At 40.1% G+C, this 69,864-nt stretch overlaps 7 protein-coding genes across 13 annotated transcripts in view; 4 read left to right on the forward strand and 3 right to left on the reverse strand.

Moving 5' to 3' along the window:
* Positions 1–202: 202 nt before the first annotated feature.
* Positions 203–13,140, reverse strand: taf1a (TATA box binding protein (TBP)-associated factor, RNA polymerase I, A). Of its 3 annotated transcripts, none has more exons than XM_034240128.1 (11): positions 13,002–13,140; positions 6,035–6,238; positions 5,566–5,729; positions 2,919–3,032; positions 2,635–2,833; positions 2,309–2,430; positions 1,976–2,134; positions 1,717–1,783; positions 1,397–1,520; positions 1,124–1,278; positions 203–978 (listed from the first exon to the last, which is right to left on the reverse strand). In XM_034240128.1, the coding sequence occupies exons 1-11, from the start codon at positions 13,006–13,008 to the stop codon at positions 932–934; spliced, it is 1,362 nt and encodes a 453-aa protein (XP_034096019.1). In that variant the 5' UTR covers positions 13,009–13,140; the 3' UTR covers positions 203–931. The 3 variants fall into 3 exon arrangements, with proteins under 3 accessions (XP_034096019.1, XP_034096020.1, XP_034096021.1); XM_034240129.1 differs by lacking the exon at positions 13,002–13,140 and adding an exon at positions 6,910–7,138; XM_034240130.1 differs by lacking the exon at positions 13,002–13,140 and adding an exon at positions 6,749–7,137.
* On the forward strand, positions 8,161–26,125 carry mia3 (MIA SH3 domain ER export factor 3). Its single transcript, XM_034240127.1, is given in 30 exon segments — positions 8,161–8,389; positions 9,730–9,863; positions 9,964–10,050; positions 10,150–12,205; positions 12,969–13,298; positions 13,695–13,831; positions 16,112–16,243; positions 16,528–16,549; positions 16,647–16,735; positions 16,842–16,919; positions 18,214–18,252; positions 18,255–18,323; positions 18,406–18,477; positions 18,563–18,667; positions 18,790–18,912; positions 19,003–19,051; positions 19,233–19,297; positions 19,404–19,494; positions 20,396–20,534; positions 20,689–20,851; positions 20,939–20,974; positions 21,115–21,182; positions 21,742–21,827; positions 22,063–22,176; positions 23,168–23,230; positions 23,319–23,365; positions 23,480–23,548; positions 24,320–24,716; positions 25,391–25,533; positions 25,535–26,125. Coding segments are annotated over 30 exon segments (5,205 nt in total). The 5' UTR covers positions 8,161–8,268; the 3' UTR covers positions 25,616–26,125.
* Positions 26,126–29,712: 3,587 nt separating this feature from the next.
* On the reverse strand, positions 29,713–33,656 carry aida (axin interactor, dorsalization associated). Of its 2 annotated transcripts, XM_034240121.1 has the most exons (11): positions 33,292–33,655; positions 32,655–32,721; positions 32,520–32,573; positions 32,173–32,227; positions 32,022–32,085; positions 31,835–31,938; positions 31,664–31,672; positions 31,162–31,284; positions 30,941–31,063; positions 30,047–30,164; positions 29,713–29,976 (listed from the first exon to the last, which is right to left on the reverse strand). In XM_034240121.1, exons 1-11 carry the CDS (start codon positions 33,396–33,398, stop codon positions 29,877–29,879), a joined length of 924 nt encoding a protein of 307 aa, XP_034096012.1. In that variant the 5' UTR covers positions 33,399–33,655; the 3' UTR covers positions 29,713–29,876. The 2 variants fall into 2 exon arrangements, with proteins under 2 accessions (XP_034096012.1, XP_034096013.1); XM_034240122.1 differs by lacking the exon at positions 31,664–31,672 and having other exon boundaries at positions 33,292–33,656.
* Positions 33,657–34,167: 511 nt separating this feature from the next.
* On the forward strand, positions 34,168–40,549 carry rnf8 (ring finger protein 8, E3 ubiquitin protein ligase). 3 transcript variants are annotated; one of them, XM_034240114.1, is made up of 9 exons: positions 34,168–34,415; positions 34,605–34,733; positions 35,444–35,808; positions 36,899–37,106; positions 37,455–37,517; positions 37,704–37,793; positions 37,884–37,991; positions 38,097–38,308; positions 40,164–40,549. In XM_034240114.1, exons 1-9 carry the CDS (start codon positions 34,293–34,295, stop codon positions 40,201–40,203), a joined length of 1,338 nt encoding a protein of 445 aa, XP_034096005.1. In that variant the 5' UTR covers positions 34,168–34,292; the 3' UTR covers positions 40,204–40,549. The 3 variants fall into 3 exon arrangements, with proteins under 3 accessions (XP_034096005.1, XP_034096003.1, XP_034096006.1); XM_034240112.1 differs by having other exon boundaries at positions 38,097–38,301; XM_034240115.1 differs by having other exon boundaries at positions 34,191–34,461; positions 38,097–38,301.
* A 3,655-nt stretch (positions 40,550–44,204) lies between these two features.
* On the forward strand, positions 44,205–49,736 carry tcte1 (t-complex-associated-testis-expressed 1). 2 transcript variants are annotated; one of them, XM_034240144.1, is made up of 5 exons: positions 44,205–44,247; positions 44,560–44,721; positions 45,262–45,827; positions 46,568–47,017; positions 48,255–49,736. In XM_034240144.1, exons 2-5 carry the CDS (start codon positions 44,580–44,582, stop codon positions 48,444–48,446), a joined length of 1,350 nt encoding a protein of 449 aa, XP_034096035.1. In that variant the 5' UTR covers positions 44,205–44,247; positions 44,560–44,579; the 3' UTR covers positions 48,447–49,736. The 2 variants fall into 2 exon arrangements, with proteins under 2 accessions (XP_034096035.1, XP_034096036.1); XM_034240145.1 differs by lacking the exon at positions 44,205–44,247 and adding an exon at positions 44,262–44,285.
* A 1,870-nt stretch (positions 49,737–51,606) lies between these two features.
* tmem151ba (transmembrane protein 151Ba) lies at positions 51,607–58,671 on the reverse strand. Its single transcript, XM_034240149.1, has 2 exons — positions 58,190–58,671; positions 51,607–54,970 (listed from the first exon to the last, which is right to left on the reverse strand). Exons 1-2 carry the CDS (start codon positions 58,271–58,273, stop codon positions 53,528–53,530), a joined length of 1,527 nt encoding a protein of 508 aa, XP_034096040.1. The 5' UTR covers positions 58,274–58,671; the 3' UTR covers positions 51,607–53,527.
* A 3,298-nt stretch (positions 58,672–61,969) lies between these two features.
* Positions 61,970–69,864, forward strand: part of nfkbie (nuclear factor of kappa light polypeptide gene enhancer in B-cells inhibitor, epsilon) — an 8,292-nt gene continuing 397 nt past the window's right edge. The window contains exons 1-6 of the mRNA XM_034240150.1: positions 61,970–62,663; positions 65,194–65,296; positions 67,420–67,630; positions 68,249–68,337; positions 69,036–69,284; positions 69,380–69,864. The exon at positions 69,380–69,864 is cut by the window's right edge and continues 397 nt beyond it. Coding sequence (XP_034096041.1) covers positions 62,356–62,663; positions 65,194–65,296; positions 67,420–67,630; positions 68,249–68,337; positions 69,036–69,284; positions 69,380–69,448 — 1,029 coding nt within the window. The 5' untranslated portion in view covers positions 61,970–62,355 and the 3' untranslated portion in view covers positions 69,449–69,864. The remainder of the gene's footprint in view (positions 62,664–65,193; positions 65,297–67,419; positions 67,631–68,248; positions 68,338–69,035; positions 69,285–69,379) is intronic.

Here is a 69,864-nt window from a genome sequence, read left to right on the forward strand (position 1 = left end):
GTTTTGAATTTTCAAACGACATGTTATGTATTCCCAGATCCCTTCTGCAGCTGCTCCTGTGGTCGGGCAAGTGCTCTGGGCTTTGGTTTATGTAATGACTGCAAAGCAACACACACACACACACACACACACACAGCTCACTGAGTTGCTGCATGGCCAACATTGTGGCAAGCCGAAACAGAATCATTACAAACACTTTCACTTATTAAATTGGCGTGCTGCTGGATGCAGGACTTTATTTTGTGGTTCAGTTTAAAGGAGAGTAAACACTGGCCGATCCTGAAACATACAAGCCTCTCCTCGGTACAGAAATAGATGGTACCAGCATGTACAAACCTCAATGTAAAATGAATCTTGACAACACTGCATGTACTATATGTGTGCAAAGAACCAGCACATATGCAAACTGACCACAATTCAATAATGATCTTTTAGTGAAGGCACCTCTCACATTTGAGTAAAAAGGACTAGAGAAGGTAGTAAACACATGTCAATGTTATGTATCCTTTCTTAAATTCTGCACATTGTGTTGCTCCGTTTAGATTTTACTGACAGCATGGCGTGACAGAAAGAAAATCCTTTTAGGTTGTCTATTAAGTACACACATTTGTGACCTTAAAGCCCCTCTGTAAAGCGGCCATAGGTCAGCTGAGGGCAGAATGAGACTCCATTCATATGTGCACAGAAACCACGAAACTAACATGAACCAAAAATAGGTGGTCATGCCCTCCAGATACTGGATGCACAAAAACAGAGAAAGAGCTCCACATAGTGGGCATAGAAGGAACAAGGTTTAAAAGAGGAAAATATACGCATGTGTCAGTTAACCTTGAGTAAATTATTATTATTAACGACTATTCGTTTCTCCGACAGCATCTCGTGAAATTGTAAAGACACTGGTTGATTTTCTTTTTGAATTGTTCTCTGAAGGTCACTTTCCGTTGATTGCCTGCCAGTCTGTGTACTTGAGCGTCAGGCCTGTAAGAAAAAAATACACAAATTCAATATTTATTAAGAATTCCACATGTTTCAGACCAGCTGAGTGTTCACAATGGTGCCACAGAGGACGTATGCTGCTATTAGCACCAGTACAGATCTAACTACGTGATTAACACCTTCTTACTCGGGCAAAGGGTCTTTGTCAGCGGTGCCTTCACTTGCATGAGCTCTGGGTTCTCCTCAGAGTCTTTACTGGCGTGGAAGTTTGTGAAGTGCAGCGCGGGCCACCAGCCCTGTCTGTCAGCCATTTTTGTGAAGACAACGTCCTTCCAGTCTTTTCTGTTTGAATACACAAATATATACAGAAACATTTTCTTTAACAAGAATATGTGGCAGATTAAAAAAAATGGCAGTCTTTTACAAACAGCCTACAATTTTCCAAACATTTTCAACGTACTCTAGCTGTAGTTTCTGAATAATGGCCTCTAAACGCTTCCACACGACCAGGTTGCTCCTCCAGCAGGCAAAGTCCAGCATCTCCAGAACAACTCCTAAAGCTTTCTGGAGGTCACTGCTTTTCTCTGTGGGGGGGGGAGGGGAGTATCATTATCCAGAGAAATCACAAACACAATTTTATTGAACCTACTCAAATGTTTTGTCATCTTAAACACAATAAGCATCCTAAAGTTTCAAATAAGACATCACTTAATTGAAAACAAGTTATATGAATCATTGATTATATGGTAAGACTTTTAAGTTGATCCAATCTGCTTTTACCTGACTGAAGCAGGGAAGAGCTGTACTCTAACATCAACTCATGGCTTGGGACCAACACATGGAGGACCTATGATGTGAGGAAGATAAGTCTTTAGGATGCAATAGACACAGTATATGTTTGTGGGCTTACTGAGAATCTTACAAGTTCCAGTTTTACAATGTTCATATATATAAGGTGCAGGCTGTTTTACATGGATACTCACAGTTTAATGTCTTTCATTATAACATCAGTATAAATAATTATAATATACAGTTATACCTTCAATACTTTCATCAGTTTCTTCTCTGCAGTATCGCATCGCTTTAAGTACTGATACAGGTAGACATGCGCGTTGGGATTAGGTGGAAAACTGTTGTCATACGCGTAATCATTCAGGACTTTCAAAGCCTCCTCGTGATCCTCGTAGAACTCCAACATCTGCCAAAATAAAACAGTTTGGAAATGTTTCTTGCATTTGGCCTGAAATGTAAGAAAATATGGCTTAAAATGTTTAATGCATTATCATAAGATTGTTTCTGATTAATTGTGTTTCATCTTGTGATATTAAATATATATTGATTTGATAAAAAAGGCAGTTGGGAATGTTCTTACCTCAACGTAACACAGTATGAAGGGATCCCAGATGCCAGGATTTTTCAAAATCTCCTTTAGATTCACAGAGGCCGTTCTGAAGTAGTTGCGTATGTCTTGGTTCTCAGCGGAATCTGAATGTTCTGAAACAGTAGGATCAGTTTACAGCAACAGTAAAGAGATTTTTCAGAAACAAATAGGTTCTTATATAACCTATTTGTTCTCAGTAGTTACCGAGGCTGGCCTGTAGGTGGCAGTGTGACATCACACAAGCACTTGCTGCATGTCTGCGTAACTGAGACGGGTAAATAAGAGATGCTCTGGGTGTTAACTGTGTATCAGTTTACCAGTGGAGGAGTGAGTACACTTTTTGTCACACCAGATGATGTAATCCAGTAAACTCCTGTAGGCCTGGATCAGTTTGGTCCTCTGAAACTGAGCGGCTGACTCCTTCCCGTGCCTCCAGCTCTCAGAGACAGACAGCTGGCGCTTTGCCTCCTCGATGTGGCCGTGTAGCAGCAGGTGGAACGAATGCTCCAGGCAGATCTAGAGACACACAGGAAGAAGGTCGATACATGTTTTCAAAAAATAAGTGTGTGCATTTTGCAGTCAGGTCTAAGAGCTCACTTACCATCAGGTAATGTCTAACTCCTGAGTGCTTCATTCTTTCATAGATGTTGTTGTAGTCTTCCAACTTTGATTTGGGGTGATGGTGAAGGATCTCAGTGCTGATTCTCCAAGTAAGCTAGGGTGGGAAAAGAATGTTAATATCAACGACTTGATTACAGTGATTTATAATTGTTAACATAACTGATACTTATGCTTGTATTGTTAAGGCGAGACACCCCAGGTGAATAGGGTAATTTTTTTAACTTAAATTTAATCAGCTAGAAATTTCTCCAGTTAATTACTTACAATAAGGCAATTGTCTTTTGTATTACAAGTTTTCTGAAATAGCATGTTTAAATATGCAAATTATCTATTATCTCATTAAATATGCACATATTTTAACACATTTCAGGAATCGAAATCTGAACTTTGGATATAGCCAGATTCAAAATTCTTGTTTCATTTTGTAGTCATATTAGTATCTAAGGCTTTTACAGAAGGGATATTGGATATCTCTTTTTATCACTCCATAAATCAGAAAATACTGTCAACAGCCCTAAAATATCCATTTTCGCCATGTTTTTAGGTATACAATGTTGTATAATTCAGGCTATGAATTATATATGAACAAACCCTTCTGTAAAAGCCTTCATAATATTGATAGGAATATAACTGGAAGGTTTGGTGAATGTACGTGCTACTGAAGTTGAAATTTCGAACTCAGAGTAGGAGAAAAAACTCATTTTGAGAAAACGACCTTTAAAGATTGCAGTGAGGCGCTAGCTAAACCCTCCTGTTCTTTGGATGACAGCTTGCGCCTCGACGCACTCCGTGAAGGTATTTCATGTACGGGGTCATTTTTTTTAATAACCTTGCTTCGTGCAAGTGACAATTGTTGTCGTCTTCTCTGTGAACGTTTTTTTCGCCGTTCTTTTGGCATTTTGAGATTTCAATTTCTAGCTGAAAGCTAACCAGGAAGTGTTTTAGCACACCACGTGACGCATCTGAACGAATCACGTTGTCAGAAATTTACACCAGCCAATGAGATTTCGTTTCTTGGTTTAAGACCCCTTTGTGCTTTCACGATTGGTTGCTGATACAAAGGAAATAACCATATTTGGATCGGATGAGATTGTGCAGGAGAGACGGAGCTTTCCAGCGATACCTCTGTTGACATGGTGCAAACAGCGGTCGCGGTACTTTATGTTACGTTAGAATGCTAACTTTTGGTGAATTTAGGAGAAATATACAGACGCAAATAGACAAACTATAGTAAAATACACACTTAAATGTGTATTTTGTACGTTTTCCTTCCAAAAGCCTGAAAGAAAACATATTATGGAATCAAAATAGCTCAAAATTGACCAGTACTTGAAAAACGATGTTTTTGCCTGCCATTGATGAAGCACATAGGACAATTGAGAAGTTATTGTTTTTGAACAAAACAAATCTGCCCTCTACATTTAACTGTTTCCAGAAACAGCTCCCTGCCCTGTTAACTGCAACCTTCCACTTTTTTTGACTGTTATTATTACTAAGACTTTACTGGCACAAACTACCAGTGTTTCCCCTATATACATTCAGCAGCGGCGCAGCATGCCAAAAAAAAGAATTTATTTTATTTTTTAATACATTAAAATAATAATCCGTGGCCACACAGACTCTATGAGCGAGCGAGACAGAGAGCTAGAGAGAGCACACCTTTAACTATTTAATATAGTTGTTATAGGACAATAAAAAAACAGTTTAAAAGGGGAGTGATAGTCAAATGCATAAAGAAAAAGAAAGAATACTAACTAGGTAACATAAGATAAGAATAAACAAGTTTAAATGATTTGTTATTGGTTGTGATCATATTCTAAAGACTTTTGGATTATTGAAAAGCTCCCTTTCATCTGAGTGTTGAGAGCTGTATCCATAAATTCATGTTGTGCTCAAAGTGCACCAGATTGATGCATTTCACTTCAACATTAAACTTTCTTTTTTTTTTTTTAAATCGTCCCCGGACCCCCCTAGAGGATGTGAGGTCCACCCCCAAATAAAGCAGGTTAAAATAATTAAATTGCATACATTTTATTTTGATTGTTTTTTTATGTGTGTTTTTAGTTGTGTTCAATAAAGGTGATTTAGCAAAAATTCACCTGTAGAGCCTCAAGAGCCTTTCTTGTGCTGGCAGACACATAGAAACATATTGGCGGGGCGCACTTCGCACGTGCACACACTAAAAAATTCCATGCGCTCCGTGCTCTCATTTAGCTGGACCCGCGTGCCTTAGCACCGCTGCTATGACTCCATCCTAGGGGAAACACTGAACTACAGTATATCACTAATGCAGAACATGTGTAACATATCCGTCTGGTTTATGGTCTTTGAACAACAGGGGGGTTTGTGTGCACCTGAAGCCTGAAGGAATGAAAAATTGTCTGGAAAGAATCAATGCTTCATAATGGTAATCTCCCCTTCACTAGTTTAAAGAAACAGGGCTTTAGTGGAAACTTTGGAGAACATGAGGCATGCTGTCCTGTAGAAATACTATCTGCATGACTTTTCCTTTGGCATTTTGATCTGCCTTTTATCCCTATATTGCTCCTGTGCTGTTGTAAATGTCTCTACTTTGGGACGAGTAAAGGTTTTCTGATTCTGAAACATCCAGACAAAACCAAACCTACCTCTTTACATGACTGAGGTGGGCCATTGGTTGTATCTTCTAACATCTGTGGGTAACACGCCATATATTCTGCGGCCTCTTGCCACCTGTGATGCAACAGGGCGTCTCTGATGTGCTCCAGACACACTCTGGTACTCTGGTGAAACCCAGTTTCCCTAGGTGGCTCTTAAGATAAAAAAAAACAAGTTATTATTAAATGACATTAATGCACTTGTCTTAAAGATAATTAACTCCGGTTCTACAGCTTGACAGATATACAGGATATTTTTAGGCTGACACAATCTATTAAATTAAGATATTATTTCTAGATTAAATTAAACATATATTTGGCTTTTCTGTAATTGTTTAATTATATTATTAATTTGCCAAAATATAGATGTGTGAACAATAAAAAAAATATTGCCAGATACAATAATAACAATTTATCAGTTTATCACTAATAGGTTCAATTTTGGTAGATATATTCTCACCTGCATGCATGTCGAGATTAACCAGAGGGAGCTTTGATTTTGTTGATGCTTTTGAAGAATTGTCGTCAAAGGAATCATTGTCATCCTCCAAGTCTTTGACAGCCAGTAGCTCTCTATCCAATTCATCCATAATGAGCCCAGCAGTCAGACTCAGGTACAGCTGCCGTCTATCACTTTCTCTGATGCTCACTGTATGGTGTCCAGCTGCAGGGAGAAGAACAGTTGTGTAAAGCACACAACTCCCTTACAAGACATTAACATTGACAAATGTCCTAAGGCATGTCTGAACCATATTTTTTACTATTGATAAATCTTTCAAATATATTTTCTCGATCCATCAAATAATCTTTTTATCCTTTAAAATATCAGAAAAAGGTGAAAAATATCAATCGTGTCTTCAAAAGCTTTATAGGTTTGATTAACCTAAATCCCCAATATATTACATTTACTTTAGAGCAAGACAAGGAAAAGCAACAAGTATCAAACTTGAAAAGACAGAACATGCATTGACATGTTTTGCTTGATTACATTAACAATTATATTATAATAAACAATAGCTCGAGAATAGCTTTGCAGTCAACCACTTCTTTATTAAGCAGACAGACGTGATTACGGATGGACAAACACGTTGATATCATTGGTAGAAATGTTTTATGACCTTTAAGTCTTCAATTAATTTAAATTAACAATGTGTCACTGTAGTTTGAGGCTCACCTAGATGGTTATCTTTCTCGGCATAGTTTTGAAAGGGAAATATTCACCGACAAAGCTACACATATTAGTATTACTGTTAAATAAATATATCAATGTGAAATCTCTTAAGTGAGAAGAAGCCACCCTATTCTCTTTAAAAACAAAGCTGAATCAGCTCCTACCTGATGAGCAGTAACGATGTTTCTGAAGGTAAACAAAGCTAAAATAAAGGCTAAAGTAACCTGCATCGGCGAGCTAACGATATAATCCAATGGACAGCTTCTATTCCAAGTTTGAGTCTTTGAAAAATTAATGTTATACTGTGTTTTTGCCTCTTGGTTAATGTGTCTTCCACATGTTGTTAACAATGCTTTCAGGACGTTTCAGAACTGTAGCTACGGAAGTGAAAAAGCAAAGCTGCACGATTATTGGCTGCTGTGACCGGAAGAGGCGGAGCAAAGAGATTCTTCTTCTACGCTTCTTTTTATTACTTAGCCAATTTAAGGTCAAGTGAGGTTTATTTACTCCCAGTTTACAGGAGTACAGCAGGTACACAGAGATAGTTGTCAAATTTAAGTAGACGCTCTCTTTTATGCTAAATATGTGGAATATGGTAACAAAATGAAAACAAAAATACTAAATATTTAAGTAATTAAGTAATAATTAAGTAATACATTTATAAAAAGGTTTCTGTTTTTCTAAAGGGTTCCCATATTGTTTTATTAATGCCATATTTTCAGTATTTCTTCAGTGTGTCAACAAATGACATAGTTCACATGGAAAAAAACAATACAATTAGTTTGATTATAGCTAAACTTCAGAGGATATGGGTTGAAATTGGGCTTCAGTGAACATTTGTACTTGTTTCATTGCTATTTGTGAAAGCCTTGTTGTTTTTATGATGTTTTTATAAAATAATAACCTATTGTGTATCTTTTGTTTTGTGATGTTCTTATTATTTGCCTCTGTATTGTCAATATGCTCAATTATTCCATACTTATTTTATCTTACTTATCTATGTTTCATTGTGTTAAATAAGAATGGTTGGCTACATTTTGACATAATTGACATAGCATTATGTTTTTCTGTTTGCTGCAAGTCATTTACTTCTACTACAAACTTGATAAACATTAATAGGCGTATTTCTTTCTTCTATCCCATTTTCGGTGCATAGGGTTTAACTACATGTGCTTAAAAATGGCTCTGGGGAGATTAAATGTCATTACAATGGAGCTCATAATCCTCTGAGTGAATATTTCTGATTTTTAATCTCTTTTTGTTTTGATTTTTGTTGTCCTTGTTAACGTATTTGATGATTCCAGAACTAACTGCATAAACCAAATGATGAAACTGATTTATTTACCAGTTTTTCTCTTCATCTTTGTATTGGGTTGAGGTTACTTCACACAGTCACATGAAGCAGCCAGATCCCAACCTTATATCCTGTGTAAACCTATCCGTGCTACACCCAGCCGGATCTCTGCTGACGTGTCGGCTCCTCCAGCAGCAGCGGAGTCAGCCAGGCAACACAAACTGCCAACATGGCAGCAAAACACTTTTACCGACAGGGATTTTTATTACTTTTATTTAATTTTATTGCAACTGCGGCCTTGGAGAAGAGGTTCTCCGACCTGAAAAGATGCGCCGATGAGGAGTGCAGCAGTAAGTTTGCTGGCTTGTTGTTACTACATCAAGGATGCAATCTTCCCACATCCCTGCAGCTAGCCATAAACTGCGCCTTATCTCTCGACCTGTTGCCAGTCGATATTCGCGACCTGTGTAACCTTCTGTTGTAGTTCAGATGCAGTGTGTGCTGCTCATTGAAATCAGGGCAAGCTAATGTTAACATAAATTATTAGCTTTGGAGGGGGTTATTCCCGTAATGTTGGCCGGTTGCCTGGCAGCTCCGGCCTGCCCTGCTGGTGTTTAGAGGCTAACGTTAGCAGCTAATTAGCCACCGGCCGGCTTTGGGCAAAAGCTAATGTTTTCTATTGTTATCTTTATCTTCTCTCCTCTTATATATTGTTACTTGAACACAGACTAATGTTACTCCAGACTGCGTAGCAGTTGAAGTAGCTCACTCTTTACAGTATATGTAACGTTAGTCAAGGTGATATCTGTTCAATGTCTTTTTAACAGTGTAGTGAAAATTGTTACTTAATCACCATTCAATCAAATGTAAAGGCACCCAAGTAAGCTACAGTAAAAGGTTAGTTTCCAATTGCTGTTATGCTTGCTAGCATGATAGAAATATAAACAACATGTAGCTACAATAGTTAAAAACATATTACATTGCTCTACAAGCTATACATTTAAAGAAAACACGAGCGGGCAAAGGCAAATAGGAGATGATACAACTACAGTGCGAGAACAACCATGTTCAAATTGATTTAGAAATAACATTGTTGGTTCTCAATAAGCCTCTTCAATCATAACACTTAAATTAACATTATGGTAGGATCTCTTATTATTTAATGTTAACTGAGGTGGTCTATCAATCACATTTTGCATTGCTAACTAAATGTAGGCCAACCAACAGTAAAGCCTGATATTTACCTGTAATTATCACCAGAGGGTTGAAGAGGGATGATGTAGGGAATAAGAACTGTTATATTGGCTACTAATGAGGAGAAGTTAATTGTGAGTCATACAACAGTAAAGATAAGAGACATGCAACAAGAACGTTAGTTACTTTTCTACTCCGATGTTTTAAAACAATACCAAACCGGACTACAGACGGAATACAAATCTTTTATCATTTGGTTGTAGTACTTCCAGAGGCATTTTGAGCAAAGTATTGACATGCAGTCATTTAAGAGCAAATTAATGTGTTCCAGCTAAGGAGAATATGTGCTGTTTTGTTAATCTTCTATTACATTAAAACCACACATATCATTTTGGTCTATTAGGTTGACAAAACAAGCCATATAAATGGGTCAACTAACTTTGACTTGTAATATTATAATTTGTTGTTTTAGATTGACATCACATTTCTTTTGCAGTGCTCCTGATTCGGGGAAAAGCTCTGAAAGATTTCACGGGCCCAGATTGTCGGTTCCTGACGTTCAAGAAATCAGAAACAGTCTATGTTTACTACAAACTGTCGGGTAAAAGGCCCGGTATATGGGCTGGAAGTGTACGTATACTCTGGTTTATATTTTTTTCAAATTCGATAACATATAGGTTTTGCTTTGTATTCATGATCCTCAACATGTTTTTCTTATATCTTTCAATAGGTTGGAAGTAACTTTGGTTATTTCCCAGACAACCTTATTACAGTTAACCACGTTTACACTGGGAAAGAATTTGAAGTTCCAGCAGAGGTATCAACTTTTTGCCTAAAATAGAATTTTAAACTTTCAACATACACCTACAAACCCATGTATATTTGGTCATTTAAATTGTTTTTCTTTTCTTTTCAGGAAACGGATTTTGTCTGTTTTGACACCGGATTTGATAAGTTTGACAGTTACGATGTAGATTTACTTTTGGAGTCTTTACCGGAGGATAATGACGGTGAAAATAAGGGAACATCTGACCAAATCGTACTAGCAGAGGACGTGCAGAAAGAAACACAGCCATCAGAAGAGGAGGAAACTGAGAGTGAAAAACAAACTGAGAATCATGATGACTCTGAGGATCTTGATGTAGTCCCAGATGATGAAAGTGCCTCCTTACCTGAACCTGACGTGGCAACTGAATCACCTTCTACAGAAGAAGAAGAAGAAGAAGAAGAGTCTGAAACTGAAGCTACTCCCGATGCTCCTGAAAGCCCAGCAGAACACACAGAAGTGAAGAAAGAACATGCATTCAAGTCAGTTCTTCAAAAGGTTGTGTTTAGAAGGAGTGAAACCAAAGATAAAGCCACCAAACATGAAGAGAAATCTTTGCCCAAACAAGATATTGTTACAGAAAACGAACCAGTCACGATTTCTGAAGGAATGCAAATCCCTAAGTTAAAAACTACCTTCGGATCAACTTTCGATGCTGTTACCTCTGATGACGAAATCACCCGGAGTGTAACCCCGTATGAAGAGGAAGAGGAAGAGGGTGAATTTGTTGAGAATCCTCCCGAAGTTGACATTGATGTGAAAGACGAAATTCCATTGCTGTCTTTCTCTGAAGAAAACGTAAACACACCAGCATCGGATTCCCTCAAAAAGCAGGCAATTCCTCCAACTACACAGGAAGTTAAACCGGACGCTGCAGAGGAGAAGAACATGTGGACATCTATCGGGGAGGCCGTTTTTTCAGCCGTCACCGGTGGAGAGAGGACAGCAGCAGATTTGACCTCGGAAGAAGACGATGAGGATGAGGATGAGGTAGAAGACACTCCTCCAACACCCCTTGATGCAGCCGAAAAATCTGTAGAAGAAGAACCGGTATCTGTAGAATCACAACAAGAGCCAGAGAACATCGAGGCAGACTTGGTGGATCATGATGATGATGATGACGATGAGGGAGAAGTGATCGGACCTGAGGACGCTCCGGAGGAAACTTTAAAACCAACTGATGAGCCGATTCACCATCAAGTAGAAACAATATCCGTAGATCCGGAATCAGAAGATGAAACCGTTGCCATTCCTGATGATACCCAAAACTCTGATAATGAAACATCAGAGGAACCCATTGAGCACAAAGGGGAGGAAGAGGTCGATGATGAGGACTTTATACATGAGGCTGATGATGATGTAGAAAATAATATGGATGAAAAGGCAACTGTGATGGATCATAAATTACCTGAAATCGAAACACATCAAGACACGTTCACAGAGGAGATGCAATCAAATAATTCAGATATAAAAGATGATGAAAAGACAGTAGATGACACTCGACCTCATGACATACAGTTAATGACTGATTCAAACAGTAATGACAGTGAACCGGAGATTCAAGAGGAAGATCTTACAGAGGAGTTGAATGATGAAAAAGAGATAGAGAAAGCAGAGCAGAAACAAGAACTGCTTGAAGATGAAAATGCTCTTTCCTTCTCAAAATCAGATACCTCTGACGAAGCCTCACCTGAAGCTGCTCTGCCCACAGTGTCAACTCCAGAGCCGGAATACAGCGACAGCGTCATGAGACTGACTCTGCTCAGATACCATTTCTCCAAAGAGAAAATGGAGCGGTTCCAAAAGCTGCTCGGCCTCAGTCATCTCTTCAGAGTGGAGGCCATGTTCTCTGACTTGGACACGGAGATGCAGGTCAGTCGTCTCTCACACACAGGCACCGCACAAGATATTGAAAGTATCCTCGAGGGCATCCTGGAAGCCTCAGAGAATTCCATCCTGGACGAGATTGAGAAGATGCTGGATGGCCAACAAGCAAAACGCAACTATGTCGAACATACGGACAAAAGTAGTACCGACGAGGAAACTGAAATCCTGGATGACTTCCAGGAGCTCGCATTCGCCCTACGACAGAAGTATTCAACAGTCAGTGACAGCACGCCTCTGGCTTCATCAGATAATGATAAAGGTACGTTTATTTTTATATTCTAAACTTCTGATTTGGGCTTTTCATACACGGGTAAAGGGAGTTGCATCAGCTTATGTCAGAATTTGACACTGTGGCATGATGGCACACATGCAGCGCAGAGCATTCCTTTTGTGCACCGTTCAGACCAGTATCTTGTTTCGAGATATAACACCTTCGTCCTATTTAAAGGGATTGCATTTAACACCTAACATCAAAAGTGAACAATTGTGATTTATTTTTTTTTTTCAAACGGCACACAACACTAAATTCCAACTAATGAACAAAAAAACATAAAATACATGCTCCGTCTTACAGTCTCACACTTTTTTACTCTCTACTTCTGTCCTACAAAGTGCACTCTGCCGTGTTGTAAAAGTGGACTCTTTGTGGACGATAGTATATAATTATGCAATTTTGATCCACAACGACCTTTGTCCTTTGTCTGTAAATGTCAAGACATGTGTCTATGTGCGGTCCCTAAATCTGCTCACCTTACAGTTCAATGATTTCTCTTACAATTATAGTCATATTAACCTCCTACTAAACAAATACCCTGCTCCTTAAGAAAGCAATAGACCACACCTGTTTTTATTTGACCAAATATGTTTGATTAGTTGTTGGCAAGCTAACACCTCACAAAAGAAAACAAACAAAGTCTACGATCCTTTTAACCTAATACTTTTAAGACAGACCTGGATATTACCCCCTTCACTAATCCCTAATTGCTCTTCTTTTCTTGGTTTTTTTCAATGTTTTGTCGTAGATGAGCACATATTAAAGGTAAAAGATGACCAACCTGTCATTGTTGAAGAAGACAGCGTTGTCAGCGTCCCTGAGGCCAAGAGTGAGGACAACCTCACAGTCACAGATCAGGAGGAAAAGCCAGCTGTGAGTGAAGACGAGCCAGCGGTTCTGGAAGAGGTGCACCGTGGACCGGAGCTCAGTGTGGAGGAGGATGGCGGACACTTTAACAAAAACAAAGACAATCAGCTGAGCTTCAGTGCATCAGACGAGCTGCCTAAAGTTCCTCAAGCCACTCTGGAAAACCCCTTAGACCTGGGCCTCGGTGTCGAGGTGGAGCACTCGCCCTCAGGTTGGTTATCTGAATGACATCATCTTTTCTCATTTATATTAAGTTTATTGATCTGTCTGCAAAATGTTACTTACTGTATGCTACACAATACACCTTCTTGCTTTCCACGATGGAGGTTTTTCTACTTGGATATAAAGATAACTTGTACTTCTTTTGGCCATGCCCTCTCCCACATTTCTTTCAAAGATCACCAATTGTTTTTGCCCTGATCAGAAAAAGTAAACCTGTTCATAAATAAGTATTCTTGAGTTTTTCTTTACCTGTATTTTGCAGAATTGTTTCATAATTACATGATACTTTTAACCATTTTAATTGCTTGAGATGACTAACTGTAATGTAGTATTATTCACTCTGTCTGCCTAAAACACAGAACTGACAACGTTTTTGTTTCATCAGGATCTTTGGACCCCATGGAACCAGTGCCTGAAATTCCCAAAGAAGATGAAGGAGTGGGATTATTCTCCACTGGGATCGTTTACATGGGCTGCATCCTTTCTATAACGAAGAATAAAATTGCAGAGTGGGCTATTGAGGTAAGACTATATACTGTTGTTAGCAATTGCACACATATAATAAAATAGAAATATATGCAATGTTAGATAATGGAATGAGATAAATAGATAAATAGAAGTATACATACATGAAAACAGTGTATTAAACATTAGTATTTATAGCAGTCCATATCCATTATGTATGAATACAAACAACTAAAATGTTAGGATTTGGTCTAATAATATATATTTTTAACAAAAGTATAAAATAATATATATATATATATATATATATATATATTACTGGCCTATGATACGCCCCAACTGGTATCAGTACCCCAAAATCGTACTTAAGTACAGTACTTGAGTAAATGTCGTCAATACATCACACCATCCATTACTGACCTATTGCTCCTAAATCATTTTAACTGGCATCCTCCAGCACTTCCACATCATGCGTGCAGATCAAGTAAAGGGTCAAATTTCCGATTCTCCCTGAACGTCGCAGGGCCCTCCCCCCGTCTTCTTGTTGACTGTCGCCGTGTAGGCTGAAGTTCAATACAGCTGGTGTTCAGCTGGCTACTATTACAACTGACCGGCCTTATGTTGGCACAAAAAGGCAGACACAAGTTGTACTCTGTGCCTGCATTAATTTCGGTTCTTAATCTCTTGTTTTTGTTTTAAATGTAATGCGTGTTTTAAAGCTCCAGCTCAGCTAACGTCTCCTGCTTGTTTTTGATTAGTGAATGGAATACGACGACTCATCTGTTATAACCTTTAGCCAACCGTTGTTGCCAAGTAACCTTCTCAAATATCCATCTAACATTGTGGGTGTTTGTTTCACGTTTATTGAATTCATCCTCACGCAAGTAGGGTTTACCGTTAACGGCTAACGTCAGCTTAACTGCACGGTTTACTTAGCTTACGTGCTAGCAAGCTAACTGTCAAACTAGCACAACGTTCCTGGTGCTAGTTTCGTTTTGTTTTGTTTTTAAAAAAAAACTAGCATGGAGAGTGATCCATTAACCCGACCTGTAATCGCACCGGAGCATGTTTACATGATGTTTCTTAAGGAGCTTCAACATGTAAGTGAAAGACTGACGCATTCTGTGTATGTTTATTATGCTACCATGGCCTGCTGACGTGTTAATGAGCATATGGCTGATTCTCATCGACTTGCACGCTAACTACTCCTAAGTGTACTCACCAAACATTTTACTCACCATAGGATTCTCCTCTTATAAGTTGACGGAAGATCTTTAACTCCCAAATTAGTTGTTATTGTTTTCTCTGGAGATTACATTTTGAATTAATCTTAATATAATCGTTTAATGTCATTATACATGTACAATGAGATAAATGTGGTTGCAGTCCTGTGCATTGCTATTAGAAAGTCGACTTCTCAAATGAAGCTGGTTGAAAAGAGCATGTTTTTCTTTCCAGGCAGTGTAGTTTAATTTAATGTTAATCCCTTTGTTTCATTGAAGCCATAATGTGTGCGTGTGTTCCTCTCTGAGCTGCCACATGCTCAGTTCAAAGGTTTCTTTGCTGTTAATCCAATATTCAGGGTCATGACTGGACAGTAATGAAAACCCAAATCATGGTCCATTTTGGCTACTGATACAATTCACAAATATGTCAGTCTGATGGCATTAAACAACCATTGTATGTTGACTTATTCTATACAACACCAGGCTTGTAAATAGTTTGTGTCTGAATAAAGCACTGCATTGCTGCCTTTTCTAGTGCAAAACACAATAATCCCTCCATTTTTGTGTCAAAAAACATGTTTTCTACGGGATTAAACACGCGTGTGGTTGTGTAAGCGGCAGGATTCTTGTAAAAGAGCAGATTAGTTTTGTATGCCTGTTGCTGCTCTTGGGTTGTGTGCTTTTAAAACATTTCTGTTTGTTGCATTAGGCTTGGTTTTATTAGTATTGTATGGTAATGCTCTGATATCTTGATTAGCTTTCCTCTGTGTTGCGTGATAAGATCAATCAATTGTTAATTAATTTTGTTAATCAGATTTCAGTTAATGAATCTCAATATCTCAGTCTAGGGGTACGTGTACATATTGTAAGTTACTTTAAGCCTTACCTGAGATTTGAAGTGTCTTGCTGTGCTTTGACAAATATTGACTTCTGTCTCTATTTTTAGCTTGTCATAACACTGTTCACATGCAAACACAGCAAGAGGGGTACACCGATACATCCCCCTCATGTCTTAAGCCATAGATCTGCTATCTATCCAGTTGTATTTCATTATTCCTGACCATGTCCCACTCCTTTACTCACAATCTTAGATGTGTTTGTGTGTCCTCAGGTGATTTCATTACTGCCAGAAGAGTGGAAGCCAGGGGAAACCTTTTTCGGTTGTCCTTGGCAAGCTGTCATCATCACTGCTTTGGTTGGAGTAGTGACCTTCATCCTTTTCTTCTGGAGGACCGTGTTGGCAGTAAGTGTTGGAACATTACCGCTGCTCGAATTCAAGATGTTGTATTTGTATAAGCTTGATTAGGATTTGATTCATAATGCATTGAAATGTTAGTATTGGACCCTTTTTTATCGCAATTACCCATCATTTTGAGGTTAACATAATATATGTTTCTTTTCTGGATCATTTATACACTTTTCCTGATGTGATACATTTCTGAATCTACATAACCATTTAATTTTTTTCAAACTGTGTTGGTTAGACATCCAACTGATCTTTACTTTTTGCTTTGCTAAACATTTTAGGTGAAGAAGAGAGAATACCTTGGTAAGTTTTAACTTTTTCTAACATCACATCACATAAAAAGGCAGAAGTGTCAAATCTAGCAGTTTGTTTACTTTTTGTTTCACTTTTGTTGACACAGTGGATGAAAAGAAGCTGACAGAGCAAATGTTAGCGTTCAAAAAGGAGAAGAATGAGGCCATCGCCCATATGGCTGATCTTCAGAAACAGGTGAGCTACAAGAAAATGTGATCAAATATGAATGAGCTACTTTTAAAAAATATATACGTCTTCTCATTTATTTCGGAACTTTCTAAATTGTTTTTTTCTTTTGAAGACTGAACACCTGAAAGAAAGTCAAAAACAGTCGAAGGAAACCGTTAGTTCTACAATGAAAAAGATGCAAAACCTACAGGTAAGCGCTAAAGATACTTTTGGTGTTTGTATATTTGCATTCTGTGTTTAGCTTAAGTAAAATAGAGAGCCACAGTGACGCGTCCTAAAATCCGGAAGTAAACTCCTTCCGGTTCCTTCGACAAAAAAGCAATGCAATTTCTCCATAGGATTTTGGAAAATAGCTGGTAATAAGGTCTGGAGTTGAGACACATTTAAGAGACGGATCACGTTTTGTTCAGCCGGATAATATCCACATGTATATCCTACTATTATAATTTTCGAATCATAAATCTAGTCGCCAGAAGCAAAATGCTAACGTTATGCTATAAATGAACTACAGCAGTAGTTCAACGTCACGCCAACGTAAGATCCATATTCAAAACTACAGATTCAAAATGTTACAAGTTGAAGCGTTTGTTTGAACAGTTTGTAAGAGCGCAGGTTCTGCTTTCAAGCGGAAGACGGGGAAAAACAGCGGGAGTGTTCACGTGTTCGGTGTAATGACGTAAAACGACCTCGACAACTTCTGTTCAATCAGGAGAGACGGTTTTGATGTAAGAATACATATTTATTGCCAGGAATACACATGGATGTAATGGAGTTTTGGCGATTAGGCCCCGTTGTGCAGGAGTATCATTCGGGAGGGGAGAACCGATCCGACGAAACCCCCCTAGACACTGGCGGTGGTGAATGGATAGTCAGGTTCGGTCTGAAGGGGAGTGGCTTAGCTCGACCCCGGATTCAGAGGGACAGGAGGTGAAAAGGGGTGGAGGAGGGTTGCGTCGAGTCACCTGAAATGACAGCTGTCAGAGGGGAGAGCAGATTTAAAAGGTTTAGTGGAGCGCTATGATAGGCTTGTGAGAATAGAGCAAAGTGATTGGTTAAGCTGGGGAGTGACGCCCCCATCACTTATTGAGAGGAGAGAGAGTATAACATAGACATAGTAAATGAATGAGTAAAGAAGGTCTTCCTGGTTGAACTTGCACTGAGCTTCATTAGTCCTATTCAGCCACATGTTAACAACCATCGTTTTTCAGACACGTAAACTCTTCAAAAATCACCAGTGGGGTCACTGCTGATGTATTTAATGTCGTAGAACAAAACGTGATCCGTCTCTTTAATGTGTGTCAACCACAGACCTTATTTCCAGCTATTTTCCAAAACCCTATGGAGAAATCCCATTGCTTTTGACGAAGGAACCGGAAGTGGTAAAATGCTAACTTACTTCCAGGTTTTAGGATGCGTCACTGTGGCACTCTATAGCTTCTGTTTTTAGAACTGTCAGTAACGTTTTCTCTCGTTATCTTTTTCAGAGTAAAGTTTTGGAGTCAGAAACACGGAACGAACTGATTTTGAAGAAAAGAAGAAATATGCAAAACTACTGGAAAACGAGAGGTCAAACTCTCTGCAAAACAGCACCAGGGTAACATTTTAATCTTTTGTCCTTCCTGTTATTTATTTTGCTGCGATCTCAGATTCATAATACTTAAAGTTTTCTTTAACAGATTGAGAAATTGGAGAAGTCAAACGAGAAGCTACAGCTCAGCAGGAAAAAGGCTCAGGAAGCTCTCGCTAAGGTACAAGTCGTCCCCTAATCTTCTGCAAAATCATACAAGGCTTGTTGTTTCATATTCTCACTATGACTGCGTGTATTTGCCACAGACTACCGTTCTCCTGGACGAGGCCAAGATCCGTGAAGATGCCCGGAACGTTCAGCGCAAATGTCTCGAGAAAGATTACTCGGCACAAAAAGAAGAAAATAAAACCGTAAGACAATCGGTTGTTTAAATAGTTATTGGTAACTTTTGTTTTGTTGGTCAACGGTCATCTGATTTCCACTGTTAAAGAAACAAGATTTAGATGCAAACTTTTTTCATTCATTCTTCCAGCTGAAGATAACCATTAAGAGCTGGGAGGAGAAACACAAGGAGCTGAACGAGAAGATTAAAGTCTACCAGAAGTCTCAGAAAGAGCTGGAGGACTCAGTGGTCCTTAAGGATCACAACGTGGAGGTCAGAATTGTTTCCTACTGTCACTATTGTTCTTGGATATCTGATGTAATTCCTAAAAATGCATCAACTTACCCCATGTCTGCCTCACAGGTGCTGTCCGATCTTCTGGCGGACCTGGACGCTTGTGATTCACAAAAAGGTGATACAAAAGTTTTAGCCAATGGTGAAGTAGCACCTGGTTAGTTCAACTCTGTCACTAGTTATATGTAGGAGTAAGGCACTTGCATATAGATTCAGTAGTTTTTAAACCACTACATGTTTTGTCAGTCACAATATGATGTTGTGTTCAGCTTCGTACTTAACGATTAATGTTCTTTCAGGGTCTTCCTCAGACAAGAAGACCGCCATAACCAACAGGATCAAACAGATGATGGATGTTTCCCGGGTAAGATGACCAACCATAGTTATGAATCAAAGATGACTAATAATAATATTTAAGATCGTAATCTGCTCTTAAAATGTTGGAATAATGTTGAATAATTCCTCTCCAGGTCCAGACCACTCTCACTGTAGTCGAAGAAGAGCGAGATCGTTTCATGACCAAACTACTGACTGAAGAAAAGACGAGAAAGTCTCTGGAAGGTAAGTCGGTCGTGTTTCTTATTGACTTAGAATAAGGCTTTCTTGTCTTTTTTTCTCCTTTCTCCTTTTTCTGATTAAACATCTGAAAACATGGACAAATCATACAGATTGTAGCCAGATGTCTCCTTTGGTAGCATCTTACCTCATTTCCAACACTGGTTTGGGTAATGGAACAACTCTACCTTCTACGTGTCTCTCTCTTAACATACGTTTGTCAGGATGTCCGCGGGGTCTTAAAAAGTATTAAAAGTTGATAAATCAATTTAACGAAAATGAAGGCTATTAAAAAGTATTAAATGGCATTTTCCAAGGTATCACATTTTGTATCTTGTTTTCAATAAGTATATAAATTGTCCAAGAGGTTGTATTCTACAGTCTGCCTGAACGTAATCATTGCGTAGGTGTGTAGTGTGATTCTGTGTAGTTTATTGATGGCATCCCGTTGGATTTGACGTCATCTGAACAGGACATCGCACGCTCACTGCTTGATAGCGCGAAGGTCCGTTTACGCCGGTTGTTAAACAACATCGTTATGGGGAAATGAAAGTCTGCGTCCAAATGGTTGGAAGATAAGGAGGAAGGACAATCAATACTGTATATAGTCAGTGTGAGGTAAAGTGTGTCGCCAATGTAACCGGTTAAAACTGAAAGTGGCGATGAGGTCTTAAAATGTATGGAAAGGGTCTTAAAGAAAGTCTTAAAAGGTATTACATTTGACTTCAGGATTCCTGCATATACCCTGCACCTGAAAACATGGACAAATACATACAGATTGTAGCCAGATGTCTCCTTTGTTAGTTTCTTACATTATTTGGTGGCATTTCCAACACTGGTTTGGGTAATGGAACAACTCTAACTTCTACGTGTCTCTCTCTTAACATATGTTTGTGTTTTCCAACAGAACAACACCAGGAGCTGGAGCATTCAATTGCAACCCTCAAAAGCGATAAGAGCCATGTAGAAAACCAGTTCAAGATCCTCCAGCAGAAAAACGAAATCATGGTTGAGATGTATCAGCAGAAGGAAAACGCTTTGCAGCAGTAAGTGAAACGACCCATCTTCACTTTGTGATTAGCTACCGTTACAGTGTACAATTCTCCTATTCACTGTTTCAGCATAACTGTTTCCTGAATAATAGCAAGAGTCTTTGAAATGGAGAGCATTTGGAGAATCTTTGTTTCCGTGGATTCACAGGAGACTAACGAAGGAAGAGTTGGAGCGACGCAGCAAAGAGAGTCAGCTGACCGAGGTGGGGGGGAAAGCTGTGGAGGCGGAGGAGCAGGTGAAAATCTTACGGCACCGCATCAATGAGATGGAGGAGCAGATGAAGAAGACGGAGGAGGTCTATAAGGAGCAGGTAGGTGTTCCTTTTGAAATGAGCAAGGACAGAAACAGCTTCCTGATCGCTGACTAAAAGTTATTTTCTTCTATCTTTATTTTCTAGGTTAAAGAACAGGAAAACAAAACTCACTCAAACTGGGTAGGTTGCACAAAGTGGCACAACTTATACCCGAATGCTAATATGCTATAAATGTATATTTTTAGCCTGTTTAAGATTGATTATTATTAATGGAAGCATTCAGATTCTAGTTGCACTCTAATCCTTGAATATCTTTGCAGGTAAATGCTCGTAATGCAGAGCGAGCTCTCAATCAAGAGAAGCTCGAATCATCAAAGCTCCGGGAAAAGTGAGTTTTGGCACTCCAAAGTATTTTTTTGTATTTTAAGGTTATACTAAATACAATTTAGAACACAGTCATCTCTCCCGTGTTATTATCCAAAGTTAATGTAAACTTGAATAATGTACTTCATTTGAATGTAATAATTATGTTAATTGTTGTTTGTGGAAGCGCATCATGTATTTAAAAATTAATCTGAACTTTTCGATCCGTTACGATTATAAACTGAAGCAATATAAAAATGAACCCCGAGTTTTAAACATCACTTTAAATGGAAGATCCCGATAGCCCCCACCCTACGATCGGTATCGGCCGATACTGATTCCGGTGATCGGCGATCGGCCCTAAAAACCCTGATCGGAGCGTCCCTAATTATGACATATCAGTAGAAAGTCAAAACATATTTAAAACAATTGATCGATTGGCAAACATCCATTGGTTCCTCTCCTCAAATAAGATAATTTACTTTTTTTTCTCTTACCTTCTCATTTCATTATTAATGAAGTATTGTTAATATACGATTGACCTTATTTGCATCTAACCGTCTCCTCTCTGTGTTCTCTAACAGACTGGGAGTTCTCACCTCTCAGCTGAACGAGCGACGCGCTCCTCTCTTCAGACCAAACTCCGGACAGCATGCCGGCCCTCGCCAAGGTAACCGGGACACACGGCTTCTCCTGCTGTTTCCTCTCCATCAGGTCCCTTCTCATCCTTCAGAGCTCTGAGAACAGGAGGCTGCTTTCTAATAATATCCTGCATGTTAATGAGGAAGAGGTGTTGTTTGAATGTACCTCACACAGCCTGAAATGAGGACCCCGTCTCCTCGTAAATGTAATATATTGTCAGCTGTTTCTTTTCTATTAGTAAACAGATGGTTTGATCATAACAGGTGATTCTTACGGGCCCTCTCCTGTGAGTGGGGGTGCACCCTCCCCTCCTATAATGATAGAGGGTCCCAGGCGCCCTCCTTCTGCCCCAGTGGGGCGAAGAGTTGACCCGTATGGTGAGTCCCAGTGGATTACTTCACCCTCTTTATCCTCGCCTCGGTTGGACTTCATCCCTCCACCACCACCTTTGTCTCCTTGAGTCTTCCTCCTTTTGCACACCTCACTTCATCTCCTCGTCAGAACTTGCACCTTCTTGATTTCTCCCTTTTTTATTTCCTTCATGTCAGTGTGTTACTTCCTGGTTCCTCTTTCTTCAACCCACTACTTCCTGCTTCCTGTTTCTTTAAGTTGAATCATTTCTTTTGGTGTTGCTGTTAAAATGGTCTTCACCTTTTGATCTTTAAAGCCCTTTAAAACACAATTTCTCATCGTAAGAAAACTACAAATAAACAAAGTGATGTGTTCTTCTACATTTTAACTCGGATTGTTAATGGTGCTCGAGTAGATCATTACAGATAATTCATTTTCATGTAATCGTTTATTTGAACAGGGACAGTGCACATTGATTAACACTTTAAACAAATAATGCTTCAAATGTAAATATGCCAGATTTTAGCTTTGAGCTCATTTCCATCCGTAGTCCCTCTCATACAACATTTAAGAACATAACATTTATATACATAGCAAAAATAAATACATGATATGCAGAAAGAGCATGAGCAGTATAGACAAGCATTTACCACATGGCAGTACAATGTAGCAGCAACGACACATTAAGTGCAGAGGAGATACCCCTGTGTTAAAGTGCATTTAGCGGTGATTACACGTCTGTTTGTTTCTCAACCATTCTTTGAGTTGACCTTTAAAACTATTGAGAGTGGGACAATCCAGTATCTCAGTTCAATTAGAAACCACATTTTTAGGGGCTTTAAATTCATCAAGAATGCTTTGTTCCTCTGTCTATTGTCCTCATGAGGTAGAGATGACCAATCTTTGCTCCGGTTATATTGAGTTCCCTGCTCGTTTGTCCCCGTGTCCTCCCTGGACATGAGCTACAGGGACAGTCTTGAGGGATTTAGTTCATCGTGCGTTTTCCCCTCCCCTCAGGTCCACGACCTCCCTCAGATCCACACGGCCGCTACGCTGAGAACAAACACATCCCGGGGATGGGTAAGTCGTCTACAGTCTCTCTGTTTCCAATATTTCACCATCATCTCTGAACCTTCTTACTCACCCTGTGCTGTTTCTCCTCTTTCAGACATGATGGGCCCCCGCAGCTCATCACCCACCAACATGGATGTGTCGGTAAGTTTTTTTTATTCCTAATAAAATCTGATCATTTTTACGTGTTACCTTCCCTCACTGCCTCTGAAGGGCTGAAGCTCCTACCCACATGTGTGTGTCCTTGCTCTGAAACAGACACAGGCAGTAGATCCTCAGATTAAAGCAGAGGCGGAGGCTGCGGCCTCCACAGAGAGCCCAGAGCCAGTGAGTATAGAGGCTCCGCCCCCGAAACTGCATCTGGGGAGATTTGAGGCGTTGTGCTTCACTGGGGCTTAACTGTTTGGGCTGAGTGTGGTTTCCTCTGTCCTCACAGCACGGAGAGGAACTAAGAATGTTCTCATTGAGTCTAATATTTGGGTTGTTGAAAGTTGTGTGTCAGAGGTCGGGTTTTTGTGAAGGCGGTTTGATTTGTAATCCAAATAATCATGGTGTGAGGTTACTACTGCTGTGCCGAATATCTTTTTTCATTAACGTATGAAGCTTCTATTGAGGTTTTCGGATGAAGAATGTCTGTCCTCCTAAAAATACTAAAAAATATGTTTTTATTAAATCATCATTCTTCATTGAATATAGCTTGTTAGTTTGGTCAGAATATTTAATTAGCTAATAACATGTTTTAGAAATGATTGAACCTAAGCAGCAACCACTGGAATCTATTTCTACAAATATCGTTATGCTAATGAGATATTAGTTTAGCCGAATCTTGTTTTTAACAGAATGAATAGGCATGCAGAGAAAGAGAAAGAGCGCAGCATGAATGTTGACTCTGAATCCGAGTATCAGTGTTTTAATTGAAGCTTCAAATGATTCGGTGCAGCTCTAGAGGTTAGGGTCATGTGATTTGATCCGTGGTGTGTGGTTTGTGGATCTCTTTACTGCATGACTAAAATCCTAATCCACATACACTCACTTGCGAGCACCACCGACGTCTCACTGCCTGCATTTGAACTCACTCACTATCTTCGTCTTCTTCAGGGACCTGGATCCTTCCTTGCGTCTCCAATCAGAGACTCTCCAGGGCCCCTGGTCCCAGGCGGCCCCCCCGGCCCCCATGACCCGCTCCTCCCTCCAGGACCCCACGGCCGCCTGCCTCCTCCCGGCCCGTACAGAGGCCCCCGGCCCGGCCCCTACCACCTCCCTCCAGGTCCTCACGGGCCCCTTCCTCCCAATGTCCCGCCTCACCTTCACGGGCCTCCACTCCCAGCCAATGGGCACCCAGGTATACCAATGGGAGGAGAGTATGGACCTCGACCCGCCAACGGACATGCGTTCCCCCCGCGGCCAGGCCCCGGACACATGATGGATCCTCGGGGCCCCCTACCGCCACACTTCCGTCCCCTTCCACCTCATCACTACGGGCCGATGCCCCCTGGTACGTATTATCTGTTTATGGTTTAACTGGAGTGCTGGGAGTTTAGAGTTTCTGTTTGTATGTAGATAACTTGACCCCATTACCGATGAATCTACTGATTATTTTCCAGATAAATCAAATGGTAAAATGTCATTTTTTTTAATCAAGTAGTAAAAAACGTAATTGCAGTTCAAAGAAATGCCTTTTACATTTAGATTTCTCAGTTAAAACCCCTCACCATATTCAGTTTAATGTTGTATAATACGGAGAAAAGGGTGATCTCTACATTTAAGAGGCTGAAAACAGCATTCATTTTTGCATGAAAAACTTCAATCATCAAAATAGTCATTGTTCCTGTACACTGAGTGATTTCTCAGTTGACTAGTTGTTGCAGCTCTGCCCATTATGTACTGAACTTTTTAGTTTTTTCAGAACATTGATAGTACGCCACAAGAGTGCAGCACACACTGACAGGATGTGCTGGTTTTAAACTGTAATAAAGTCATTAATAACTCAATTTCCAAAATAATATGTTGTAGGCTACATTGAAAAGACAACTTGGAAATCAGGTAGTGTCTTTGCCTCGTACACTTTCAGTTGGTCTACCTCTACAGACTTGTACAAATGAACAGATCACACACTCATGATGTTGTGTCCTTCCTGATGACATCATCTTTTCTCATGTTTCTGTGCAGGTGTCCGTGGACCAATGGGACCTCGTCCGCCCTTCCCTCCAGATATGCGCTACCCAGGACCTCGGGACCACCCCGGCCCCCCCATGAACCTGCCCCCCGGTCCCCCCCACCCTGCACACGGTGATGCGTACGGCCCCCCCCCACCCCGACGCCCTCCATAACTCGCACAGCGGCCCCCGACAGGCGGCCCCTCAGGACTCCAGACCGCCCACGGTCAAGCCTTAAACACGCCAGAAGCCACGGCAGAGGACTTTACCCAGAATGCATCACTTTAACAACAAGATCCAGTCTGAACTAAGGTCATGGTATTTTTCATATTTCAGTTATAAAAAAAAAAAAGCTGCAATTGTTTATTAAAAAAGAAAGAATATGGTCCCTAAATGAAAGCATCAATAATTATGTGTCTGAAGTCAATGATTTAAAAAGGGTTGCCACTTTTCTAAACTGCTTTTTGTGCAATAATTAATTATATGCCAGATTATTTTCATTTGTTCTTTAAAAAAATATATATAACGATAATTTTTAAGGGTCAATTTTTTTTAAATGTCATTTCCTGTGGAAATTATTTTAAGAACGGAGAAAAAGGAAGGTGTTAAGCTTCTAGAATTTCAGGAACAACCATAATTTCCCCAAGCTGTTGCTTCAGAGCCGACTGTAAAGGAAATGTGATGGCCAGATGTATAACTTATTTTACTATGTTGGTAGACATTTTAATAATAAAGAATGCAAAAGCTGTCAAGTGTTATTTTACTAACGGATAATAGTTCCCTCACAGATGATGTATTTTACACAAGCTTTATATATATTCTCAACATGTGTCTTCATGCTCTATTTGGAATCAAATAAGGCATGCATCTGTGTGGAAGCAGCTGAGACAGAAGCATTATCTTTAGTTCATGTTCATTTCAATCAGGTTACATGTTGACATCCAAACGCTGCATTTCTGACACATTTGAATTGTTTACTAAAGTTTTTTGGAGAGCATGAAAACAGAATTCATAGCTCTTTGTTAAAATGATAAAGTAAGGGTCGTTTATTAGATGGGAAAATTATCAAGATTTAATTTAATTGCTTTTTGAGAGTAAAGTCGAACTTTAAAGGTAGGGTAGGTAAGAATGGAGAAACCAGCTCGAGTGCGCTAGAATTAGAAAATACACAACCGGAAAAAATCTGCCCCTTCCTTACAGAGCCCCTCCTCCAACACACACATGACCAATGAGGGCACGAGATAAGTTTGTGTGTGAAGAAAACGCCTTCATCACAGTTGGCATAGGGGCATGGTAAAAGGCACACTGAGGGAAACACATTAATAACTTTGCTGGTCATTGATAAAATAAAACCCAAGTCATTATTTGTTCAAGACAGCTTTATTTGAAGTCATACATAACAATGCTGTGCCAAAGTAACCTGCTTACCCTCTCGTTCAAGGTTGTGAAGTCCAAACAGAGCAACAGAAGCTCAATCAGTGGAAACACCTGTGCTCAATTGGAGCATACCATGTAGTGCATGGGCACGGGCAGGGGCGCCGTAAGGGGGTGAAAAGTTAGGACGATTCTAAGGGCCCGTGACTGACAGGGGCCCCAAACATTTTTAGAACATTAAGAAAAAGTGTTTAAGTAACCTATCATCAATAATTAACATTAATATAACGTCATATTGATAATGTACTCACTAAACTTACGATTCATTTAACTTATTTTCTTCCAAAAGTTTATTATCCAAAGCATCGAACACCCCCCTCTATTTACATGTAATGGTTTGGTCCTGCCTCCAAACGCTGTGCCGTGCGGCACCGGCCGTTTCTAGCAGAGTGAGAGCATGTGAGGAGCTGGGATGCTAGTACTTACGTATGTACGATGTCTCAACGACTAACAAAGTCAGGCTTTCAAGAAAGAAAAGAAAGGAGAGAAAGACAAGAGAGAGGGACTAAAGGGCGACAGTGTGTCTCCCAGTTTTTCAAAAGAAAAGGTGGGTGTGGTCTATGAGTGGTGGAAATGTGTCTGTTAGCTAAGCTTAGTCCATTGTAAATAATAATTGTAATGTTTTGCTGACATTAAAGGTGGGGTATGTAAGTTTGAGAAACCGGCTCGAGATACACTTTGTTATATTCCATGGAATGCTCTTAACACCCCGACACGTGATTCTTAACTTCTTTAACTGCTAAAAAAAAGATGCTTCCTCTGGACAATAACCTGTAGACATCACACAATGCTTTATCCATCCTTTATGCCTTTATTAAACAGTATGAAACCACATCTAAATAAACTTAAACCAAAACATACTGAAGCATGATCACTGGAATGAAATGTAAATTGCTACCAAGTTGAATTCTGGTCTGAACCAAATATTTGCAGAGTTTGAAAAAATCATTAGTGTGATGTAGACAAACCAAACACTGTTTTAAAGTGAGTACTCCTAAATGTTCAGAGCGTTTCAGTGCATCATACTGTTTACCTAACCTTTAATTGAACCATTCAACATTATAACTGAATTCAACACCGTCTATGACTTAAACCATTTTAGTGCGCCATTAGGACCATTTAAGACTTTGTTGGTCACTATTACAATACTTATAATCATTGAGTAGACCCACATGTTTAATTGAGAATAATGAAACACTGTAAAGTGTATTCTAGTTATGGCAAACACAAACCAATGGGTGTTATGACAGGATTTAGGATTTGATGATGGCTTAGTGACGCAAACATTGATGTCTGTTGTTTATTCAGGGTGTGGCTTTGAATACTCTGCCATGACTTCACCAACAGGTTCACATAGATCTGCAACTTCAGCTGCTTTTAATGTGTGGCTGCGTTTAAATTCCAGAAAACAAAAGCCCAAACATTTTATATTGACTCAAATTAATCATCTCTCCAAATGATAAAAAACGGAGAATGTTTGAGTTATTGGAGAAGGGGTTTCCAGCAACAGAAATGATATGACTAGCTTATTGGCACCATTGTAGGTTTCAAATAAAATCTCTACAGAGCAAGTATTGGTGGGTTATATTCAAAAATGGAATTACCAAGAAAATACTATATGTGAATTGAATGGGTTTTGTCGTGGACAGCTGATCCATCCTTGCAAAGTGAAACAATGTGGTAGCCACTAGATAAAAAAAACGTTGTTTTTCACAGGTTCTTTGAATGGTTACGATGACAGAGAATATTCAAGCTTTTCGCTCGTAAATGTGTATTCTTTTCATAAATGTACCACTTCTACCTATGAAATTCTGAGTCTTCCCCTGAATATTACCCCTCTCACCTGAATATTACCCCTCTCACCTGAATATTACCCCTCTCACCTGAATATTACCCCTCTCACCTGAATATTACCCCTCACCTGAATATTACCCCTCTCACCTGAATATTACCCCTCACCTGAATATTACCCCTCATCTGAATATTACCCCTCTCATCTGAATATTACCCCTCTCACCTGAATATTACCCCTCTCACCTGAATATTACCCCTCATCTGAATATTACCCCTCTCACCTGAATATTACCCCTCTCATCTGAATATTACCCCTCACCTGAATATTACCCCTCTCACCTGAATATTACCCCTCATCTGAATATTACCCCTCTCACCTGAATATTACCCCTCTCATCTGAATATTACCCCTCACCTGAATATTACCCCTCTCATCTGAATATTACCCCTCTCATCTGAATATTACCCCTCTCATCTGAATATTACCCCTCACCTGAATATTACCCCTCTCACCTGAATATTACCCCTCTCATCTGAATATTACCCCTCTCATCTGAATATTACCCCTCACCTGAATATTACCCCTCTCACCTGAATATTACCCCTCTCATCTGAATATTACCCCTCATCTGAATATTACCCCTCACCTGAATATGACCCCCCTCACCTGAATATTACCCCTCTCATCTGAATATGACCCCTCTCATCTGAATATTACCCCTCTCATCTGAATATTACCCCTCTCATCTGAATATTACCCCTCTCATCTGAATATTACCCCTCACCTGAATATTACCCCTCTCATCTGAATATTACCCCTCTCATCTGAATATTACCCCTCTCATCTGAATATTACCCCTCACCTGAATATTACCCCTCTCATCTGAATATTACCCCTCTCACCTGAATATTACCCCTCTCATCTGAATATTACCCCTCTCATCTGAATATTAACCCTCTCATCTGAATATTACCCCTCTCATCTGAATATTAACCCCTCTCATCTGAATATTACCCCTCTCACCTGGCTCCATTTGAAAGAAAATCTACAATAGCTCTTATATCTCATCGTACTTGACGACAAAATCAAAGAATACACAAGTCGGAGCTGATGTGTTCGTCTCCCTTTACTTTCTCCATATACTCTTGAAAAAACACATGAATACAAGCTTGGTTTAGTATTGCTGGGTGAGATGAGGTGAACTTCCACATTGATGTGTGTGTGAGAGAATGATTCAAAAAAGTTGGTTTAAAGTTCAGGACGCCAAGACTTAGCTGTCCTTGTGTAACGTCTGGTGGAGATGGAGATAGAGTTGTTTCTTTGTGAGGAGCTGCAGTTTCTTCCTCTTGAAGTCTGTGGGCTTCTTGTACCTGAAAGATAACAGTATGAATTTCATGACACAAAGGCATCCTTTATAATCATTATTGTTCGTTGACTCACAGTTCGATGACGATGGGGCCGGGTTTGATCTCGTCCATTTCCATGAAGGCAAAACACTTAGTGCTGGTGAAACCCTTTTTAGGTTTGTAGTGCTTGAATTCAAAGAAGATAGCTGCTCCTGGAAGAACGAAGAACAACAAATTGTGAGTGTTAACAAACTTTATAATTACCTTTCTGCATACTGAAAGTATCGATTCGACTGGCAATGAAAAACCATTTTTCATACTGTCAACAAACCAAAAGCAAATATGTGCTCATCTCTCACGGTGACAAAGTGTTTTTTAGGCTAACACTGCCCTGTTTCCTATACCATAACCTATGGGATTTCTTCATAGGATTATGGATTAGTGCAACAAATAAACTAATAAACAAATACCCGTTTTGTCAGCAAGATAATCTTCCCATAAAAAAAATACCCTTTATGAAATTGCCAAAGGCTATAAACAAACTACATCACAGTCCTAGTACTTCTGATCTGTGTCCCTCACAACCTCTCCAGTCTCATTTAGCCACTTTTCTTAGCAGCCCCCTTTGTCAAGACACGTACCTAGAACAAAACGTGCCAATCTCATAGGCTTGTGTTAACCACTGACCTTATTTCAGGCATCTAACGAAAAACCCATTAAAAAAAAAAACCATAACTTCTATTACTATAATGAATTACGATTTTCAGACACAAATGAACAGATATTTGGCGTAAACTGTTCATCCATGCATGTTGGAGTGCAGCAGTGTGACTCGTTGATGTTTCTTATAGTTTCTGGACAACAGTGGGGATACATCAGGCTTTGGCATCACAGACAGTAATTGTTAGGGATCAGTTCATTGTTGGTTTTGATCTTTATTGGGAGTTGTTGACTATAGGAATGTGACTTTGGTTCATCTGTCAGGTACCTTTTGGTATTTTCTCCACGTGTCTCTGGATATCCACGTCCACACTGAAGTGGATGTAGGTATCTTCCTTCCTGGAGGCCACAGGTGTGTCCTGCACTGGGTATACATCTAAGCCGTTCAAATCTGCAGGAGAGAAACACAGAACATGCGCTTGATGTTTTTGGCACATTCCGAAATGTTATCCTCAGATTATTTTCAGGGTGAAGTGAGTAGACGGTGACCTTTGAGACTGACGGTCATGTACGGGTCGATGCACTGCCCGGCGTCCTTCAACCCAATTTTTTCAATCTTTAGTGTTAGTAGTGTCATCCCATGCTCTGATGGTAACCGTGGCAACAAGGTACCTGCAGAGGACAAAGGTTACGGACATTAACAGTTGCCATAACAACAGGTGGTGACATCACTGTGGACCACAGAGTAGCCAATAGCAGAAAATGTTTTCAGAAGCGTGCTTTATAAGATTATATTGAAGGATTTTTTGTTAGAAACCATCTAAATATTAAAAGTTAAAACAGACTGTATAGAGTGAAATGAATGTTAATGTTTAAAGGGGCCTTGTTATGCTAATTTTCAAGTTCATATTTGAGTCAAAAGTCAACTCTGGTACTCTGCTTTATTCACATTTCTTGTCAATTCAGCAACAAGCTGTGATTTTACGCTGATAAAATCCCCTCTCTCATGCAGGACTGAACACATTCAGATGTTGTCGATAAAAAGGCGTACCTTGCGAAGCTGCAAATGAAGCGGGCAGGAATGAGCGATGAAGCCATGCACAGCCCCGACAGAGAGAATCAAAGAGACAAACGGTCAAACAAACAGCCCTCAGGAACAGGACAATACAACAAGTCAAACTTCCCTCAAAAAGCGGGTGTGTTTTATTAAGTGGTACAGTACCGGGGGCTCGGGGGGGGAAAGCCTCGGTGCTCCCTGCTCCTGCGGCAGCATCCTCCTCCTCCTCCAGCTCCAGGTGCTCCTCCTCACCTGGAGCAAGGATTCTCCTGACAGTAGAGGAATGGATTAGAAAATACTCAGCAGAATATTCTGTAAAATGCATATGAGATGTTTCGTGGCGGACATTTACCTTAAGGGCACTGGCTGCACGTCAAAGGGAAATGCTTTGTTGTACGTCAGAATATTTTGAATGACTGTTGACACAATGAGAAAGCTCAGTATTACTGGAAACGACAGGAGGAGTAACAGGTAGGTTTTTGAATCCCAGTCGCTCCACTTACTGGTTTCCAGTTTCTTCAGCTCTTCTAACTTGAAGTCCTCCTTGGACTGTGTGCACTACAGAAGAGCAGACACATGTAATACATCTCTGCAAAAGTTAATTGAGAAGAAAATAGGACATTTCTTTGATGACTCAGAAAGAACCACAACACCTCCTTGAACGTTGAAGTTAACAGTATATGACCGAAAATGTCGTATTTACTTATTGATCCTCATAATTATGTTTTTGTTGTTTTCATCTCTCTGTAAAGCACAGTCATAAATTGGCTAGACCTTCTGTAAAGCTGTAGATATGAACCTGTTTTGTGCCATTCATATTTCATACAGACTCAAAAACAATGCCACAAACCTGCAGACTGCCACTTCTCATCTCCAGACATGATGCAATTTTTCCTAAGGTTTTCTAAAAAAAGAAAGAAACAGGTTAGTTAATGCAGGATCCTTGAATGAACAGTCCAACGGTAAAAAGAGATGTAAGGATTACCTTCTGCTCCTCTGTGAAGTCTGATGAATGTGTTGACTGGACCTCTTTTTGCAGTTGTCTCGCTAAACTAAACAACACAGAAGTTTGTTAATGCTTTGCAGCAAAAGGAGGCGAAATGATGTGTGTTTGCGCCCCCTTCTGTTAAAAAAATATGATTTTATGATATTAAAGCAATTTCAGAAAAACCCACCCATAACAATGAGAGGGTGTGGCTGACTATTTCTCAATACTCTGAGGGGATATTGGCCCCATTTCTGTACAGCATGAGATATAATGAAACACATTGTACGCAGATATGCAGGGGTTTTTCTCCACAGACAGGCTTTGTGAAAGGTTTTTCCATGCACACATACTTCTGGTGGATGAATCTGGGATGCAACATCCTCCACAGACACACACACACACTCTTGTGCTGCCTCTGCAACAACTGCCACATCACGTCATAGATGGGAAGGGTTTGTTTACTGCTGAGAGGAGCTGACTGAACTTCTTGTGAAGACCATTGCACCCACTGTCTACATGCTGTAATCTCCCTGCACATCTAAGGTTTTTTAAGGAAAAGTGGGGAAAAAAGCATGCCCTGCAGAATAAAACAGCTGTATGGAGAGGCAGGATACACATGTTGAATGTGACTTACATTTGGTATTCATCTATAGCCTCCACTAATTGTCCCCAGGAGTCAAAGTCTGTGCCTTTCCTAAAACTGGCGTGCCATTTCTGAATAGTCTTGTTGACATCAGACATGTTGGCGGGGCGGATACTGGCGGCTCTCTCAGGGCAGCATAGCCGGGGAGGAGGCTCATCTACGGGGCTTCAGCGGCGGTGGCAGCGGCGTCTTCAGGCCGGTTCTCTGCTGCTCCGGAGCCGCACAGATACACCAGTGACAACCCGACCAAGCCCTTTCTGCCTACAGTATCGCATCCGCAGGAGAAAGGAAGTCCCGCCCGGGGAAGAGGGGTGCGCTCGTTATGGGAGACAGGGTACCCCGAGTGGACGGCAACAGGATGTGTGTGGTTGCAAAAAGCAAGGTCTTTCAATTTAAAGGCGCAATCAGTATTTTTGGGAGAGTATACATTTGCTAGGAGCAGCGATGGAAGAAATACTCTGTAAAAATCGGAAGTGGAAGGAAAGTCTTTCATGCACATTTTTGTAAAAATAAAACACAACCTTGTGATGGAAAACAAATAATGTAAGTAATTATATTAACGTATTTTGTATGATACTGATGTTGTTTTGAGATACTTTTACATTTTAAGAAAGTTCTCATTATTCTTTATATTATTTAACTATTTATTCGTTTGCTTTTTTTTCTTCATAAATAATATTTTTTTTTTTATTAATGCATACCTAGCTGTTAACAAATGATGTGACATGTTTGTATTTTACCTTTAAAGTGGAGTTAGTTACCAAGGTAATTTAATGTCGACTGGTCAATTCATTTAAATTAAAGATCAGTTTCACTCGCGCTTTTATTTTGGAAACAAACAAACTGTTTCCGGTTTGGCACCGTAATTCTCTAGCTTGACATCGTGGTGGCTAACGTTAGCTACAGGTTCGCTATGAAGGAACTACACAGTTAGCGATGTGTTTCAGGTCGTTGTAGCCATGGATGTATAGCCCCTGACAGGATGAAATAAGATGGACCCTGTAACAACAGACTTGTCTGCGGCTGAGGAGGATGTATATTCAGACTCTGAGGTTTTATGTTTGATGAGAGTCGGAAGATATACAGACTGGCTTCGCTTGTTTGAAAACACTGAGGTGCAGTTTGCTAATGCTAGCTAACTAACGCTAGTTAATTTACCACGTAATAAAACTTTATCAAGTTTAGGATTCTTCACATGAAATACATTCCTGGTTTACTTTTATTGTTGTCGTTCTCTTTGTATATCGTTATGTACATGAACTGTAAGCTGCACAGTAACTGACTGTTGACGTGTTTGACTCTAGATAACCATAGGACGGGGTCTCGATGTAACTTACCAAGTGCTGTCTCCAAGCTGTGCTCTGATGATCTCCAGACTGCACTGCACATTCAAGCAAAGGGAAGATGGACAGTGGACAGTCACAGACAAGAAGGTAAGGTTAAAGTCTTTATTAGGATTTTTCTTTTTTTGATTTTGCTACATACACAAATTATATGTAATGAGCAAATCATTAAAGGTGTAGAAAATACAGACAAAAACCATAGGGACTAGAGTCTATGATAAAGGACCTTTTTATGGTAATGACTTTATATTAGAACTGCAAGTGGAAACTGATTCATTATTATTATTATTCAGTTATTTTTCATGAAAAAAGCGCAGACTTTTCAGCCTCTCAAATATAGTAATTTCCTAATTTTATTTTTTATTATATTACAATAAAATTAATATATTTTGGTTTTGGACTGAAAAACAAGTGACTGATTGTAGCTACCTTTTTAAATATTTGCACAGCTGTCCAGTTTCTGTAACAATACTGCACATATTTGATTGTATTATCAGAGTATTTTGTCATTTTATACTGTACGTAGTTTTTTTGGTATATCCATATTTAATGTAATTATTTCTCTATAGTTTATTGCTATAATAGTTTATATTATACTTGAATTTTTTGGACCTTTTTTCTTACAATTTATCTTCTTTATTTGTGTTTATGTATGCACTGTACACACCAAGGAAAGTTCCTGGTATGTGTTATCCTACTAGCGATAAACTGTTAATGATTCTGTATCCTTTTGATATTCTCTGTCTATGAATGTTACATTTCACTGCAGGCACTGAATACATTGCTGCTTTTTCCATCAGACTCCCAACGGTGTATGGGTGAATGGAAAGCGCATATCCGCTGAAGAACCACATCATCTGAGGATCGGAGACTCCATACAACTTGGAGTTCCTATAACTGGAACCTTCGTGGAGTTTGACTACATCCTGGTCCAGCGGCGCCTGAAAGACATTAAACACTACCTGACAAAGCGACGCAAAGATGGCAAGAAGTCCAAGAGGAAGTTGACCGTGGAAGAGGTTGAGCCGTCGACCTCAAAGCCCAAACTCTACCGCTGCTCCTCTGGTGACAAGTCGTTTGTAAAGCCCTGCTCTCTGTCACCAGTGAAGTGGCAGCAGAGGCTCAGTCCCAGCCAGCTGGAGGACACCGGACCCAATTTGCAGATGTAAGACAAACCTTGTGCTTAAAGATACATCCAGCTAAATATTGTTTTTTATTAAGGTAATTGGACAGTTTCATCTCCCTTTTTGAAGTATAATATGTAACATGTTCAATGTCTTAAAACAATTAGACCTATATATTTTATTTAGTTGAGTTGTTTTCCTCCTAAAGAATATTTAAACCTATTAAAATCTGTAAGTTAATAATTAACACCACCTTATTCCATCCATCCATCCATCTTCTCCCGCTTATCCGTGGTCGGGTCGCGGGGGTAGCAGTTCCAGCAGAGAGCCCCAAACTTTCTTTTCCCTGGCCACATCAACCAGCTCTGACTGGGGGATCCCAAGGCGCTCCCAGGCCAGCGAAGAGATATAATCCCTCCACCTGGTCCTAGGTCTACCCCTTGGTCTCTTCCCAGCTGGACGTGCCTGGAACACCTCCCTAGGGAGGCGCCCAGGTGGCATCCTAACTAGGTGCCCGAACCACCTCAACTGGCTCCTTTCGACGCGAAGGAGGAGCGGCTCAACTCCGAGTCCCTCCCTGATGACCGAACTTCTCACCTTATCCCTAAGGGAGACACCAGCCACCCTGCGGAGAAAACCCATCTCGGCCGCTTGTATCCGCGATCTCGTTCTTTCGGTCATGACCCATCCTTCATGACCATAGGTGAGGGTAGGAACGAAAATGGCCCGGTAGACAGAGAGCTTTGCCTTCTGGCTCAGCTCCCTTTTCGTCACAACGGTGCGGTAAAGCGACTGCAGTACCGCTCCCGCTGCTCCGATTCTCCGGCCCATCTCACGCTCCATTGTTCCCTCACTCGAGAACAAGACCCCGAGATACTTGAACTCCTTCACTTGGGGTAAGGACTCATTCCCTACCTGGAGTGGACAGTCCATCGGTTTCCTGCTGAGAACCATGGCCTCAGATTTGGAGGTGCTGATCCTCATCCCAGCCGCTTCACACTCGGTTGCGAACCGATCCAGTGAGTGCTGAAGGTCGCACCTTATTCCCTCTTTTCTTATTGTTTTAGAGAGCCATAGTGGCAGGAAATTACAAATTGTGCATTAACGTCTTGTTTTTTTGTATTTTTGCAGGTACAGCCAGAACATCCTGATACTGAGGGAGCAAGTGGACGACACCCAGAGGCAGGTGGCGTCTTTTGGGGGAAAGCCGCAGCAGGCCGACCCGCTCAGAGAGGAGCCGGTCAGGGAGCTGCAGGGCCAGCTGGAGACCCTCAGAGCCAAGATGCACGGGATGGAGACGCTAGAAAAGTCCTTGGGTGAAACTAAGAGGAAGCTAGAGGTGAGAGATTTTCCGGAAGCATCACCAAAAACTGTTACTCCAGTTTGCAGAATTAACAACAATTGCTGCGTTTCATTGTGGTTGTGTTTCCCGTGTTGAAAAAAAGATTATTATATTAGCCCCCTAATATGGAATGTACTACCTCATAAGTGGAGATCATTGAATTACATTTCTAGCTGCACAATAAGTTAATATATTTGAATTTTAGTCGAGCTTTTTTTGGTATGAAAAATATACTGATATTCTCAACAGTGTGCATCATGTTGCTTTGTGCTTGTCTAGCACTCTAATTTGTTTTGTTTCACAATTTCTGTATGCAATAAAAAGTGTAACCTTTTTTCTATTTAGGAAGAGAAAACACAGCAACAAGAGGAGCTTTTAAAGAAACAGTTGGATGAGGCTTTGCAAGAGGTATGTTGCATAAAAGCTTTTATTTATTGTTTGTTCCACCTCAAATACAAACAAATACATAAACACAGTATTTGTGTCTATATAATAGGGATGTATTGTATCTTTAAAATGGCTCTTGTATGGATTTAGTTGACTGATATTTTGAAGTAGTCTTTTAACTTCTCAAACTGTTTTCCCTGTCCTCAGCAAAAGAAAGTAATAGACGAACTTGCGCTGTCTCGGGAGGGCTTTGAAGAGATTCTCCTGGCCAAAAACAAAGAGCTCGAAGTGTCAAAGGTATGGCAATATTTAAAATAATTTTAAACATGCTTGATGCGTTCTACGGCATGGCATCAGCAAAGCTTTATTCATATATTTTTTTTGCAGGAGGAGAAAGAACAGGCGAGGGCCCAGAAAGAGGAAGTAGTTACACAAGTGACTGAAGTTCTGGAGAACGAGCTTCAGTGCATCATCTGCTCCGAGCTCTTCATTGAGGTAGGATTCAGAGAAGCATGGTGTTGAAATCTAATCATTAACTTGTACTTTTTCAGGTGATTCAGAAGATTGTGAACCTTTGAGCTGTATTGATCCCTCCTGCAGGCAGTCATCCTGAACTGCGCTCACAGCTTCTGCAGTCACTGCATCAAGCAGTGGCGCAAAAAGAAGGACGAGTGTCCCATCTGCCGCCGGGCCATCCAGTCCCAGACCCGCTGCCTGGCCCTGGACAACTGCATCGACAGCATGGTGGAGAACCTGAGCCTGGACATGAAGTCGAGGCGGCAGACCCTCATCACTGAGAGGAAAGGTGAGAGGTGTGTCATCGACATTGCCGATTATCTTACTATTGATAAAGTTAGAGACACAGTTTTTGTTTTTAAAGAGTTGGGAGAAAGAAGTCATACGTAATGGTTGCCGGTGAACTGTATTTTTGTACTTTACAATTTCTTTACACATAAGTATTACACAAATAACTCAAAGTAAGCTTGTGACAAAAGGGTCATTATCTCAGGTCAGTGGACAGCCTTGAATACTGTAAGGGAGACGTTCAGTGAGAACAGGAATCATTCAACAGGAAGAAGTTGAATATTCTATCAGCCTTTTGGGAGTGGTGTGTTTTGAACACAAATCATCCTCTCAGTCGGTGTGGTTGCTTCTTAGATTTGTTTCCCAGTTTCTTTTCAGGCCGTATCTTGGCTTTGGCACGAGTTCATTGATATTATTTATCACCTCTTCATTTGATTATTTTGCACAGAATTGTCATTTGAAAATACTGCTCATTGGTTTACATTTCTTTTGTCTGAAGGAAGTGGATCAAAATCTGCCCCCATTGGAGGTCTTAAATATGTGACACAAATTATGCTTTTATTTAGATCTTTTTTTCGATTTTCTTATGAGGGCTGTTGGATATGTGTGAAATATTCATGGTGTCATGGATAAGGTTGTTATAAAGTCGTAAAATCAAAAAAGAGATGTTTTTCTCCCCTATTTCTTTCAACTTTTGAACATATGAGAAGTTAAATGTGTTTTAACATACAGATATGAAAAATAAAGCTTTGCTAGTTTTCCCAAACTGCTATCTTCCCTGCCCTGCTAAAGGATGCTTGTAGGGTTTTATTTCCCCGCTGTGATGCACTTCATCTCCCTCAGTTTCCACTTACAGAGCACATGTTTGATCTGTCAGTGTGTGACAGTGGAGTAGCGTCAGGATCACACGCATGCACACGTTTGGATGACACATATAGCATAAATATCTGACTGATGCTGTGCTTACTAGCAGTGGTGTGCAGTGCCACATTCATCAGATCAGATGACTGGGGAGCCTTGGCATGTCTGGCTGACCTCAGTGACTAATGCCCCCCCCCCCCATAGCTGTAAGCACTGATGTGTCCTTGAGCAAACTGCAAAGGCTCTAAGAGTATTTCATTGACACTCTCCTTCACCCTGTATCCAGTTAATGGATCGTTTTAGAATGTGCTTGTTGGTGGAGTGAGGGAGTCCTGAGTGTGGATCACACTAAAGATTTCAAACACAAGGTGGCAGCACAACGAGACGGATTCATTTCTGTTTTTTTTGTTGATATGATGATAGTATTTTAGGAACGGTAAAAAATACATTTGTGATGGTGTTAAAACTGAGCTTACTTTCTCTAAATAAACAAAGGTGGATTCTCAAAACGGGACATTTTGATTTGTGTTATGAAACAAAAATCACAAAACTATTCTCATAATTTAGGTGAGATATAAAAAAAACTATAATTAATTCTGCTAATGTTATTTTGAGTAAATCCAACATTCCCAAGGCTGCTGTAAATACTCAAGAGCAGCAGATGTGTATCTGCAGCTGAAAACAGACAAACAAGATACCAACAAATACTCTATTTATCCCTGTTTATCTGATTTGCTGAAAAGTTAATTTACTTTTAAAGATCTTTATTGAGTGGGAATCACATTTTGAACTGAGTGCAACAGACAGGTTAGGGGAGTCAAAAAGTACTCTGAGACAAACTGATGCCTTGTCGGGTTAAATCTCTCCATGGATTTAGTTGTCTATCAGAAAATACCTCTAGAATAATGTGTCTGGATTCAAATGACTTGAAAGTGGCTTAGATGGAAAGTGCGTCCCCTCAAAGAGAAACTCTCACTGTTTCTCTGTTTCTGTGTGTTTCAGCCGCTCACTCTGGTGCTCAGGTGATGGTGATCCACGATGACGACAGCAGCCGGAGCAGCGACAGCAGCATGGTGTCCATCGGCAGCAGCCTGAGCTCCGTGGTCTCTGTGGACACGTACAGCAGCGTCCACCTGGACTCCAGCACGCCCTCCAGCGACTCTGACGAAAGTCTGGATGTGTTTGGCGATTAGCCCTGCAATGTGAATTGGAGTTGATGTTTGAGTTTCATTGGATTGTTCCCAGATCGTACATGGAGGTTGGTCTCATCATTGAGTCCCTTTACAGGATTCTGATAAGGTTTACGTGTTTCTCGTTGTAAAATTATCATTTGTCTCTTTTGCTTTATTTTGGGGAAAAAATTGAATAAAAATGTTTCTTTCTATGCATTTTTGAAGTCACATGTTGATTTTGTCCAAGCATTGTTTCCTCAAGTGCCGTCTACTTACAAACTCATATGTTGTGACGTGTTAAAGCTTTTATCAGACAGACAGAGGGCAGACAGTTTAAGGGTCTAACTAGGGTTTCTGTTTCTAGCTGTGTTTGTAGCATGACTTTATGAATGGCAATATTGTTCTATAGATTGGTTCACCACTTTTGTCCAGGCTAGATATCTAGAAAAACATTTGATGGATTTAGACGAATTTTGTACATTCGTAGTATTCTCAGGAACCTACGGCTTTTGTTGTAGTACCTCCAGCAACTCACTGTTTTCTTCTATCCTGCAAATTATTTCAGTAACTTCTAGATATAAAACATAATTTTTTAAATGCTCAGTACTTTCGCATTCTCAACATGTACCTGAAATTCTCATCAGCCTTTGCTCTGCTTTGTGTTAAGACCGAATGAGCATGTGCTGTTATCATGCTAACACACTGAACTAGCATTTAGCTAAAGCACCACTGCCGAAGTACAGCACACTCATTTACTATCACTGCACAGCCTGCAAATATACATGTTAAAATGTATTTTTTGATTAGACCAATTAGGTTGGCAAAAAATAATAGTTATGTGATGATACTGTTTTTATTGTTGTATTTTTGTTTCATTCAGTGATGCCCTGCTTTCTGTTCTTCCCCATGCCCTCTGGGAGTCGCTCCTCGGAGACACGAGCTGTTGGGCTTTGCTGAAAGGCTCATGGGCCGGGCGTTAATCACTCCCACTGGCAACTCTCCAGAGATATCCTCATACTGCATCACTGCTCCTCACTTACATCAAAATAGATATTATTTGTAGAGCTGCTGAGATAATCGATCAGTTGTCAACTATTTAATTATCTGTCTATTTATTTTTTTAAATCGGAAAAACAGTCAATATTCTTTTACTTCAGCTTCTTTAAATGATGGACAAAAACTTGAGTTGAATAATCCAGGAAAATGCAGGAGTAAAATTGTGAGAAATTGGCACCATTTAGCAAAAGCAAAGTTGTAGATTTTTTATTTATTTTTTTAGTAGAGCTGCATGGGGTTGTTATTTGTGACACTGATTTGATGCTAGATATATTATAACGTTAAAGGTTTTACAAAATATGAAGCATTTAGAGCTACGTGACAATGTGCACTACTGGAGTGGGCATTACATTCAAAAATAGATTTTACATCTTGGAAAGAAATTCCAATTTTGCAAAATCATCCCTTTTCTTGACAGCAACACACAGGCTGTGTAACCAACTAATGCAACAGCGCCTTAAGAGGTGTGTGTGTGTGTGTGTGTGTGTGTGTGTGTGTGTGTGTGTGTGTGTGTGTGTGTGTGTGTGTGTGTGTGTGTGTGTGTGTGTGTGTGTGTGTGTGTGTGTGTGTGTGTGTGTGTGTGTGTGTGTGTGTGTGTGTGTGTGTGTGTGTGTGTGTGTGTGTGTGTGTGTGTGTGTGTGTGTGTGTGTCCATCCATTCAAAACTTGCCTATATGGGTATTTTTTAAGTGAATTCCACTATCTTTAGGCCAAATGTATTTTCACTTTGACTATACTTTTAAGCCAACTACAAACATAAAATCATGCATTTTGCAACTAATGTCAAAATATATTATACCAATTTCTGGAAAGAGATGCGGAGTATGACATAAGTATTAATGTAATTCTGGATCTCACCTAGTTTATAATCAGTAAAAAATTGCATAACCCTTTCTGAGAAACTTCCCATTGATTTGTGTTTGTTGACAGCTGAATCATGTTGTTTAGGAAGTGATCAGTGAACCTTCCTGTGACACTTCTTGTTTTGGATTCAGATAACACCGTGCTTCATCCCACACTGACCCCTCCTCACAGAGAGCTGGCCTCCCATGCCGAGGATGTCACGGCAGTCCATTAAAGCCGGAGTTCGAGGGGAGCGTGTGTCTGTCAGTCTGTATTACATGAGGACGACAGAGATGGAGGGCCTCGGGGATACAGTCAGCTTCTCAACCCTCAGACTCTGGGAGCAACCTGAAGTCAGTAACAGCACCCTCTCTCTCTTATGTCTTTCTCTCTTGTCCTTTTGGTCATTTTAAATTGCATTCTACTTGTTTGGTTTCTCTTTTTGTAAAGTGTTTTGCATCACTTTGTAGACATTTGGAGTGTCTTTGTGGTTGAATTATGTCCCTTTTTGGTGGTGTTGTCTCTCCTTGTGATCATGTCACCTCTCTTTGTGATAATTAAACAATAAATTAGATTAGATTAGAATTCCTTTATTGTCACTACACAGAGTACAGCGAAATTCCAAGCATTCCCGATGGTGCAATCACACATAACAGACAGTATTATCATTTTTGACAATACAAGCTAAACATTTTTAATGTATAATATAGTGACTATAATTGGACCTATGATACATTGAACAGCACATCATTTTGTACCATACAAATACAATAACAATACGTTCAAGGCAGTACAAAATGTAAACAAGTCAATAAGTAAGTTATTGCACATATTTATCAGTGCAGTTGATCATTACAAAACTATAAATAAATATGTGTTCTATAAAAACGGTATGAGGTGGAATAATAAGGTGAAGTTGGATGTAAACATGTAATTAGTTGAGCTTGAGCATAAATTCAGTTCAGTTCCATTTGTGCTGTGATTGTCTGGCTGTGTTCAGCTCATGTATGGCATTGGGGTAGAAGCTGTTCTTATGTCTCTTTGTCCATGTTTTTGATGGACCTGAACCGTTGGTAGCAACCTCAAAGAAAAGGCTAAGACCCAGGACCCTCCTAACCTGTTCAGTAATCTGTCCATCCTTTTGGCTCTCAGCATCTGAACCACAATCAGTTTTTGGTGCATTATGTGCCTGACTCTATCCATGTCATGGCAGTATTAAATAGCTACAGCTGACAAGGGAAGGGCTTGAAGAATAATATTCACCTCTATTTCAGTCTTGTTTTTAGACTTTTTTGAAAACCAGAAAACCATATTTTATTGTTTTGTTTCACTTATTTTCTGTTATTTAATAACAACCAGGATTATCCTAAATTGATATTCAGTGATATATACACGCAGCTTTCCACCTGCTCTGTGTTGTTGTTCAACTTGTTTGTATGAAAGATGGATTCACTCCAGTATGCTTATCCAAAAAGCCCATGCTCCATCTGCCAGCTTTGCAGAATCCAAATGTTCCTCACAGCGTGATCAGGCCGAACACTGCTCCAGCTCCAGCTCCAGCACAGCCTCCTGTAACACTGATGTCACACAGACCAAAAAATACAATAATTCAGCAGTCCTATCCATTTTTTGTCGCCCTTTTTGGGCTGCATCAAGTGGGCTGCTTTAAAAATACAGTCATAAGTATTGTGTTGCATTCCTGAAAATCGGAAATTCAGCTTTTATAACAGTTATATTTATGCAAAGCTATTGTTAACTCACAATTCCAATTGCTACACCCTGTGTTCTCCACAATTCCTTTATCAGATATCCTCTAGTAGCAACACATGTAAATGCGAAAAGTTTTAGCTAGTTACAGCATGTTAAAAATAAAAAAAACACTTGCCGTAAACGTAGACTGGCCGTAACGCAAGGTAACGGTCAGTGCTGAGTGCTCAGATGTCCGAGGTTCGGAAAGTAAACACGAAGCGTCCTGTTACCAAGGAGACGATTTTAGCCAATTCCAGTGCACTGCAGGTAAAGTTAACGTTTGAACGGACTGCATTCAGTTATTTGTATGTAATTATATGCTTTTAAACCAAGTTAAGCATGACTATTTTTACAATTTTTTGTAACGATTTACTGGACAGCAGTTGTAGTCAAATATAAAAATGTTAGCTAACATTAGCATGAGGGGTCTGCGAGCTCATAACTTTTTAGAAACAGTTTTGGCTAGCAACAGAATGTGGCTGCATACGGTAGCTGTATTTATAGAATTACTTATAATGTATGTATACGTTTATTTGAAAATACTATGCTGTGATGTGCAACTTTTAATGTCTCTTTAAGGTTTTCTGAATCCTGCAGCCATGTCCAGGTCCCCTGACCCCCCTGAGGCTGCAGACCCCAGGCAGTTGAGGAGGATCATCGCTGAAGACGCTCACTGGTTCCTGAACACAGTGCCTTCTTTATCCAACCTCTGTCTGCAATCTATTGTGAACCACTTCGAGGGTATGCTGTGGTTTTAAATATAGTTTTTATCAGGGTTGGTTCAGATTAAATTGAAATGTAGTCAGTTTCCTCAATACAAACTACATCATTTTGGATTAAGAAACTAAATCTATTGGACTACAAATGTTTTTAATGAAATCTAAATAGCTTTTAATATTTCAAATCTGAAAATAGTTCACCTTGTATTGAAAAAATGGAGACAGCCACAACAAATAATTCCACAAATATTATTATTTGTTTACACTTTAAACATGTCTCACTTAATTAGATAATTAAATAGCAAAGGAAATGCAAATATTACCATTAATTATCATGAAAGAAAGTTTCAAAATTGCCATATTTTCAAGACGTGATCAAATTCATCAAGTAATCTATGCCAATGTAACTATAATATAATTTAAATGTAATCTGGGTTGAATATAGTAACACATAATCCACATTACATGTAATCCGTTACTACCCAAATTGATGATAATACACACACTTTTACCCACTTACCTTTTATATAACTGGAACTTTTTTCAAACTTTCCTGTTACAGAAAGGCCCATATGGGAAAACCTTTCCCCCGTCCACAAAGACTTTGTGCAGGAGAGACTGTCCACCTCCATGCCCCTGCATGTGACAGCCAACCTGATCCACGACGGGGTGTACTGGAAGCGCTGCTGCGAGAAGTGGGGGGGCATTCGTGACCTAACTCATTATGGCAACAGCTGGAAACGAATGTTCTTTGAGAAGCACATGGAGAACATGATTGAGCTTTTTATCCCAGATGTAACGGAGCCAAAGACCTTTGTAGAGATGGTTCCTCTTTGTAAGGACTACATCAAGAGGCTAAACATCTCCCAGCTCCTGCCGCCTGTCACGGAGCCGCAGAAGGAGGAGGAGGAATATGGCTCCGAGTTGGTCATTGAAAATGAGGACGGACCCTCCATGGACCACTTTGACTTTAACATCATGCTCGACAAGCTGACAAACCTGGAAGAGTTCCATGTAGTGTACAGGGTCAAACAATGTGGTCTGAACTTCGAATGTAAGATGTTTGAGATGACCCACAGAGATTGTGAGTCCCTCGCCAAGGCTGTGAAGTCCTGTAAGACTTTGAAGGTGAACAATGATTCCTCTTTACTAAATCATGCAGCCATTTGTAGCTCCTTTGCCTAAATATGTGGAGTATGTTTGCCAGCTGCAAGGCATCATTTACACATTTTACAGTCCCTGATGTCCTGAAACAGGAAAATTGTTGTTGGAGCAGGAAATTCATGCTCTATTTATGTCAAATAAAGAACTGCAGGGCCTCTGGCTGCAACCTAAATAAGTCACTATTTGACGAAAGTTTTGTCACATTAATTTGTTACTGCATGAGAACAGGGAATGAATCCGCTACTGATCTCTGTGCAAGACATGGAAACTGTAAAAGATATTATTGGACCTGTTATCAAGCCTCGAGCTTACGAGTCAATTACATTTTCACTTAATAGTTAAGATTAAAATATACTAGAATAAATATAGAAAAATGCCACGACAATTTCCTCGACGCAAATTCTGACTGCTTGTGTCCGAAATGTAAAGATATTGAAGTTCCAATGATAAAACAGAGAAAATCAGCAAAGCCTCACATCAGAACAGTATCAGACATTTTATTTTATTTCACTACTCACCTCATGTATGTGCGCATGTGCGAAACAGTGCCTCATTGTTCTGTGTTTTTGTGGCGTGTTCATACTGTCAAAGGAAAATTAGCAGCTCGTATTTTTACATTCCACGCCCCATGACATCTTATCTGTGCTCTGATCTATTCAGTTGTTTGTTCAACTCACCATATAATCTTCATAATATTTCCACAGATTCTAAGGCTCAATCTAAGTCACATGGAGGATACAAAGTGCCGGCTGCTGGTGAAATACCTTCTGGACCACCCGTCCCTGAGGGAGCTCGACCTCTCTCACAACCTGATCGGAGACAAAGGAGCCAGAGCCATCGGGAAGCTGCTCAACAGGAGCAGCCTGGAGACCCTGAACCTGTGTGACAACAATATCGGAGGCCCCGGGGCCAAAGCTCTAGCTCATGCCTTGTCCATGAACTCTACCCTGTTGTCACTCAACCTGCGTCTCAACCGTTTGAGAGATGAGGGGGGGCAGGCGATCGGGAAGGCCTTGCTGAACAACAACACACTGCTTCTCCTGCACCTGGGAGCCAACGAGGTCACATGGCCCTCTGCCATCGCTCTGTCTAAAGTGCTGGTTCAGAGAAGCACCCTTAAGAGCCTCAATCTCTCCTGCAACAACCTGGGAGTGGTAAGTCAATTGCTTTTACTACACGTTTATGATCAGAGAGGGCAATACAAATAAAGTTGAACCTGAGGGCGGTGCTAGAGAAAAGGCGATGTTGTCAATCATCCACATCAAAGGGTAACATTGCTTGTCAAGCTTAATTTGTTCCAATTTTTTTTAGAACATTATTCATTCAGCTCAATGTCGTATAAATGCTTATCTCTATTTACAAAAAGGACCCATAAAACGATATTATCTATATTCAGATAAAGAAGACAATAAACAGATGATGCAAATTCAACAGCATTATATTTTCTGATTGGAACAGTATCGAAAATAATTACACAAAAAAGAAGGAAAAATATTCAAATTGAGGAAAATAAATAATAATATTAAGTAAAAATGTACAAGTTAAAATAAATAACAGACATCAAATAAAAAATCTTAGAAAATAGAATCAAGACGTGGCACTAATTGTATTTGTCAAACTATTAATGTCAACTCTCAACTTTTTTTTAACCTTCCAAGAAAATGTATTGAAACAAATAACCTTCATATTACTAAATGAAAGGAATCGTTCATCTAGAAATCAATATATAAATGTTTTTCCAAAAAGAGGAGGCAAGGAGAAATGTGTAAAAATGTGTATCTTTTAAATTGTGTTTCTACTAGAAACTAGAACTAGCACAGCGCGTGGCTCTCTGTGTAAGATCTTATGAAACACTGGGTTATTTTCAAATACTGGATTTCCGTCCTAAGTCATGCTGGTGCCTGCACAGACAGCATGCCTTGGAGAAAACAGACAGAATAGCTTGAAAGAATCAGGCCCATACATTATCCATATATGTGTGGAAAACATGAAATAATAGAAAGCTACAGTCAGTAAGTAAGTGAGTGTTTCCCTGTGAGAGGTATATACGGTTTTCCCCTTCTCATGCTCTCTACCTCTTTATAAAGTGACTGGAATACACTGCGGAAGATCAAAAATCACACGCAAAGCAGAAATGCAAAGTGCCGTACCATCAATATCTGTGACCTTGGTTCACAGAAATAGAACGCCTGTTTCAGAAAAAACAATAAAACATTGGTGACACTCACAATAAGCAGTTTAGAAAGTGTGGGCTATTTCAGAGCGCAAGAGTTGCCCGGGGGGGGGGGGGGATTTCGCAACGTTAACAAGACTGTGATGTGTTTAACATGGACATGCATCAGTGCCAAATGTGTTGGTTTGTTAGTTCTCTCTGACTCTCTGTGTGTGCAGGATGGAGGCAAAGCTCTGGAGGAGGCCATGTCCAACAACAGCAGCCTGACAGAGTGCGATATCCGTCTGACGGAGGTTGAGGAGCAGAGCGCGTCCTTCGTCAACCAGGTGGTGTGGACAAACCAGAGTTTAGAACAAAGGAGACACGCTCGGGAAAGTAAAACCAAAAAAACATCAACAGCTGTTTATTGAAATACAAACCCATATTCGTTAGTGTTTCATTCCTGCTGTCCAGTATTCATTAAGCCACCGAGCTTGGCTGCTATTGGTTGATTTTTAACAAAATGTCAGCACCCACAAAAACACAACATATGGAGTTATCTTGTCCATAGTAGCATCTATCTACAGCACCTTTGGATAATTACTATTTGCAGCTTTGAATTATTGCGCCTATTTCAAATTTGGTTTTGTAGATTTTTCATACACAAATAATTGGCACAATATAAATGGTGTAAATGTGTAAAAACCACAAGATAGTGATATTATGTGTTATCATATCATAGCATATTAAAACATAGACCATGTATACATTTGACTAGTGTATCACTAGGGTAATAAGAAATAGTTTGTATAGTTCCTAACCCTGACGTTATAATTTGTTGTCTATTCATTTGGTTTCAGTCACGGGTATATCTAATTCTAGGGCAAGTTAAAATAAATACAAAATATATAGTTAATAATTTCCAATTGCATTCAATTTGTTATCAACAAAGGTTTGAATGTAAACAAAATGATATTTGGTGCAGCCTTAAATCACATTCTGACGTTTTCTTACAATTGTCATGAATTAATTTTTCACACAGTTTTTTGTGAGCATTTCAGTTTATTGAGGAGCCTTTTTGTCATTCTGATACACAGATTTGGTTTTCAGTCCTTATGTAACATCAAGGCCACGTTGTGGTGGTGTTAGAATACATACACTCTCTTGTTGTTGTTGTTGTTGTTGTTTTTAAACCTATATCTACTGACCAATAATATAGAAGAACTTTGCTTAGTGGCAACAAAAAATCTTAACTAATAATCTTGCAAAACTATTAATTTTAGAATTAATAGAATCATTCCAAGAGAAGCCTTCTGTAATGGTGGACTAGCACACTGAGACATCTACATAGGATAAATGACTATCAATAATAACCCAATCATTTTCCTTAAAAAAAATGTTCTTGTGAAGTGTATCAAATATGTTTTTTAAAACGTAAATATGGGATTAAAGGGAAACAAACACCATCAAATAGCAAATGTTGCCTGAATCATTTTACAGCGGATTGTATTGCCGTTTTTGACCAAACAAACCTACCATTCTACATCTGCACATTAAAAATGTCCCTGCCTCTGTTACCACTAATTGTGCGACACATTCCGCTAAGCAGTTCAATTTCACTGCTACGCCGATGACATCCAACTTTATATCTCAACAAAAACCATCACCCCCACAACACACTCCACTCTCACCAACTGTCTCTCAGAAATAAAAGCATGGATGCAAACAAACTATCTTCAACTGAACAGTGCCAATCAGACATCATCATCATCGGCCCCCCATCCCGGACCAAAACCAGCCAGAATTTCAACTTCACCCTTGACAGCAACACTCAACCCATCAGAGACTGCACTGACCTCACACCTTCAAAAAACTTACAAAAACTCACCTCTTCAATCTGGCTTTTAATGTGTGATTGTTGTTGTATTGCTTTATTTTAATTTGACTTTAACTATATTTATTTGTTGTTCTTTTCTTTTCACGATCTCTGTAAAGCGACTTTGAGCACCTGTAAAAGCGCTTACAAAATAAATCTATTATTATTATAAGCACAAGATCCCTATCAACAGTTTCATACTTTATTTACAATACAAACCCTTCCTGCCTTGAAAATCATTTAAATATAAAAAACAAATCCCCAGAGCATTATTGAGTGAAAGAGAACATATCATATCAACAACCTAATCTACTTCATACACATGATAAAGGGTACAGTGCTTCGCATGACAAAAGCTTCAATGCTGCTAACAGTCGTCTACGGAGGAAAAAATGCCTAGTTATGAATCTAGTCAGATTTATAACCCTTTTAAATGTTTTTTTTTTACTGTTATGTAAACATTTCACCGGTAAACACATGTTTTTATATACAGATGTATGGATCACAGTGAAGCCATGTGAGAGGCTTGTTGGCTAATCATGAAGGACATAATGTGACGTCTTCAGTACAAAACATTGAGTAAAGTCCAAAATCCTTTTCTAAATAGATTTAACTTTTTTTTTCTTGTGGACTTTGCATGCTGTTGTGGTGTTCTTATATTTGTACACTTTACCCCACAGTACACGGACAGTATATTATTGCATGCATTTTGACCAATGCATGCTGGGATATGTCCTTAATGAGAATCTCAATGAATGAATGAATGCATCTCAATCGCTCTGTCTTATTTGGTGTCCTGCAGAACGTTGCGTAGCATAACACCTCTTATCCATTAAGGGATAGTTAGACGTTTTTGTGAAAAATGCTTATTTGTTTCTTACTGAGAGAGAGTGAGATGACAAATCAATACCAATCTTATGGCGCATTTCCACTGCAGGGCCTCGCACGGCTTAGTACGGTATAGTTAGGCCTTGGTAGGCCAGGCTCACTTTATGCTGCGTTTTTACAGTTTGGTAGCTGGGGCAGTAACTATAGTAACGCAGTGTAGGCGGAGCCGTGAAGTCATCTTCAATGCGAACCACAAAACCAGCCGTTAGCTGTTAGCACTCAGAGCTCACAGCTCCTCATATCTGTTCAGAAACTAGACAAAAGTTAAACAAGTACAAACCACAGACTGCCTGTGTCATGGCGAATACAGTCGCTGGTTTATTTATGTCTGTATAGGCCGTTGTTGTGAGTGTGGACGGTCGGAGCATATACAACGTTAGCTTAGCCGATCTCCATTCAGTAAACACGCATTTTAAAAGGTTTTTCGCCTGCCGTCTGTCTGCAGACTTGTCAAAGCATTAATACATGGTTTTTACTAACCGGTATCAGTATGTTGTTACTTCGGCATCATTTTGAAACGTGTATTACAATTAAATCACGGTCAAATATGTTCATTTTGTTGTAGTTGTAGCTCCCGAGCCAGCGATTCTCTCTGACCATTCAGCAGTCGAGAGTGTTTACGTCACTAGTTTAGCATATTCAGCCCGGTTGTTGGCCCGGTAAGAACCTCGATTTTGGAGGGCCAGAAAAAAGGTGAAAAAGTATCCCTGAGCCGGAACTACCCCTAGCGGAAAAGCAAAAAAAAACGGGCCGGGTTTAGTACGGCACGCTTAAACCGTGCTACGCGCTGCAGTGGAAATGCGCCATATATATATGTAGGGGCTTGGACTGGGAGCTGTAGGGTCGCCGGTTCAAGTCCCCGAACATATGGAGTGTGGACTGCTACTTGGAGAGGTCCCAGTTCACCTTCTGCCATTTTTAGTATTGCTATAAAGATAGTCTGCGACTCCAAACAAAAAATGCTATGTAATGAGTATGGCTAATTGTTTACAACTGTTCAGTGCAGGGTCATTGTTGTGACAGGAAGAAACACCATATGTCCAACCACAGGCGAGATTATATTTAATATTCATGGTCATTCTAATGGTTTTTATGGCCGTAAGGAATGGGGGAGAATGAATTTATCTTCACCTTCAGGTCTTATGAGTTGTAGGCTGCAGTTCCACATTGATCTCTCTAATTCTATAGTTTAAATAAGCTAAATTGTAACTATTACCTAATATTTGGCAGTTTTGGCATGCCTGATTTTATCCTCCCATTTATTGTTGTGCATCGCTTGGCTGTACACTAATATCCGCCATGACTGACATACTGCATGAGGTCATTTCAGAGGATGTTCTTTAAAGTAATCTTGTCATATTATTAAATCTGACACTATCAGTAGTGAATCCAGGCCTCTGCCTATTTCCAGCGTCTTTGATGGCGAGCTCTCTGATATGCATCAGCAGCAGCATCAGTGTACGAGAGCTGGGTTATATCATGAGGGAAATCATTTGAAAACATTTAGATTTTTTTAACCTTGTGTGTGTTGAAAATTACTTATATCACATTTCTCCAATGAGCTATTACAGGTAGGAATTCAACTTGTTTTGATGCGATGTTAAAATTAGATTAATTTAGTTATGATAGTTTATGCTCTACAGTAACAGTTCATCGCTAGGCACTTAAACAAAGAGGTAGGCTAAATAGAAATATTGCCTAATATAAAATGAAATGCATCTTTGAGATGTTTAGACTTGCTGAGTTAACACTGAACTATTCATATTCTGGTGAGTTTTATTACTTTGTAGTTGTCTGTTAAAAAAAGGTTAAATTATTTGGTAATTGATAGTTTGAAGAAGTTGTTGTTTATTCAGTTTGAAGATCTCGTGTCCTTTAGCCCTCCTGTGCTAAATTATTCATCGACTGTGCTGCTATATTTAGGAAGCCAGGAAGTATAATGTCATCGCAGCCGAGCTGATTTCAGTTAACTAGATATTTCTGCATCTGCATCCGACATACATTTTTATACTGTGGAAATCTATTACTTAGAAAATTGATTATTGACTTTGAATGACAGATTTTAACCAGCGTTTAACATGCGCATGTTTTTTATGCTAAATCTGAGCCTTAAGACCTGTATTTTGTTTCAGCAAAACATCTCGTCGTGTTTGCTTTGACAAGAAGGCTGATATCTTTGCATTTTACCTCACAGTTCAGCAAATTGACTCACAAGAAGTGTGAGTCAATGATTTTCTAAATATTTATGTTATTTTCCATTCACAAGTCCAATAATTGTCCTATTCCTTTCATGTCTTGGCAATTGAATAGGCTACCACTGAGTCATACCCATCAAATACTTCAAACTACTCATGTTACTCATCAAGTCCTTGACTGTGACTAAGATCTACAAATATGGCATTTACAGTAGGATGTGAATCCCCTTGGTATTCCTTGGTTATTTGACTCTTGTCCTTGTTGACGCTGTACATTATGTGACACATTTTGGTCCTTTAAAACCATATTTCCTATAACAGTCTTATAAACAGCATCACGTCTGTTTTATCCAGACTATGCATGGACTTTCCCATGTGAACTGGTTCTTGTTTGTTGAGGCTACAGTTTCTTTAGAAATTAGAAAAAAATCCTTGTTTGTGGTAACTTGCAGTTATCAATGTTCTAGAAGGGGGAAGCAGAAGTCAGTGTTAGCCGAGCCCTTTTCCCTCTGTTCCTGTGTTGCTACAGTCTATTCTCAGAGTGGTCTGTGTGTCATAGAGAAGTCTCCACACAGGAGCCGTTTCTGTGCAGGGAGCGGTGATCGTGGTTGAGGCAGCCCTCGTTGCGATGCACTATGAGCACAGGGAAGCAGAGAGCGTCCTGGTAGTCTGGAGGGTTCTCCTCACTGCTCTGCTGGCCTGAGAGGCAGCGAGTGCTCTCTGTGGGGCAAGACCGCTCGTTCAGGCTCCCGCTGCTCCTCCACAGGCAGCTCCGCCTCGAGCCGTACAGCCGACCCAGAGAGAAGCGGCTGGCGCTGAAGGGGATTCGGGGGCTCCCTGTGTTGCAGATGCTGAGGGCGCTGCGAGAGAAGATGGAGGAGCTGCTGATGGCACGGTGGCAGCATTCACAATTCTGCCTGTAGCTGTCGTAACCTCCACACACAGAGTAGTTGTTAGAGCTTCCCGAGAGCTGAGCCAGATCCATGAGAACTGCCTCCGAGTAGCTGGGCACCAGCTGCTGGTTGGATCGGATGTGCCACTCCAGCTCCGTGCTGTCGATTGTGTTTACTCGTGGGATGTGTCTGCATTGTGGCTGCTCCTCAGATGGCATTGCTGGCACAAAGTCAAAGCCAAACAGCTTCTCTACATGGTAGTGTACACAGGCCGTGCGGTACTCTATCAGCACGCGCAGCGGCCAGGAGAGCGTGAAAGCAGCTGCCGTCCAGAAAGTGGAGTTGGCTGCATACCAGGGAAGGTGATTTGGGTCAGAAAAGGCAACCATGTTCTCTTTAAAGTCTACATTCTTCAGGTGCATCCCCTCACGAGCCTCCATGTAGTCGTCCTGGCCCTCGTTCTCTGTGAAGAAACTGGCCCGCTGCGTCAGGTAGGAGTTCTCCGACTCCACATTGGCAAAGCTAAAGCACTTAGTGAACCTCAGCCGGGTGATAGGGAAGTCCTCCATGCCCAGCAGCTGCTTTGCGATGTCCTTAGCCCCACAGTTCCCGTAGTCAAACTCCGCCTCAGCCACGTGTGTGTTGACTCGCTCGTGGTAGACCTGGGTGGTGGTGTAGGCATCTCCGTTACGGTAGCGCGTCACCTGCCGCGTCCTCCTGATGTAATGATAGCTGATGGCCTTCCACCAGATGCAGGGTGTAGCCTGCTGCATTCGCTGGATACGCTCCGCCACGCTTTCCACATCCACCTTGTACTGCAGGTCGTTCCTGGTGTAGCAGTGCCAACACTCCACCAGGTAGACCACGTAGAGCATGACCAGGAAGGCCAAAGGGATGTAGATGTAGCCGTTGGAGCAGGGACTGTCGTGGTACATCATAGACTTTCCCTTGTAAGCGCTGTCGAAGGAGAGGCGTGTGACCTTGGTCACCTGGCACCAGGCCATCACCCCCACGCAGCCGTACATCAGCAGGGACAGCAGCAGGCATTTCCAGTGAGTCTCTTGACACAGGGATTTACTCAGGGACTGCTTCTGGGGCCGCTGCTACAGAGAGGATAAGAAAACAGCAATTTTATAATATTGAAAATATATTCGGTTTATATTCTTCCCTGAAAGTAAATTGGAACATCTGTTGGTAATTGAGCATGAGAGATGACATATTGCATCACAGGTCGCAATACAAAACACTATAAATAACAATCATAGTGAATTTCCATTATAAGGATATAAGTGAATATTGTCACATCAAGGTAGAGAATTTATGTATTTGGTAAATTCAGTTTGTACTATCTGTCAATTCTTGTGAATATGTCCTGTGAAATGTTCCTATTGTCCCGAGTACTTGTAATAACACACTTTAATATAAAATTGGAATTAAGTTAATGAACAAGTGTGACCTAGTATGATCTAAATTCAAGTCAGTTATACAGTTAGTAGTGGTTAAAATATAGTGGCTCATGCATATAAAATATTTAAGGAAATATTCTCCGTTGTAAGTGCTTTTGCATAGTTTATGCATGAGCCGCCAGCCATTTGCTCATGCCTTGGTCTGTGCTTGTTATATTCAGAAGACTCACCCACTCTTTCAATCAAATTCAAGGAAAAAGTCTGATTAATGCAAAAGGACAAAATAAAGTATATATGTTAATTTCAGTAAGGAACACCGGGAGCTTCTGCCTGACCATGATGCATGGGTTTATTTAAATGTGGTATTGAGGATAGAAAATAACTAAAAGAGCAGAAATACATTGGAGGGGTGGATCCCACACTTAATGTCAAGCCAGCCAGAGAGGAAGCAGGCGTTTGACTCTGGCAGCACAAAGCTGGTGCCATGTTTTATCACCGCGGGGCACAGCGACACGCTACACAGACCTGGCAGAGATTCAAAAGCTCCAGGAAGGATGAATTATAACAAAATTAATTATTTGCATAACAGACACTGCACTTGGTCACATCCTCCAGAATCTAACACTTGCACTGTAGCAGCAGTTACTCAGTTAAAAAAAGAGAAAAGGTTATCCTCTCCAGCTCTCACATAGGTCATCCCGGGCATACGTGTGACCACAACAACCAGCACCACTGCATTGATGTATTGAATTCAATATGTCAGCTGTGTGCTCTTCGAGTGACAGGCGAACATAAATAATAGATGTTTCTTCTCCATAATTATCTTCCCCACCTTGGCCGCATGGTCCCTGAGTCCCTTAGCAACCCAAGGCTACACCCCAAAGGGTAAAAGGGATTAACATGGATTCCCCTTTTGAGATGAACCTACTGCAGAAGGGATATTAGCTCACTAACATCCTGCACACGCTCACTAACTAGAATCAATATAACATGACATACTTTATGTTACACTTTACAGCCTCTGTTTAACCAATAATGAATAGTCGTGTGAATGGACACATTTTAAAGAAACCAAATATACTGTGGTAGTATTTGATTTAAAAAGTGCTTCTAAATTAAACTAATATAATCGAGAAACAGCAGTAATATAGACATTTTCAGGTATGTTCATTAAAGTGAAGAGCACACAATTCAATTACAAGCTAGTTTCACCCTTGAGTCAAGAATGATATCAGTGATGACTAATGGCTTAAATGAGGACCAACTAGATTAAAAATAACTTCAATTAAAACTCCCTGATTGAGATCATATCAAAGATCTGTTGATTATGGATATTATAATGGGATTCAAGCGAGGAAGTGACTTGAACACATTTTTGATGTTTTAGACAGAGACATTCCTGTGGCCCGATTGAAAAGCATGACCAAGCTATTAATAAGCATACAGGGTGGGAAATACCTGACACGTCTGTCACGCTGGGACACAAAAGCAGATGAGAGAGGGAAAACCCAGCATTTTATCTCCAATGTGGATTGTTTAAAGATAACAAATCATGAAGTTGAACTGGTTTTAAAAAATGAGCAGATTTTTAAGCAGATTTGAAAAACTGCATTAGCATTGCACCTTATCGCAATGTATTGAATCGTTACTCCTTGTATCATGATTCATATTGTGTTGCCAGATTCTTACTAATCTCGGCTCTTACATTATGTTTTAAAGTTATAGAAAAAGCCTCCTTAGCTGGCAGGAGGCTCTTTTTTATATCTGGAATCTGTTTGCAATTGTGCCATATTTGATTGAATGTCCCTTCACACAAAAATGCAAAAATGTTTTACCAAGGTACAGGAAACAACAGTACCTTTGGAATTTCCAGTAAATATTTTGGCTTTTACTAGACCATTACATTATATAGATGCGTTACATTTCTTCAATTAAAGGGCCTTAGAGTACAATGAAAAGTTGTTGTTTACACATGTAGAATTAAATCCATAAAAAAGCTGGTTTTGAAATGTAATCAATATTTTAGATTTCCCTTTTTTAGTAAGAACGGAGAAGCTTCACAGTTCATGAGACTCATCCACGGTGGTTGGCGCCCTTAACTAAGTGCCTCTCTCACTCATGGACACTCTCCCTTGATATAATAAGACCAGCGGGAGTTATATAAAAAACCCTCTTGTGTAATGGATATGTAACGTATCCAACATGTGTGTTTGAAGGGGAAGTAAACACAGTGAAAGAGGAAGAATAAATATTTCATTTCTTACACACAGAAAAGATCCCTATTTAATCAAAATGTCCCCATGCAGGAAACCTTTGAACCAGCCTGTTATAATGGTGTCAACACAAGGTATGCAACAGAATAGGTTTGGTTAATTTAACATGTCACGCCTGTTGGCACTCGTTGGCACAGAGAGTTTAAGTCTTTGCCTTTAAAGTAACTACATTGATTTAGTCCCTGTTGGGAGTTTATTTATGAAAAACTGTTGTGACATTTTTAAAGAAAAAAGCCATTATTATATGTTATCATTTGAACAATTACTGGGATTGTATACTACTTCCAGGGCCTTTTTAGACCATTTGCAGGACACACAAGAGGTCCCCAAACCTCATTTTGGAAACGTATCTGTAGATGGGACAGACAGGAGTAGGTCCATGCACGTTCACATTCTCGGGTGCGCGCTCGGACGCACAGGTTCACTTATGACTGCATAAACAGCTGTATTAATACAACTTATTCCAAGTGCTTGATGTAAACTGGCCGCAATTAAACCCTAATGTAAAAAAGCAGATTTTCATGAAATTATTGGGATTCCCAATGAATATATCACCCTAATTAAAATATGAATTTGCCCCTAAAGTGCATGCTTTGGGCAAGACAATTGGCCTTCACATTGCAGACAAACAATGTTTCCTCACCTCCTCTCGGGGGCTGTCCGGCTGCTCTTCGGGGAGGGTGGTGGTGCTGCTCTCACTGGCCGTGGCAGCCGATGCTGGGGACATGGTGATAACGGTACACAAACCGGGTCATGGATCTCCAGATGGAATCGGGGTTTTCCAAATCGGGTGAAACATAAATGCGCAGAAAACCCCTCTGCGCATCATCCAAAACAGACCCGTCCGACCGGAGCCCAACCGCTGAAAACACGCATCCTTACTGGGTCCTCCAGGTGGGCAGACTTCGCTGGGTGAATCGCCTACGGGAATCCGGGCATTGTGCCTCGCATGAAGCGCAGAATGATACTCCTCCGCGGTGCACCGACTAGATGCTGGGGAAGATTGCTGCAAAGGATGCGATGTTTGGAAATGGTGAAGGCGGCAGTGAGCTCCTGTCCCTGAAGGCAGCAGTGCCCATGGCAGCCAGTAGAGCTGTGGAGCAGGACAAAGACGACAGGCACGTGTGAGCAGACACCCCGACACCACAATGTAAATAACACACACACACACACACACACACACACACACACACACACATCCCTGTTCAACAGAATCACAGCACAGAGGCGGTGCTGCAAAAAGAAGCCCACCCCCTGCATCTCATCAGCTGCATCACCTTATCTGTGAGGACCACTTATCATAATATTATCCTCTTTAAAAAAAAAAAGTGGGCTTGCTGACTTTATGATCACAATACGTGTGGTTACTGCTGGAAAACAGCTAATTAGGCTAAAGCTTGGCATTTTATATCATAATCAAACATAGTATTACACATATACCATAACAACATAATGTTTATAGGATATTACAATTGTGTGCATTTTTATAGTTAGAATACATACATAAACAAAATACATAAACAACATTTAAAAAAAATAGTTCTGCTGTTTAATCACACAACACTGATTAATTAGCTTTTTTGACTTCTCAACTCCTGCCATTTCTGTCTCCACAGCACTATTTATTCAAACCATTACCAGACAATCCTGGCACACATACCCTTGTTTACAATAGCCCACAGGATGGACATTGGACTGGACTGCTGGCATAAAATGTAATAAGTAAACTCAACATTATAGATATTATGGAAACAGATGGCAGCTCTTGGCAGTAGACGTTTCTCTCTGCCAGTCAGTATTGTTTTATTGACTTTATTTATGATGAATCTGGCCCTGATCAGTAGCCATGTAAGTGAGCCCTCTAAAGGCCAAACCACAACAAGCATTTCATGACGGAAGAGGAAACAAAAAATTACAGCTGTGTTATTCCTGAACTTTTTGGAGGTAAAAAACTGCAAACTTAAACTCTGCTAACATGTGTTATTTTATCCTGTATACAACCTCTGCCAAAGATAGCACACATGGGTCTCATCTTGGTTATTGTATGAATGTATCAAAGGCAATACACTGTAGCTCCAGCAAAACTATGCAAAACATTATTGCATTCCTTGGGAAGTTCTGTAATGTCAAATTGACACAGTCTGTCATTACACAATTTGAGCAGGGCCAAAGACTGGATTTTATAAAGACCGAGGTCACAAGTCTACACTCTCAATCTTTTTATTTATTTATATAATCTTTTATTCAATAACTTAAGGTGTACCCTTCTACGGTGGCTGAGAGGTGCCATCGACAATTACAAAGTGTGAAACACTTTAACAAAGCTTGAGACAAATTTACATTTTATAAAACAAAATTACATTAGCAAAACACTTTTACCAAAGAAAAAAACATTTAAAGGTGGGGTAGGTAAGTTTGAGAAACCGCCTCGAGATACACTTTTTGTTATATTCCATGGAATGCTCTCAACATCCCGATAGCAATGAATATATTAAGTGCTTTGACAAAAAATCCATAAAAAAAATTCCTCTGTGGAAGCTGTAGTACTGTAAAAAGCACGACCAATCATCTGAGCCGGCCCGGCTAAAGTAACTGGATGGCCTACCTGCCTGTCAGCCTTCCATCAGTGCACAAATTTATCTCGTGCCCTCATTGGTTATGTGCGCGTTCGTGTGTGTTGGAGGAGGGGCTCTGTAAGGAAGTAGCAGATTTCTTCCGGCTGTGTATTTTCAATTCTAGCGCACTCGAGCTGGTTTCTCCAAAATTACCTACCCCACCTTTAACATTAACAAAAACAAATTAACAAGATTCGAAACACTTTTACAAAGCTAAAGACAAACACTTTAACAAACTAGAGAATCAAACCTATGGAGGGTACGAGTGTGTTTATGGTTGTTAACATATGTTTTGTCCGTTCTGTGGAAAACCACCTGGGCCAAGTGACATGGTTTTGCTCATCACGATATACTTTCTCGTGCGCAAGAGATACGTTCTCGTGCACACAAGAAAGTTACAGGTTCAACAAGTAGGAAGTGGAGCTGTGCCTTTTACACACAGCCTTCGCTGTGTTTACCTTCATTAGAACAGCTGAAGAGCGACTGCAGGCTGCTTAGTTATAGCCACACACACCTCTACACACACACACACACACCTCTACACACATCGAACTGCCCGATTATTCCCCCTATTCCTCGTTTTATGAAGGAGATGTCCGGTCCACAAGGCGCATGACGTGTGTGTTTGTGCTGTGCTCAGTTCCGCTCTGTGTGTGTGTTCGGGGTGTTTGTGTATGTCCCACAATTCTTTTCAAATGACCATGTACAGTAATTTACACACATATGGCCAACTCCATATGTGTGTGTTCCCAAATGAAAAAAGTGTGTTTAATAGAGAACCGCAGTGACGCGTCCTAAAACCCGGATGTAAACTCCTTCCGGTTCCTTCGTCAAAAACGCAATGCAATTTCTCAATAGGATTTTGGAAAATAGCTCGAAATAAGGTCTGTGGTTGAGACACATTTAAGAGACGGATCACGTTTTGTTCAGCCGGATAATATCCACATGTCTATCCTACTTTTATAATTTTCGAAGCATAAATCTAGTCGCAAGAAGCAAAACAACGTCACGCCAACTTAAGATCCATATTCAAACATACAGATTGTAAATGGTACAAGTTGAAGTGTTTGTTTGAACAGTTTGCAGGAGGCAGGTACTTGCTTTCAAGCAGAACAGGGCAAACAAACTTAGCGGGAGTGTTTACGTGTTCGGTGTAATGACGTAAAACGGCCTGGACAACTTCTGTAGTCTTATTCAGCCACTTGTTAACAACCATCGTTTTTCAGACACGTAAACTCTTAAAAAATCACCAGCGGGGTCACTGCTGATGTATTTAATGTCGTAGAACAAAACGTGATCTGTCTCTTCAATTTGTGTCAAACACAGACCTTATTTGGAGCTATTTTCCAAAATCCAATGGAGAAATTGCATTGCTTTTTATCGAAGGAACCGGACGTGGTAAAAATGCTAACTTACTTCAGGGTTTTAGGATGCATCACTGCGGTTCTCTATCTTAAAGGTCCCATGTCATGGCCATTTCTACTGATCATATTTCCATTGTTGAGGTCTACTAGAATATATTTAAATTGTACAATTTTCCAAAATCACATTGCTTTCTCACAGCATCTCTGTATTGTATGTCTATTCACCAGGTATTGCACAATGTACATTTATTTTTAGTATACCTCAACAATGGAATTATGATCAGTAGAAATGGCCATGACATGGGACCTTTAATTACAAATGTCTATAACAGTTTTATTTTGAAAATCTCACTTCTTCCGCTTTTACTCTGTTGAACCTTGACGCTGTTCCAGTTGAAGTGAATGTGTGCGCGCGCGTTTATAGTGTGTGTTTACGTTCGCGCGCACTGGGGATTCCCCCGCGTGACAAAAACAGCTTCGCCTTTCACATGTCAGCTTATCGCCTTTCATTGCTCATATGCTCTGCGCCCGGAGCGCATGATGTTACCGGATATCTAGACGACGGGTGGCCGTTTCGCCTCTTCTCACTTGTTTTTAACACACGAAAATCTGACATGACCGTAGTAAACTTTTAAACAGTCTACAATTGATCAAAGGTGAAGAGGGCCTGTCGCTGGGGGGGTAATGTATTATCGGTTAGTGGCTCCTTCCTCTGGTTTCACAAAGGAGCAGTGGTTTCCTCGGAGTCCGGTCACAGAGCATCGAAAGCCCGCAAGTAGCCTCTAAATCCTCGGGGAAGGAGGGAGGGGGAAACCCAGAGAAACACCACCATGGCGAGCGACGACTGCAGGAAAGATGAGTCGCTGGAGGATAACCGCACAGACTCGGGCATCGACTCGTACCGCTCCATACTGAAGTCTGAGGAGCCCCGAGAGCCGAGCGTCGACTTCAGCGGGACGAGGGACAAGTTTTCCGCCGTGGAGGAGCGCCTCGACTCGGCTTATGAGTCCTCGTCCATCACGGTGGAGAGTCTGACGGAGATAGTAGATGGCTCCACGCTGGAGGAGCAAGCACCGAGCTCTGAACTCTCTGAACAGGAGGAGAACTTGCTCGCAACTTTCACTGATGATGGAGACACGTATGTTTATTCTCAGTTATTTATGTATTTATTTAATATTTTCTGAGCTTTCCTGGGTCTTTGCTGAAAGGCCCAACGATGCATACTAAACATGGTGCCTTGCAATTCTATTTCTTGTTTAAGTTTGAACCATTTCAACAAGTCTATTATGAAGTAGTCTGCAGTATCCAATAAAGAACAAGGTTGGAAGAGAAACGCAGTTATTTTTTTATTTACCCCAGAATTCATGTATTTTGAAAATGTCCACCCCGTTTTCTCTGAACATAGCAAAGTTGTATTTAATTAGCACTGTGCATTGTTCTTTTTTTGACAACAGTAGCTCTGGTTATTAGGGATGCGACCTATAATTAATATTGTCTACCAACCATGATCAGTTTTCTTTTTCTCAAAATGTCAGAATTAATGAAAAATGCCCGTAATAAAAGTCCAGGAGTGCACCCCAAAGTTATGCAGTTTTCAAAGATATAAAACTGAGACAAGCAACAGATCACATTTGAGAAGATGAAACTAGAGAAAATTGGGCCTTTTTTGCTTGAAAACTTCAATATAAAAGTAGTTGCTGGTTCTTGTTCTGTTGTTTCAGCTCTGGTAGTGCAAGCTCACTCAATTTGATCAGATGGTGGAAACATCCATATATAGAAGTTAGTGGAGACTGTAAATCACACAGCATTGTAGCCACAGCTCTTCATGTGATACTGGTTTTGCAGGGGATTTCATACAGTGTGATACTTCAGACTCTTTTTGTGTCCGTGTCATGAATGTGGATGCACTACTGTGAGGCGTTGCTCAGTGAGAAAACAGAAGTGAAACAGATAGGCCTGGACTTCCCCATGCAGCTCAGACAAGCACATGCTTTGAGGCAGCACTTAGGACGGATTTGATCCAGAAAACTTGTTGATCAGGATAGGACAGTGTGTGCATGTTTTTATTGGTGTATCCCACAATTCACCAGCTGCTTTCTTTCTTCTTCTACCACAGCAGACATCTGTAAATGTCAGTGTGTTACTTGTCATCACAATGGCTGTTTATCCTTTCAGTTTGAGTCAATGAAACTTTTTTTTCAATCCAAATACCTCAACCTCCTTCACAGTGTTATCAGTTGTTTCTTGTGTGACCCACTCCTCTTTTGTTGCCAAGTCAGCAGTCTGTTTTGACGTGAAGCAGAGCTGCTAATGACTCCTGTAGTGTAATCCAGTGATTGATGTAGTCCCACCGTAGTAGAACTGTTGTTGTGTCTTTGACCTCTTTTCATTTCCGCTTGCTGGTTGCTGGAGCCACACATGGTTTCATTCTCACATCCTAACTATAGATACTTGGGAGGGGGGAAAAACACCTGAAACAACGCAAACTGACTGAGCCTGTGAAAGAGTATCATGCAAACATTACTGTTTCCCCCCGTGGGATTCTTTAGCTCTTATTCATTCAAGTCTTAGTCAAACCAGGAAATCCCTGCTCAAGGTGTCGACTCTTAAGTGGGCCAAATGCTTTGGTTTACACATTTAAAACAGCCAGTAGTGACATTAAACTGGATAAACTAGTAGATCTGTAACGAAGTATATTTTTATTATCAATGAATTCATTATTTTCTAGATTAATGGATTATTGGAGGGTCTATAAAAAGTCATATAATAGTTTAAAAAAAACAGAAATGTAGATCAGGGTTAGAGAATAGCAAACAAATAGTCAAAAGGCACATAATACAGTACATCATGCATTGCTATTTTATTGCAGGCAGGTATGTGTTGAATCAATCAGATACTATATACTTTTATTCATTTATCATTCATTTGTTGTTAATAAAGGGTTAGCGTTTCCCTTCATTTATTTTCTAGACGGACTTAAATGCTAACACAAAATAACATTATCTCAATGGAGCACTAAAGTTCAAACTAGTTTAAAGTGTTATATTTGACTGAATGACATGTCTGTGCAGTGGCATTGTTTAATCCCACACTGTCTGTCTCCGACTTGACATTAAAACTCACTGCTGAACTTTAAGAGAGCACAGTGACTTCAGTTTGTAGTACGCTATAAATACTTCAATACATGCATCCTCATCCTGCGTTGTGTTGCTTTCGATATGAAGCCTGAAATATGAGCAATTTAAACCTTGCTATAAACCCATTCAAATCACTTTACAGATAACGAGTCTATTTGTGTTGTTCTAGTTTAGTTTAAATTAAGCTCTGGTGCCATTTCCTGCTTGATTCACACATTTGTTTGGTTCAACTTTCCACAGCAGTTTTGAGGTTAGGGTATTTTTTGTCAACCACTTATACCTGACTTTATCAACACACTATGCTATTTGTTCTAAAAAATGTTATTGCCCCATACCCCAATTACTAACTCTTGCCATTCAGCCCACTGGATGTAACATTTTGAGGTAGCCTCTTGAGATGAATACTGAGGGAAATTGTGAGGCAACTACTTCTTTTGTGGGTTTGATTGCTCAATGTCAAACTAAGTAAACGTTCAGGCTTGTGCAAGCATGATGAATAAATATGTAAATGTTTCTTTGTCACTTCTGCAGCATCCTGCACTTAGCGATCATCCATGAAGAGGAATTCATCTCCAAACAGTTGATACAGATATTCCCAAAAGAAGTCCTGGACATCCAAAATAATTTATACCAGGTAAGTGCAGCATAAATCTTTCAAAAACAAAAGGGGGAATTTTGCATCCAAAGTGACTTCCTCGTAGTATCTTGATTGTGGAGAGGATGATGTATATCTCTGTACTTCCAGAGTACTGTTGTTCCTCTTTATTCGCAGTCCGTCCTCTCTCAGGGACGTGACAGTGGGTGGTTCCAGTGTGAGCTCATAAGGGACTATAAATGGAAACTCCCCTCCTCTACCTCCTCTAGAAATGGTACAACAGGGAGCTGTGGAGAGTATCCTTGTGTGGATGTGAGTGGAGGAATTGTTCCTTCAAGATGTCAGACCAGAGTCTTGCTAGTATAAAAACCGAAGTGAAGGTCAAACTAACAGAACTGTCAAAAGGAAACGTCTGAACTGAAGATTCAGCACTTCATGCTGTGACTCAGGTAGTCTGAGACATGTTGGTTGCCCAGTTTCCTCTCAGTAGTCATTCTAAGACCTCACATTTGAAAGAAGCGTAACCCCTTTAGGTTTTTTAAAAGAAATTCCCTTGATGCATTGAAATGAACAAGCACAAATTATGCAATATTGCGCCTTTTTTGCTATTGTGTGGTGCACAGATGCAATTCAGTCTTACTAATGATAAATGATCATAAAGTCAAGCCATAGCAGATCTCTAATTCTCCACCCACAGCAGCCTCAGTAGATCAGACTGCCGTGCAGCCGTTACCACTTCTTTGTTTTGGACAGGAGGTGCAACTTGCTCAGCTGGAGTGTTTCTCTGTTGGACTCTTTATTCATATGTAATGCATCTGAATGCAACAGGTACAGACCTGTTCTCTGGTTGTTATTCAAAGGCATTCTGGGAAATGCTATGACATAAGTAGAAGTGGCAGTGTTGAAGGACAATGACTACACACATCTACTTACCGGTGGTAACAGCAATGCTTTAATACTACAGGTCTCTTTCTAGGGGAAGCAAAAACAAACAATTATCGTTTTGATAAAGAAGTCATTTTTTTCATCATTTTGTATGAAACCAGGATCTGATTTTGTGCTGCACACAACACAGCATGAGTCTGCAAAAAGTCATTGAGTTTGTTTTGTGCTGAAAATGTTAAGGTTTGTTCAACAACTTACATATATTCCAACAACATCATCATTGTTATACTGCAGATTTATAAACATTAGAATAGATTCTTCAATGGCCTAAAGCAGGGTTGTCAAACTCAATTTCTTCGCGGGCCACATCAGCATTATGGTTGCACTCAAAGGGCCGGTTGTAACTTTAAGACTATATATCAAAATACATATATAAATATTTAATATATATAAAATAATGTATTATATGACATTATTGCCTCTGCATTGGACTATTATCGGATAGGGTAATAACTTCATAATTAACTACGTCTGAAAGCAGAAGTCTAGGGCAAATTATTGCAAGTCTCTTCACTGAGAATGTTACAAAATGATTTAAAAAAAAATCTAATTCTGAGAAAAAGGCAAATTCTAAGAAAAAATTAATATTTTGAAGAAAATAAGTCAAATTCTGAGAAAAAAACTTGTTCTGAGAAAAAAAGTCAAATTCTGAGAAAAAAGTCAAATTTCAGATGCATTGTGGGATATGTAGTTTATAGGCAACGTGCTTCTGTAAATCGGCATGTAACCGTATAATAAACATTATATTCTTTGCAATCTCTTGAGGGGCCGCATGAAATGAAGTCGCGGGCCGGATTTGGCCCCCGGGCCTTGAGTTTGACACCCCTGGCCTAAAGGCTCAGTTACAGTTGTGTTACCTTATTCAGCAATAGTGAACAAATAGACATTAATTTAACTTAACATCTTCGAGATAATTACTTAAATTAGGAATGAAACTGTAATTTTTTATCATAAAACAAATAATTTTAGATTAATTTTTTTCTGAATAAAATGAGGGAATATTGTGGGTTTTAAGTAGTCCAAAATCCAAAGACATTACATGGACAATGTTATAAATCAGAAGTAAAGTTGTAAATATGTTTGCTTGATAATTGACTAGAACAACTAATTGATTATCAAATGTTTTGCCAATCAAAAAGTTATTCCCTTGGTTTAAAAAATCAATTTAATCAGAGACTGACTGTATCACACATCCTTTTATGATTGGTGTTCCTCAGACGCCTTTGCACCTGGCCGCCTACCTGAAGCTGCCGGAGGTGGTGAAGCAGCTGGTGGAGAAGGGGGCGGGGCTTGAGCTGCAGGACCAAGAGGGGAACACCGCGCTGCACGTGGCCTGCCAGCACGGGCAGACAGAGTGCGCCACGGAGATGACCCGAGACGTTTCCCCCAGCAAGATGGCTCCGGTCCTCGAGATCCAGAACTGGAGAGGTGAGGAAAACACTGACTGCTGCATCACTGCTGTTACTTGGAGACATTTTTAACTGACTGCACCATCTGTGTGGTTTTTTGTTTTGAGTAGCTGATGTTGAACTTCCCAAGATTGTGCAACTCTGTTAAGTGTGTCGAAATGTCACATAGCGTTCTGGTGCTTTCAAGGCAAGGCTATTGTTATTGCTATTGCTATTGTTGTCAGCTCTTTAAAGAAAATAATGAACTTGGTTGCTATTTCTCAACTAATATAGCTTCAAAAGAAACATTTGAAATGTATCTACCAAAGTCGGTTTTGTAAACTGTCCAGCTTCAAAAGTTTGTGATATATTGTACACCCACAAAATGTTAATTTGTGTTTTCTTGCATACATATTTGAACGCCAGGACATAATCAGTTGTATACAATCAGATAGATGGATAGAATCGGAGGATGAAACCCTCTTTATGTCACACATGCACACACAGTCAAATGTGTTCTCTGCTTGTAACCCATCCTAGTACTAGGAGCAGTGGGCAACCAGTTTGTATTTGTGCTTTTATTGAATTCATCTCTCAGTCTCCTTTGCCCTGAAAGAGAGCCCCATGTCCCACATCTCATTAAGGTTTTGACTTGCAGGTCTCACTTGTCTTCACTTGGCTGCACTGAACAGGCAACATCTGATAATGAAGCTCCTGGTGAAAAAAGAAGCAGACTTGAACATCCAGGTTAGTTGCATCATAAGGATTATATAAATTGATTAAATATTATTATTTAAAAGTTTTTTTGTAATGCAGTTGAAATAACCCTTTAAATAATGTTTAAATTGCCATGATATATAACTTGTACCTGCAGCCCCGACTCAGCTGCCACTTATGAGATTAAATCTAAATGTCATAGTCATTAAAGTCTGCTTAATTAGTCTGGGCTTGGGGTTTCCCCGAGGATCCCTCCTATGAGCCAGCAATGTGACAGTATTTATTATCACACTGTTGTTTACTGGCCTTATGTTGTGTTCTGGACTATAAAGCTGCTGCACCTGTGCAATGCTGATAGTGATATGAGCCGAGCTCAGGGCTTCCTGCCGGATTCATAGGACATAATTAGATCCCAGATATGATTAGGCTGGGCTGGCAGTCAGTCCCAAAACTACCCCAGACATTCCTCTCACTTTAAATCAGCAGCCAAACATATCACAGTGCTTACATCCGGTACATTATTATTATTATCATTACAATGTGACTATCTGGCCTTTTCTTTCCAGCTTTTAAGAATGCAAAATGTAAAATACATATCTGCATATTTGCAAACGGAAAGATGTCAAGCAAACCAATTATACAAATTAAATTGACCAACTTTATGGTAGTGTGCCATTTGTGTATCTGTGGAATTCCTCATTGCTATTTTCCATCCACGGCGCTCACAGGAAGGAACCAGCGGGAAAACAGCTCTCCATCTCGCCACGGAGCTGCACGACATCACGTCGGTGAAGCTGCTGCTCAGCTGGGGAGCCGACGTGGATGCTGCCATGTTCAACGGCTGCACGTCGCTGCATCTCGCCGTCGGGAGACAAGACGCCGCCATCGCCAACCTGCTCTGCCAGTCCGGCGCCGACACAATGCTGCGAAACATGGAGGACGAAACAGCGCTGGATTTGGCCGACGGCAACGATGACGTGAGTTATTGTGATTTAAAAGTTACAGGTCAGCGGAGACTACCGAGATGGACCACAATACATATTTTAACATCTTTTGTGTCCTTGTCTTTCAGATTCTGGCTCTTTTTCCTTTTGATGACATCCAGATCTCCGGGAGGTCGGTGGTCAGCGTGAAGTTTTGAGCTAAATCTTAGGCTTAACAACATTTATTAAATTGCCTGGAGCTTCATGTGAGTGAAGATATTTGATTTAAAAACAAAACAAAAGGAAAAAAAAGCAGAATTTTTAGCTAACGTTTTTTTGTTAAATAGTGCCTCTATTTCTAGAACATTCTGATTTGATGTGTATTTATCCATTATCTAGACAAACGAGTGCAACACAAAATATGACTTCCCCCTAACAGAGTGATTCAGATGTATTGCACACTGATAGAAAGTCATTGGTTCAGTCATTCTGCCTCTCACAAACCACCTCGATGCGAATCCCAAATCCACATTTTAAATGAACATAAAATATACTACCTCTTAATCACATTAACCTTTGTAATTTAAATATTGGACATTCAAATAGCTTTTTTTCACAGTTTCTCAAACTGTAT

The sequence above is a fragment of the Gymnodraco acuticeps genome, unplaced genomic scaffold, assembly GCF_902827175.1.
Source record: "Gymnodraco acuticeps unplaced genomic scaffold, fGymAcu1.1, whole genome shotgun sequence".
Taxonomy (NCBI): Eukaryota; Metazoa; Chordata; class Actinopteri; order Perciformes; family Bathydraconidae; genus Gymnodraco; species Gymnodraco acuticeps.

Coding starts and splice junctions, on each gene's coding strand:
- rnf8 (XM_034240112.1), top strand. CDS start 34,293: ATGGACCCTGTAACAACAGACTTGTCTGCGGCTGAGGAGGATGTATAT. Junction 37,794..37,883: donor AAGAGCTCGAAGTGTCAAAG/GTATGGCAATAT, acceptor TTTTTTTTGCAG/GAGGAGAAAGAACAGGCGAG. Junction 37,992..38,096: donor GCTCCGAGCTCTTCATTGAG/GTAGGATTCAGA, acceptor TCCCTCCTGCAG/GCAGTCATCCTGAACTGCGC.
- taf1a (XM_034240128.1), bottom strand. Junction 2,834..2,918: donor GAGTTAGACATTACCTGATG/GTAAGTGAGCTC, acceptor GTGTGTCTCTAG/ATCTGCCTGGAGCATTCGTT. Junction 2,135..2,308: donor TCATACTGTGTTACGTTGAG/GTAAGAACATTC, acceptor TTATTTTGGCAG/ATGTTGGAGTTCTACGAGGA.
- tcte1 (XM_034240144.1), top strand. CDS start 44,580: ATGTCCAGGTCCCCTGACCCCCCTGAGGCTGCAGACCCCAGGCAGTTG. Junction 44,722..45,261: donor TATTGTGAACCACTTCGAGG/GTATGCTGTGGT, acceptor TTCCTGTTACAG/AAAGGCCCATATGGGAAAAC. Junction 47,018..48,254: donor CCTGCAACAACCTGGGAGTG/GTAAGTCAATTG, acceptor CTGTGTGTGCAG/GATGGAGGCAAAGCTCTGGA.
- tmem151ba (XM_034240149.1), bottom strand. CDS start 58,273: ATGTCCCCAGCATCGGCTGCCACGGCCAGTGAGAGCAGCACCACCACC. Junction 54,971..58,189: donor CGGACAGCCCCCGAGAGGAG/GTGAGGAAACAT, acceptor TCCTCTCTGTAG/CAGCGGCCCCAGAAGCAGTC.
- aida (XM_034240121.1), bottom strand. CDS start 33,398: ATGTCTGATGTCAACAAGACTATTCAGAAATGGCACGCCAGTTTTAGG. Junction 32,722..33,291: donor GCTATAGATGAATACCAAAT/GTAAGTCACATT, acceptor TGTGTTGTTTAG/TTTAGCGAGACAACTGCAAA. Junction 32,228..32,519: donor TGAGAAGTGGCAGTCTGCAG/GTTTGTGGCATT, acceptor GCTCTTCTGTAG/TGCACACAGTCCAAGGAGGA.